This window comes from Pelodiscus sinensis, chromosome 13 (genome assembly GCF_049634645.1).
Source record: "Pelodiscus sinensis isolate JC-2024 chromosome 13, ASM4963464v1, whole genome shotgun sequence".
Lineage (NCBI taxonomy): Eukaryota > Metazoa > Chordata > Testudines > Trionychidae > Pelodiscus > Pelodiscus sinensis.
The window spans coordinates 34,206,424-34,277,689 of record NC_134723.1 but is presented as its reverse complement, the minus strand read 5'-3'; the positions used below and the strand labels follow the sequence as shown (position 1 = coordinate 34,277,689).

The 71,266-nt window shown below is 45.2% G+C and overlaps 3 protein-coding genes across 6 annotated transcripts in view; 2 read left to right on the top strand and 1 right to left on the bottom strand.

Moving 5' to 3' along the window:
* LOC102456928 (A-kinase anchor protein 17B) overlaps positions 1–18,207 on the bottom strand; it is a 20,843-nt gene extending 2,636 nt beyond the window's left edge. Inside the window, exons 1-6 of one of the 4 annotated variants that reach the window (XM_075941011.1) lie at positions 18,087–18,207; positions 9,716–9,864; positions 7,774–8,554; positions 5,810–5,940; positions 3,919–4,156; positions 1–2,485 (exon numbers count right to left, since the gene is read on the bottom strand). The exon at positions 1–2,485 is cut by the window's left edge and continues 2,636 nt beyond it. In XM_075941011.1, the coding sequence (XP_075797126.1) occupies positions 932–2,485; positions 3,919–4,156; positions 5,810–5,940; positions 7,774–8,541 (2,691 nt within the window). In that variant the 5' untranslated portion in view covers positions 8,542–8,554; positions 9,716–9,864; positions 18,087–18,207 and the 3' untranslated portion in view covers positions 1–931. The other 3 variants (XM_006115423.4, XM_006115422.4, XM_075941012.1) reach the window with 3 other exon arrangements.
* A 9,580-nt stretch (positions 18,208–27,787) lies between these two features.
* On the top strand, positions 27,788–48,488 carry SLC25A43 (solute carrier family 25 member 43). Its single transcript, XM_014569719.3, has 5 exons — positions 27,788–28,204; positions 33,683–33,924; positions 36,191–36,363; positions 45,835–45,969; positions 47,651–48,488. The coding sequence occupies exons 1-5, from the start codon at positions 27,933–27,935 to the stop codon at positions 47,852–47,854; spliced, it is 1,026 nt and encodes a 341-aa protein (XP_014425205.2). The 5' UTR covers positions 27,788–27,932; the 3' UTR covers positions 47,855–48,488.
* A 3,418-nt stretch (positions 48,489–51,906) lies between these two features.
* Positions 51,907–56,034, top strand: SLC25A5 (solute carrier family 25 member 5). The gene is made up of 4 exons (XM_075941010.1): positions 51,907–52,125; positions 54,064–54,550; positions 54,691–54,831; positions 55,644–56,034. Exons 1-4 carry the CDS (start codon positions 52,015–52,017, stop codon positions 55,799–55,801), a joined length of 897 nt encoding a protein of 298 aa, XP_075797125.1. The 5' UTR covers positions 51,907–52,014; the 3' UTR covers positions 55,802–56,034.
* The last annotated feature ends 15,232 nt before the right edge of the window (positions 56,035–71,266 follow it).

Below are 71,266 nucleotides of genomic sequence, written 5' to 3'. Positions count from 1 at the left end.
AGTAGTATGTCTGGAGAACTGTAGTTTTACCCATCACATTATTTTACTTATCTTCAGAATTGTACATCTTTTCCTTCCAAAATGTCATGATCTGATGATCATGCACAATTTATCCCCAATAAATCTTAAACAAGCATAAGAGGATAGGCATATATTTGCTATTGTGCATGTATTCGAGATAGATACATTACCATCCCGTTAAGTGGACAGAGATACTACTTTGCAGCTTTTACATCATTCTTTGGACATCTTTTCCTGTCAAGAGAAGACGGCAACGCACCCAGCTCAACAGGTGGAAAACTTGACAGCAGTGATTGGGACAGCCCCAGAAGTCAGGGCGAAGCAGATGCTGAGGAAATGCAGGATGGCCCCTTTCTCCTCCAGAGGCGCTCATCCATCGGCAAGTCAGAGGAGGATGGGAGCTGATTGGTCCCTCACTCTGCCCTTTCATTAATTTAAACTTTAGTCCAAGTCATGGAAAGCCTCTTCTTGCTCCTTTTCAGCAGCAGGATTTCTTAGGTTTCCCAGATCCAGGATAAATAAGAATCATAGTGGCTTCTACCACTAAGATAAGCTGCACCCAGACAAAAGGTATTATCTACAGGTCACTTCTTCTCTATTCCTTAACCTGGCTGCTTATGTGCATAAAGAGGAAGAGCTCCTGAGCAGGGATGTAGATACAGCATTCTCTCACAGCTGCCAAAATGCAAACAGGCACCTTGCAGAGACTAGGCATGGTGCTGCAGTCCAATCCTACCCCAAAAAGTGTTGCTGAACGAAATGACTGTCAAGCCTTTTGGGTATCAGCGTCGCCTCCTTCTAAATGACTTTCAGTAGTTAGGTGAGCTTGACTGCCAGAGCGATTGTGTCAGTAATCATACTTTTGCACACACTCCTTAAACTGATCAAATTGAGGCATGTCACCTTGGTTCTATTTCACTTCCTCTACCTCACCTGCCCTTTGGTGAGATCCCTGAAGCAGAGAGACATTAGCAGGGATGGCATCTTTTGATGCTGCTGCCATTACATTAAGTGTTCTGAATTTCATCTTATGGTGGAACATTTTGCTACATTTTCTTTGTATCTTTTTTAGAGACTCCAACTGTCTCCAGCTATCTGTTTCAGAGAAGCTATGTTCATCATGTAAAATGTTAGGGGAGGGCTTTTTTCTCTTTTTCTTCTTTTTGTGGGTATTTCTTGCCTCTTCATTGGATTTCCACTCACTTTTTCGCCCTTCATGTCTTAATTTACTATTGCACCTTTTGTGCGATTTTTTAAGCTTATGTCTATACCGCTTTGTCAGACCACTATGGGTAGAATTTGAACAGAAGCTATGTTTTTTAGATTCATTTTCTGGATCATTTTGAGGTACATTTTTAACACAGACAAGGAATTTTTTCCCCATCTCTCTTGGAAGGGAACATGCTTTATTGCCCTCACAGTAAATACCTTTATATTTTCTTTCTGTTCTCTTTGCTGAGCTGTTAAGTGCCTCACTAAAATACTCAGAATCACTACTGATTTCTTCCAATAAATCCTTTAATTTGTATGCAGCGCCTGAGGATTTGTATGGTGGAACAACTTCACTTATGTTATTGTCTTGTTTGGATTCTGTATCATGACAAGTATTGGTGCCTCCAAAAGAATTACTAAATTCAGCATAAGGTAAAGTTGCAATATCAAGTGAGTCATTCCACTGTACTTGGAACTTTTTTGTAAACTCTCCAGCATAGGCCTTGTTTTTTGACGCATTCTCTGTAGTCTCAGAATTCCGAATTGTGATCTCCCAACTAAAATTATCATCCCCGCTACAATTTCCTTTGTCAGGGCTTTGTGAAAAACTCACTTCTGTTAAGTGTTGCCCATATGTGTTCTTCAAATTGATCTGAAAGCCACTCCCGTTATCAGACACTATTCTCTGCCACCAAGACTTGCTAATGCTGCTTTTTGGCTTTAGGCAGACACGTGCATATCTTGGAGTTTGATAATAATTTAATAAATAATGTATAAACTCGTCAGTTTCATAAATCTTTTGCTTTCTGCAGTAACCTGTACTAGACACTTTTCCAGAGTGTACTGTATTCAAAGGAGGACAGTCCTCTCTCTCAAGGGACTGTATGACCTTGGAGTCTTGAGTAACTGTAATCTGTAAGGACCCACAGCCAGAGGAACCGTATTCATCCCTGCCAGTTAATTTACCAGTGCTTGCTGTTGCAATTGGGTCATTTAAGACGGTTTTCACAAGATGACAAGGTGATGCAGGTAGATTAGTTGGTACCTCTTCCGCATTAAAACAGGTAATGCCTGTTTGGAAGAACTGACTCCTAATCTTTTTCTTATTTTTCAGTTGTGTGTGTAGAAGATAATGGGATTCTCTCTGGTCTGTCTGTGCATTTCGTAACTCTGGCTCAGGAAAACAATCCTTTCTTACATCTTCAGGGTACAGCAAGGGCTCCACATTTTGGTTGCTGAACTGTGCAAATTCCTTTGAACAAAATCAAAGAGAAAATTACAGTGTGAATGCAACAGACAAAATCTGTGCAGAGAAACTATACCTAATTGTGAGCTAATTCACAAGTCACTGTCCAGGTATAACTATGGGCAGAATTTGCCCTATTGTTTCTAATTCAGACCAAAAATCATACAAGGTTCTGCAGCTTTCACAGGTAACAGGACTGGGTCCTTAATTAACTAGAATATTTTCCCTTTCAATAAAAGCCATTGGCTATATTATTAAGCTAACTTTGATGCTTTTACCTGATTTGCATCCGCTACAAACATCATTTTATTCACCCACTTTAACTGTAACATTGCACTGACTTTGCTAATTCTAAAGTACCGCACTTTTGTAAACTGAATATCTTTCGTAAGAATTAATAAACGGCTTTAAATTATACTATTTTGTAACAGCATTAAATATTAAACTTTACAGGTGGTGAAACTAAGAGATTAAGAGGCCCCACATTTCTCTCCAAATGTTTTCTGTGTAGTTCCTCAACCTTTAAAAATGCTTTGTTTAAGATATCCCCACCTTCTGCAGAATTTAACATGGTCTGTTGCCAGTTAGTTTTAAAGAGCACTAACTCACACAGATTGGCTGCTGTAGCCTTTGGCTGGTGCTTGTTGATGGGGGGTTCCTAAATACTGTAAGAAACATCAGGGGTTGAAAAAAATCCACTTGATAGTGGCTGGAAGCGAGCTTTCCCTGACAAGTGATGGAGCCCATGTTAATTACTGCAATATTTAAACTTTCATTTTAAAAAGTTTCTAACCACATAATTAAGAAGGTAATCCTTCAAATGCAAATCAATGTAGTGAGCATGTAGACAAACACCTCCAGTACTGCTTCTTCTGCTCTGATTTTCCTAAAGCATTAGCAGAGTGAAACTGACAAAAGGTGTGTTAACCTCACTTTGGATATGCTGTATTCTGTGGGCAGCAGTGAAAATGACAGGATTCATGTCAATTTTACTCTGCAGTTGGGGAAGCTCTGAGCAGCAAAAGTCCTAACTGGAACTATTTATGGGACAAGGAGGCCCAAAAATAGCAGAGACTGTCTCACAGGATCCTGGGGCAGGATTATAATCGAAATATAGATACATATGCAACCTTCCACCCTTTCTTGTTATCAACATGGTAATAATGAGAACCTGGCAGCTCATTCTGATCTATCAGACACCTACTGGACAGAGACTAATACAAAAGATGAAGCCTTAAACTGGGACAGAACCCTAATACATTTTTCCCTTAGGGGCACATGCAAAGAAGGACTAGATTAGGGATTTGCTATCGGGCCTTGATAGCATTTTTCCAACTCCAGGTCAACCTTCTCATCGACCTCTAGCCATCAACTGCCTGGTAAATTTTTCAAGCTCTAAACATCCTTTAAAATAGAATATTTTTTAAAAATATTCTTACTTTTACTCGGTTTAACAGCACTGTAAGCAGCCTTATAGACTCCACTCTTCTCTGAGCTAGTAGATATTTCCTCTCTTCCCATTCAGGCATATTCTCTGGCCACTGCTCTTCGTCAGTTGTTACCTTCTGCTGCTTTCTTGGGCGTTTCTCATCCCGATCTATCTGCCTGTGTTCTTTCCTCTTGAGCTTAGCCTTCCTTTTTCTTTCTCGAGCATTTTTTTCATCATCACGTCTTTTTCTAGGTAATTATTAATATGTGACAATTTAGAGGACACTCATTTTACATGTTAACCCCTGGTGGGTGACAAGTCAGATTTTTAGTGTGCTAACAGCAAGTGACTCATTGCTAGGAATCTATTCGCTGTTATGATCAAGAAATCCTTGTGGCTAAGGTAGCATGTTTTAAAGTCAAAGGAATACAACCAACATATATCCAATAGATGTGGAGATTTTGAGTTTCTCTTGAAATCTCACGACTCTTCTAATAATAATCTGTCTCTCTCTAAAGAGCACAGAAGTTGTTCACGTTATTGTCTCTTCAAGGTCATGGCTAGAGAATGATCAGCCCCTTTTTTCTTTATTTTCTGGTAACATCAATAACTAAGATTCACAAAGTTTTGAACCTAATCCTGCATTCCTTATGCACGTAAAACTCTCCGGGAAGTCAATATATAAAAATTAAATGTTTTAAAGAAAAATTCAAGTAATATGGGTATTAAGTTTGGTGATAGATTTAGAGAGAGCATTAGAGTAGCTAGATTTAGCATTTCAATTATCGTTTTTACATTAATGTGTATATTCATGGAATAATTTCCACTCCCTATAACAACTTTAGTTCAGTGTGATAGTTGTTCAGATACATCTGACAACACTGCCTTCAAGATAATAGCAATGAGGTGGGATGCACTGATGAACTGGGACTCTCCAACCAACACAGAGACATGTGGAATCCTGTCACATGTTCTATACTGTATTAATTTTACTTCAGGACACAGTTAGGCTGCAGATCACTACTTCGTTGCGTTACAGCAACCATGAAACACTACTACAAACAAGATCTTAAGCCACCAGGTTTTCTAAGGTTTCCTCAGGTCCTTTCCAGCCCTACATTTCTAGGATTCTATGATTAAGCACATATCCAAACTGACAGTAGGTTACTCTCTCTGTCAAAACTGTTCAACTATGCTGTTTTGCTGTCCTTTCCAAAAGCAGCACACATTGTTAGTGATCTGTTAAGGACCACTTTGGGAAATACAACTGATCTAAGCTTTTACCTTTAAACTTGGAGCAGTCAATACATTTTGGTAACCATATATTGAGCCACTGGAAACATGTCCAGAAGGATGATTTGCCACTTTCCTAGGCTAATTTTATCTCAGCTATTTACTGATCTCCCATTCCACTTCAGAAAAGACTCTTTAGGTTTAAAACAAACTTTTAAATGGAGTTTGACAGATTACTAGAGTGACAAAGAAAAACAAACCATGGATCTGTAAGAGGAGAGATACAAGGGAGGGAGCAGCAAGAACACACAGTGTTTTTAAGTGAGAGGGTCGGTGAGTGTCTAGATAGCTCAATACCATGTCTTCAATCACAATCCCCTTTTCTATGCACTGTGTATGTCTACTACACCTCTCTTAATCTAGTCCTCTATATGTGACACCTATGTAGTTTGACCTACTGTGCTTTTTTGTTGGTTTATTACACCATATGAATTAGAGAACATTCAACTTTCAGTTTGAGTCCTCTTGCTTGTGTCAATTTGTATTCTACCTTTATCATCATCTAGGTTTAGGAGTATTGAGTGTTCCTCTCTTGAGGTTTTGTTGGGAGCAAGATACATGAGTAAATTTAAAGAAAGTAGAAAACTCACTGAAAACAAATTTCTCACCTTGCAGCTTCCTCTTCCTCTCTCTCTTTTTCCCTTTTTCTTTCTTGCTCTAGTTCTTGCAGCTTTTGGCTTTCCAGCCTTCTCTTTTTGACAGCTCCTTTGCTGAAATGTTTGGTTTTATCAAAAGTCACCTGTTCCAGAAAAAAACAGTATCAGAAGGTAGGATTGTTCACAAATTATAACAGACCACATACTTGTCAATCCATCTTATTTATACAAAACAAAACAAAAGTCTTTACAATTTACAAAGCCTCTTATCTATTTCTATACAATTATATTTAAAACATAACTGTTTCTTTCTGCTACTTTTTAGCCACGCAGACTGGAATATGACTTGCAGAATTCACACTGATAGCTATCTCCTGTTCTCTAATACTACTATAAGCATTACTCATAAATGTCACTTTACCCTGTACTATTAGGGACTCATAAATTGTGACAATAAATATTTGACAGCCTGTATATGGTCAATTTCAGGGATTGGCGGCAAGGCATTTACAGTGGAAAGTTACTAGCTTCGGAATTCTCTCCCTCTGACAGATCACCTGAGTTTACTTATTTCCAGTGCACACTGTAAACCTCTTCTTCTTGGTCAAACATTTGCTTGACTACCAACAATCAGTGCATTATAGTTGGCTGGTTGGTACAGCAGGGGAGGCTGTCTGCTGAGAACTGTTTAACTCAATGTGATGTTGTGGGCACATTAAAAAAAATCCAAGCATACAGTACTTTATGCAAGGTGGGAATGTCATTTGGGGCATGATTTCTAAACCATTGTCTAATAGATGGTACACATTCAAGAATAATAGATCATTTACATCTTCTTAAAAGTAAAAGTTAGATCAGTTGTAGTACCTAAAGTGGTCTTCAACAATGCACTAATAAAGATTAACACTGCTAAGCAGCTATGAGCTTTTGCAGGCATGCAGATTTCCATTCTTCTTCAAGCAGTGTCCCATGGGTGCTCCACTGTAGGTGTCGGGCTCGTCCCGGCGCTGCAGATCAGAGATCTTTTCTAGCCGTAGTACGCCGGACCGCGCATGCACGAAGTGCGGCTCGTGGCTTTTCGCGCCGTTTGAGCGTTGGCGGTCCGGCTCCCGCCAGTTCCTCCTGAACTCTGGGTATGCTCCAAACAAATCTGTCCTCTAACTTTGTTCTCTATATCCATCTTAATAAAGCACAGTGCCAAGAGGAGCAAAGATATATAATGCTAATAATACAAATTCAAAAGTCACTATGAATATTTTTTTTGCTTCGAGTTTATCCATGCAGAAACCAATGTCTTCAGCTCCTACAGGTCTCCCTCTCAGCCCCAGTGCCCATCCAAATGAGTTATAAAACCTGATAACTTTTCACTTTTATTTTACCAAAGAAGAAAAAGGTTTCAGAAAATAAACAGGCAAAGATTTTTTCCAGGTCTGTCATACTAAAGGCTTAAAATCAGAATCGAGAAGTCAACAGCCAAGCTGCTAATCCATACAAACCAAAATCTTTATGGAAACAAATCAAAGAGGATGCTGCTTCTGAAGACTTAGCCTTGTGGCTGGCTCACCTGTAAGCCTTGACTTAGTGAGGATGGACCACCAAAAAGTCACAACTTTATTTGCTAAGTGGAGAACTATGAAGATGTATAGCTACAAGAGTCATCAATCTACTCCCCTTTCCCAAAAAGCAGCACTCCATGCCTAAATTCCTACTTCAAGTATCCACTGAGACTTAAATATTCATACTGGCTAGCAAAAAGTTCACAATTTGTCTTTTAAAAAAGATTTTGAAATAGCAAGAATGACCTTCACAGCAGTCTCAGCAAATAAGCCTTGGTTGGGCCAAGGAATTTTATACTTTTCTGCTGTACCTTTTATGATATTTGACTAATAAAAGGGTTGTTATGGAAGTCTTTATGGTAGTGTATTTTGGCAAATACAGCATTGGCAGTATCAAAAGATATAGCCGGTGATGCTTACCTTCATGTTACATGCCAGAGCTTTTCCATCATCCCCTTTAAACATCAGCTTCATTCCCCTAAGTGACTCCATAGCTTTCACAAAAGCCGTGTAGTCTTGGTACTGGACAAAAGCTTCAAATGTCTGTAAGCCTCCAAAATGGAAGTTATTTAAATTTCCTCCTACCATTTCTTCTCTATAAGGGTCAAGCATAGGGATATCTACATTCTTGATCTTTCCAAATCTTTCGAACACGACTCTTAAAACATCTTCACTCGGCTTTTCACTATTTGAGCCCTTTAGTGCAAACCATTTGCATGGCAACCCTTCAAAATAGATGCAATCAGGAATATCAGTGGTTTGCTCAGTAAGATCTTCACTCATAAATTCTCTTTTGTTCATGTAAGATGCCCACTCTTGTGGAGTTGGAAAGTCAGCATGTGCCTCGGTGGCCATCACCTTCAAGTCATCTTTAAAACCATTTAGTTTTATTACCTTTCCATGTAGTTTTTCCTTAAGTGTGAGGATCAACCTTTTAGTTTCTGCCTCTCCCTCAAATCGAATGAAATCCTTAGTGCTCTTTGAAACCCTAACAGTAGTAAATTGGTCTGGACAAATCATGTTCTTCAGCTTGTCCATCACTTCCCACTTAGAGAAAGACTGGGTAGCTTCTGTATGTTCTGGAAACATCACATTGATAGTCAGTTTTGCTACTGGTTTAAGATACAGTTTCTGAGAAGCACAGAGCTCCATAGCTTCAGAGTTATCATACACTACAGTGATTGTCATTGTGTCCAATACCCTTTAGAAAAATAATTAAAACCATGTTAAGCTAAAAGACATGGAGTAAAAAGTGTAAAAATATTCTCTAGTGCAAAATTTAGTCATTCTCTCGTGAAATAATTTCATTTAACATTCAAATGAAGTTATTAAGAAAAATTATACTGTAAATGTATACTAGTTTATAATGCAACTAAATTGTGTTTGAGTAAATATACTTAGTAAGATAAGATGTATGGGTATGTCTACACTGCCACCCTAGTTCGAACTAGGGTGGCTAATGTAGGCATTCAAAGTTGCAAATGAAGCCCGGGATTTAAATATCCCGGGCTTCATTTGCATCTTGCCGGGCACCGCCATTTTTAAATCCCCCTTAGTGCGGAGTCCATGCCCGCGGCTACATGCGGCATGGAGTAGGTAGTTCGAATTAAGCTCTCTGATTCGAACTACCAGTACACCTCGTTCCACGAGGAGTAATGGTAGTTCGAATTAGAGAGCCTAATTCGAACTACCTACTCTGTGCCGCGTGTAGCCACGGGCATGGAGTCCGCACTAAGGGGGATTTAAAAATGGCGGCACCCGGCAAGATGCAAATGAAGCCCAGGATATTTAAATCTAGAGCTGCTAACTCCAGATTTTCCATCATCTTTTATACATTTTGAAGAATTTGTTTGTTTGTGCAAAATAAAGTCATATTTTGTGATTACCTACAGATACCAAATTTTGCATAAACAATCCCGCCACTTAAATTAGCTGAATATACTATTTTTTACACCATAATACTCTGGGTGAAATATGCTTTTTTCATCCTAAAAAAGACATGACTATTATGATTAGAGTTCATAAAAATATTTTCTAACAAAATTAAAATCAAGTTGCCTATACAACTGTCATTTTAGTGCAAAGAAAATTTTTACTGTTACAAATCACAAAATAATTCAAATTAGTTATGGAAAGAGTAATAGAAGCTTTACGAGTTTCTGATTCCAATTTACAATGTATGAAATTATTCAATAAAATGAACAGTGTCCGAAGTTCAAATCCTCCAAATTTAAAACTGTTTTTTACTTGCCTTTTGCAAGCACATTAATAAAAAATTCTACTACATATAGGAAAGTTCAAGAAATTAAACATAAGTGTAATTTATGCAAAAAGGCTTTGCCAGGTCAACAACGTGCCTCACCTGCTAGTCAATCTAATATAAAAGCAAGAGTCAACATTCTACTGCAACATGTCTCTCATAGCCTCAAGAGAGATCAGTGTGTCAAGCTAAAACCACTGGAACACATTCTCCCACATCTGTGTACAAACTGCACAGGAAGGAGTTAAAAACTGTAACCAAAAAAAAAAAAAAGTTAAATACATTCCTAACATCAATATTCTTTGCCAATTAAACGAAAATGCCTTCCTTACTTTACGAGGCTTAGTAAATTACTAAATAATAATTTGGTCTATATATTATGAGCATATGTAAATTAATGACATCTACAAGCAATCTGACACAATTGCTCGATAGCCTGTTCTTAAATGGCCTTGTTTCCAATGGACAAGTTTTACCAGATTTAACTAAAATATGTTGGCAGGAACCTTAGCTAGTATTTTGCAATCTTTTTTAGGGAAGTCATTCATCATTCAGTGTCCTTGCAATCATCGGAATCAGTGATGTAAGAGGAGTTCTTACACTCCGTGCTAATAAATTATCCTTCACTGCTGATTCATAAATGTATATAACCAACTAGTTTTTAACTGTTCTTATAACCTTCATGGAACTCCACCAAGATGCCATCAAGGCCAGGATTCTGATAAGTTTGCACAGATCAGTTTGTCTTCAGTTCCTTCCTTATCTAATTGGATCTTCTCTTCTCACAGAGGAAACAAAATAGGTTAATTTATTCCTGGTGACACCAATTGCTAAGTCAGCTTAAATGTTTTTAAAATCTATAATTATCTTAAAAATAAAATGGGAAATGCCAATTATCTCTTGACAACTATACACATCCTAAAGCAGGAAGCAAGGAAAATATATTGTTTCCCTAATTACATATATCACAATGCTCCTTCTTAACACAAAAACCTTATATTATTGGCTAAGGAATACTACCAGTGAAATGCATGGCTGATTAATGACTGAGAAGAAATATCTAAAACCTGAACCATTAGGTATACACTGTAATAATTTATATATACACATAAGGCTACAATCTAGTCACACAAGGAAAGTCTATGTCATGTAAATGCTCGCAGTTCAGCTTGTATGAATATATAATATCTGTGTGGATGAATCCAGATATAAATATTAACAGCACAAAATATGTTGTCCTAATTGAATTCATAAAAGTATTCTGGAAACTGGACATTTTTACTCCGATGGATTTTTACAGGCTATGCCTAATTTCAAAGGAAATGTATTATTGATAGAACCTATCTATGACTAGAAAAAAATGCTGTTAGTCAAGCTCTAGATCTCAATCCAACCAAATTTACCAGATAAACCACACAATCTTAGAGAACTGGGAAGAACGAGCGTGAAGCAATGCAAAAGCGGACCTCAAGAAAAAGACTGGAGCGAAGAGATTCATACAGAAATAATTAGTAACCTGCACTGATGACTGGAGTCACTGTTGATAAAATATTAACTTTGAATCTCAGAATGCGGTTAATACAAACAGGAAAAGTTGGATTGGACTTTGAGGAATGATGTTTCAAGACATAACCGTAAATGTAGAAAAAATGAAGAAACCATACATGTGTTATGAAAGTGTCATCCATTCCCATTAATGCCCGCCCCCCACTTCTTAGAGCTCCCACCACCAAACCCCACAGTGCCAGCTTCTTGTTTCCAGAGCCCCACTGTGCCCAACCCCCTCAGAGCCCCTTCCAATGCCAGACCCAGTCTCAAATTTTAGCCCCACCCCCAGTACTAGCCCTGCCACCGAAGCCCCCAGTGCCTGCCCTGCCTCCCAGCCACCGAGTGCTGCTGCCCATGTCGCAGCTGCTCTAAGGCTGCCATGAGGGCTCCGAGCAACCTTCCCACCACACAGAGAACTGCTCTTCTGTGTCCGGATGGAGACCCTGATCCTGCCCCGGTGCTGGTTGGCTGAGAGGTGAGGCAGAACACACCTCTCCCAATAGCCATGGCAAGAGGGGAGGCGGTGGGCAGTGTACCCCAGCCCTGGCCCCCAGAGCCACCACAGGCCACGGTTTGCAGACCGGGCCACGGACCAGCAGTTGGGAACTGTTGTCCTAGATGAACCATGAGAAGGAGCTGTCAAGCAGCAATTAGCAAGACCCTATAACAACTGTCCAGGCCCTCCATTTTTCTATACAGTAGGAAGTGTTCCTTCCTTAAGGCTCCCAAAACTGCCTTCCTGCTCTGTACTGGAATTTAACAAATTCTGACTGACTTATACTTTGTAAGATCTTAGTTAACTATGTCACTTCTGAGATTCCACAACCCACACATGCAAGGAAGAGGGAAAGAAAATAGGAAAGCAAGTAAAAACCACCACCTTGTCGCTACCCCTTACAATAAGTGCCAGCAGCTGATCACATATGCAAGTAAGCAGGTCCTGCTGCAGTTCGAAAACAATTTTTTCAGTCATTATATGACCAGAGATACAATTCAAATCAAGAGAAAGACAGACACACAGAGGGGCTCAAGAAACTGCACAGTTTAAACAATATTCAAAACACCCAACAGGGAGTAGTAGCAGAGCACTTCCATACACCATTATTCCTGGAATGCTCTGTGTCTCCAGTTAGTTACATATTTTGAAGAGAATGTGGACTTCAGTGCAAGAAATGGCCTAGCAAATCAGAGTACCAACAAGAAACAGCTCTTGCATGCTTTCTTAAGAGAAGAAGTTAACGTTAGAGCCTGATCTTGCAAGTAAAAAGATCAGTATTCTCATGAAGCAGCCGTTGGAGCAGAGAGAGCTAGAGCACTATATTGCTCCTACTGAAGAACTATGAAGACTATAACTAACTACAGTTTTGTCAGGTAAAGCTGACTACATTGGAATTCATCTCTGAAATTAAAAGTGTATATAGTTTTGGTAGATTATACAAGTAATGGTAAATCCCATCCTTGTTAGAAGAGACAAGATATTTAGCACATAAACCACAACTACACAATAAGCAAACACTGTTGATGCTGTTCAGTGCTCTATTGGTCCAATGTTCATTGAGATAAACTACTATCTTCTGTTGGTTTGCTACATCTTGGCTTGGCACAGTCTGTTATTTTTCCACAGAGTGCAATGTTACGATCAATAAAACCTCAAAAAAGTAAGGCTATGCCTACACTTTAGAATCTTCTAACATAGCAACGTCAATTAGAGGTGTGATTTTCCATGACATTTCTATACCAGCACAAAAATGGCTTTGTCAGTACACTTTATTTCATTCACTGAATTGCTATAAGTCATAGTATTAAAAAACATTTCTGAAGATATAAGCTACATTTTCACTAGGAGTGATTACTGATATGGTTGTACAAGTAGGGATGTAAGCGTCTAATCGCTTCCCGCCTTTGCTTCCTGTATCAGAAAGAGGCAGCAAGCAGGAGGGAGAGGAGGAGGTGCTGGGAGGAGCTGGCTGAAAAGCCCATCTCCAGCTCTATGGGGGAGGGGGTGCAGCAGCAGCGTTCCACCTTTGAAATGTACAAGAGTCCCCACTAGGGCTCTTGTACATTTCAAAGCGAAAGCACAGCATGGAGCCTGCAGCGTTTCAGTCTTCGAAATTATCCCCTTTGTATGCATGTATCATTTTTGAAGATCCAGTTAGGAATATTGAACTGAGTATCTAATTGTATATTTGCTGCTTTGGGGTCAGTTCCATTGATTACACTTCAGGGCTGTGATGGCCCATTAGCAAGAGATTATGAAGCTTAGCCTTCCTGCTGACATCTGGGACAACCCATGAAGTATGGACATCATATCATGTGATAGTGAATTCATCTTAAACTCTGTACTTTTCCATGCGAAGCTGGGAGGGTGTTAAACTGAAACAAAGGTCTCCCAATTTATGTAAATCCTGTTTGAGGGCAGGGAGTAAAGTAATCTAGGACATCAGTTCTCCTCTGGGACCTCACCCAAGACAACTACTAGAAACACCTACAGCTGAACAGGAGGAAAGACTGTTCCCAGACTGGAAAAGTGTCCAGTCTGTGTTGAAATTGGAACCAAATCTAGAATGAGAACTTATGTGTATCCAGCTTCTTTAGTGTATTAAGCTTAGTTTGCATATTGTTTTATTTTATAGAAAAATTATATTTTTTGATAATTATCCAAATATACCAACAATGGACAAATAAGCCTGGCTCTTCTGTCAGGGCCCCTGCCTGCACCAATACAAAATATAAATTGCTATTGCAGGAAGGGAAGGGTGGCCTAGAGCAGTGATGCGCAACCCATGGCGGTCTTCTTGGGGGGGTCGCAGCGTTTTGATCCGGGCTGGCCAACAAAATGTTCCTGACTTGGTGGTTTTGTTTGTTTTCGGTTTTCTTTGCTTAAAAATTTTCCCCAGGTTGAGCACCACTGACCTAGAGAACAGTGCATTGAACTGCATCCCCGATTTCCTGAGTTCTACTCCCAGTTCTGCTGCTGGGTGGCTTTTAGACAAGTTGCCTCATCTGTAAGGGAGGGAATACAGGGAGAATGATACTTGCCCACCTTTGTAAGATGCTTTGATGAAAAGTGCTAAGTAGGACCGTGGTGGTATTGTGTATGCTGTTTCTAACACTACACAAAATGAGGGTTTTGCATATCTGGCTCTCACCTTTGATTAGTCTAATCCAGGGGATGGGCAATAATTTTTACTGGGGAGGGGGGCACAATGAATTTTGGTATGTGGTTACAAGCCAGTTTCACCCCCAAAAGGGGCAGGGCTGAGAACCAGCCCCACTCCCAGAGTTGTCTGGAGACAGAGGCTTTGAAGTGAAAACACAGAAAAAGGGCTTGTGGGTTCCAGCCCAGCCACTACCACACTGTAACAAGAAGGGAAAGGATGCACAGCCTAGAAATGTAAGCTATAGCATATTTCAATGTAGCAGTATGAATTGTACCTACTGAGGTTAACATATCTAGCTCTGTACATGGCAAAAATTGTGTGGTGTTTCCTTTGTTTTAGTTTGATTTATCTCAGTATTCTTAATAAGACTGTTAGAATTTCAGCTTATTGTGAAGCAAGATCATTGTGGTATATCCATTCAGGAAAGAGCCTTCTAGCCTCTTGTGAGAGACGACTGGAGAGAAATACCAATTCTGGAGCACTTCACAAAGAAAGCTGCTAAAAAGTGCAAACCTGAAGAGGAATGGGGAAGAGCCAGTTTACCACAAGAAGTGGCAAAAATAGGGTCTCAAAGATTATGACTTGAACTTTCTTTTTTTATATACTGTATACCTAACATGCACCTTGTTGGCTGGTGCATATGGACTCCCAGGTAATGGCATTGGGTTTTTTTATATAATGTTTTTAGATATTGTTTAGATACTATGGAGATGAGTACTAAAGAAAACTACATTTAGTAAGTGGCAGACGTGGCACAAATCTAAATAACTTTCTCCTCCAACAGCACAATTTGAAGGAGAAAGGGGTCTTGGTGCGTGGCTCTTGCCTGTAAATACCACCCACAGCTACCATTTGCTGGCAACGGGGAACTGTGGATAATGCAGTGGTGGGCAAGAAAGCCTCCGTTGGCCAATCTGTCCCAAGCGGTTTGATCCAGCCCGCAGTCACTTTGCACTACCATACCCCCAGAACAATCGAGACCTGGGAGTGCATGAAGTCTCTTCTCCCCTTCCCCCCCAGGGTACATGGTGCATAAAGTAAACCACCAACTGTTTTGAACAGCTGGCAGTTCACTCTAAGCACTGTGTACCCCTTATAGGATAGGAGCTGGGGCAAGAGATTTTGCATGCTCCCCCAGCCCCGATTGGCCATGGGATGGGGGAGCGGGAAAGTGGCTGTGGGCTAGGGCAGCACACAAAATCTCCTCCTGCAATCTCTCTGGGCATAGGGGGCAAAGAATTCACATGCTCCCCCCACTCCCAGGCCAATCAGGATCTGGGGGAGCACGCAAAATCTCTTGCCCTGCTCCCATCCCTTCTGGGCTGGCCAGAGACCACTTCAAAAATTTGTGATGTGGCCTCCCTTCTAAAATTATTGCTCCCCCTGGGCTAATGGGAGCTGCAGGAACAGTGCCAGGAGTAGTGTATGTGGCCATGTTCCCCCTTCCCCCATGGATCATAGGAGTGTGTTGGCCCCTTACAGGAACAGCATGGGACCAATACAGGGAGGGTGTGTCTAGACTACATGCCTCCGTCGACGGAGGCATGTAGATTAGCCAGATCGGAAGAGGGAAATGAAGCCGCGATTAAAATAATCGCGGCTTCATTTAAATTTAAATGGCTGCCCCGATCTGCCGATCAGCTGTTTGTCGGCAGATCGGGGCAGTCTGGACGCGATGCGCCGACAAAGAAGCCTTTCTTGATCGACACAGGTAAACCTGGTTTCACGAGGCATACCTGTGTCGATCAAGAAAGGCTTCTTTGTCGGCGCATCGCGTCCAGACTGCCCCGATCTGCCGACAAACAGCTGATCGGCAGATCGGGGCAGCCATTTAAATTTAAATGAAGCCGCGATTATTTTAATCGCGGCTTCATTTCCCTCTTCCGATCTGGCTAATCTACATGCCTCCGTCGACGGAGGCATGTAGTCTAGACACACCCGGAGGGAGCCTGCCTTAGTCTCACTGTACTGCTAACCAGTGGCCATCCCCAATAAGTGCTGCCCAGTGGAAGGTGACTTCCCAACTCCTGCTTCCTCCTGTAGCCAGCACTCCATACCCCCTTCTGCACCCCATCTCCCTTGCTACATCACAATTCCCTGCCCTAGCCCTAAGCACCCTTTCAGAGCCAGCATCCCTGCACTTTGCTCCAGTCTGGAGACCCCTCCTACACTCAAACTCTCTCCCAGCCCTTACGCTGGTCATCTCCCTCCTACACTCTAACCCGCAGTCCCAGGCTCAGCCCGGAGCCTCCTCCCACATTGCAAATCCCTCAGACCCAGCCCAGATCCCACATCATAAGAACATAAAAACGTCCGTACTGGGTCAGACCAAAGGTCCATCTAGCCCAGTAGCCTGTCTGCCGACAGTGGCCAGTACCAGGTGCCCCAGAGAGGGTGAACTGAAGACAATGATCAGCGATTTGTTTCCCGCCATCCTTCTCCAGCCTCTGACAAACATCACCGCCCAAATGCTGACCACTTGCCCCAGCCTGGTTAAATTCAGTGAGGGTGGGGTAGAGTAAGCGACAGAGAGAGGAGGGGATGGGGTGAGCGGGGCAGGGCTTCAAGAAAGGAGCACGGTAATTCCTGGGTTGTCCTTAAATTCCAAAAGTGATTTTGGGCATAAACCAGTTGGAGATCACACCACTCAGGGTGCTTAATGTTGAACATTTTTGGGCAGGAGAAAAAATAGATCCCATTAACTGGAATTAACACAAGATACATATAATACCTTGATCCAACAGAACTGTTCAAATCCAGCTTAAATAGAAGTCAGATTCCTGACTGCTGGCAGTATATGGAAATGAATTCAGTCATCAGTTATCAGGTATTAAACAATTGTCCACAACAAACACCATAAACAGCTTCAACAGGCAGACTCAGCAGACAGTTCAGGGACAGAACAGTTAAGGGAGACTGAACCACCTTCTTCCCTCATAGCTGGTGTCTACAGGTCGGGGTTGATGCAAATTAGTGAAACAGCTGGGTCTGTGAGTAATTGTGGTTTTCACACCCAACACCATCACACTAGGTCATTTCACAAACATTCCCTTCTATTTTTCACACAAAACATGGGCAAACAAGAATCAGAGAGGTACCCACAGGAAGAACAGCTGGCAATAGAGGGAAGTGCCTCTGCTTTCACCACTGGACACCTACCCTCCTTTGTCGGGTCTTTCCGTTTCTGGAGGCAAATGCAAATCCAGAGCTCCTCACCAGAGCTGGCGGCCCCAAGGCAAGGGAGGGAGATACTCCGCGACCAGTCTACCACTGGAAGTCGTGCAGCACGGGATCCTTTCCCAGCCGCTGACGGCCCTGCTATTACTCCGTCTCGAGTGGGGGCAGGTTCCCCGAGTCAGCGGGAGCCCGGTAACCCCGGGAGTTTTCACTTCCACTGCTCTAGGCGGGGGGCGTTGCTGGCCTGTCCCCCCCCCCGGCTGGCTGTGGTTTGAAGGACCTGGCAGCGGTAGCAGCCAGAGGCGGCTTGCGGCGGCACCGTGGCCTGAGGTAACCCAGGCGCCTGCGTCCGGCAGGCTCCCCGCCCCGCTCGGGAACCCGGGCGGGAAACGTGTCCCGCTCCCGGCCGTTTCTTCCCCGACCCCTCCCACCAGTTGCCCCTTTCGCCGACAGGGGCAGCCCCCGGCGCCGACGGCACCTGCCCCCCCCCGCCGTGCCCAGCGCTCGCCGCTATGGCGGCCGGGCCCAGCCGCGCTCGCCTCCGCCAGGAAGCGGCCGCCCGCTGCTCCCGACACGGCCGCGCTTACCCCTCAGGCCGCCGCTCCGCCTGCCCCCATCCCATCGGCCACATGCACTTCCGGTTCGCCCCCCCACACACACACCCTGGGGCGGGGCCGCCCGCCGAGCGGGGATCTCGCCGTCGTGCTCGTGCCCGCCCCCCCCCCCCACTCCCGCCACTAACGCGGGGGGGGGGGAGGGGACGACGACACTGGCGAACTGCCTGTGGCCTCGTGGGGGGGCCGCTACCGCCAACCGGGGTGAAAGTCACTGAAATGTCTTAGAGGTGCCACAGGACTCCGTGTGGCTTTGAAATGTCGTAGAGGTCCCGTGGCACCCCGGGGGGGCAGGGTTTTGGGGGGGGGGGCGATAGGACAGCACTAGTAAGACATTATGGCTGTGTCTACACTGGGCCACTTATTCCGGAAAATCGGCTGCTTTTCCGGAATAAGCTGCGAGCTGTCTACACTGGCCCCTTGAATTTCCGGAAAAGCACTGACGATTTACTGTAAGAAATCAGCTGCTTTTCCGGAAAAACTATGCTGCTCCCGCTTGGGCAAAAGTCCTTTTTCCGGAAAACTGTTCTGGAAAAGGGCCAGTGTAGACAGCACAGTAGTCTTTTCTGGAAAAAAGCCTCAATCGCGAAAATGACGATTGGGGCTTTTTTCCGGAAAAGTGCATCTACATTGGCCACGGACGTTTTTCCAGAAAAAGGGCTTTTCTGGAAACGCATCCTGCCAATGTGGACACTTTTTCCGGAAATACTTATAACAGAAAACTGTTCTGTTTTAAGCATTTCCAGAAAAGGGTGCCAGTGTAGATGTAGCCTATAGGTGTGGGATGGTGCACAGGGGGCTCAGGACAAATTTCAATCGTCCTGCACTTTTGAACGGATCCCAACATCTTTTTATTTTCTCTGGAGCCCGGACCTTGACCAAGAAATGTGGCCCATGACAAACACTGGCTAAGCCAATAGATGACTACTAGAGATCACAATGAGACCTAATGTGGGGGGTCAGATTATTTTATAGCTCCTTAGTTCAGGGTTCTTGCTCTTTCCTGTGAAGTGGATAGTATTGGGCACTAGACTAAATGAACATTGGAGCTGACGCAGTTTGACAATTCTTCCACTCTTAAAAATGGATGAATGCAAAAGATGAGATTCTACATGAGAAAGTCATGCTAGTTTAAATTAAGATGTGGTTTTCAATCTGTTGAGTTAAATGAGTGCAGAAAATCCGGTAGACACACCTACTTCTGTGTAGATCCAGTCTTCTTTCAGTTTAGCTTAAATCACTTAGGTTAAAACCCAATAAACAACTGTGAAATTAAAATGAGTGTCTACACAGGGGTTTGTACCAGTTTAACAAAAGTGGTTTAAAATCAATGAAAGTTAAAGAGGTGCAACTTGTGCATGCATATAAGGCCTAAGCCTTCTATGGAAGGTTAGGGAAATGGCAGCAAAGAAAGAGGAAGAAGCATAGGGACCAGATTTTTAAAAACATTTGGGTTCTTAAAGATATAGATAGACAACTAGTAGAATTTTCAAAAGAACCTTGGCACATAACTTCTGTTGCTTTCAGTGAGTTCGGCCTCTGGGCACACTTGAAACTCCCATGTGATGTCTTATCTCCATCTTTAGGTGCTTAAATGCCATTAAAAATCTGGGATGAAGTCTAAACTAGGAGATTGGGGGAAGGACAAGGCCACGGGTGGGAAAGGCTTCGATCCTGAGAGGCTGTGGATCTGGGACCTGGAACTACTTGTTCTGAAGATGTAATGTAATGTATGTATGCTTAGAATTACTATCATATTAAGCAGGGCTGCTCAACATGCAGCTGGTTTTTTTGCGGCCTGCAGTGCAGTTTGGGTTTATGCAGGGCTCAACACGCAGCCCGCGGGGGGAGCTAAAGCAAAAAAGTAGTCAATATAATAGTCTCCTGTTGATATGCATTTTAGTAATTAAATTCCTGGACTGTCATTGGTCATTAAAAGTGCTATCTTATGGGTGGAAATCGGGTAAATATTGCTTTTTATTAATATCAGCAGAACTGACTTAAATGAGGCCTGTGTGTTGTGTAGTTTTGCCTTAATCTTCGTATTCATGCCCGTCAATGTGAATTAAGCTATTTGCATATAGGTGCATGTATATGCAACCACACTCAAGTTGCGGCCCTCCGCATGTGCTGTGAGTATCACTGTGACTCCCTGGCTTCCAAAGTTGAGTAGCCCTGATTAAGTTAAAATGATAATTCAGAATTATGAGTCGATCCTCCCTGATATTGTGTATACTACACCGAGCACCCAAGTTCCATCTTCCTGATTGTTCATGTTGTCAGAATGCCTATTCTATATTTAAAAACAATTTTGTTTAATTTTGAAAGCACTGTGAAATTAGTACTACCTGACCATGCAGCAAAATATTAATGGCATAATTAATAATGGCCTATAAAGAATACCATTGGAAACCTGGAAAATTTGAGGTGATCCTTACTGTAAATTTGGCTCTAGCACTTTATATGTACTTGTGGATTGGCTTAGACTTCCTTGCCAAATATATGTTGATTTTGCTTCTTAGTGATTATGTGTTGAAAGCAGAACACCTGAAACAGTTTTATTTCTAGAAGCAATTGAATGTTGAAATTAATACTGCCACCCTCTGGTTAGAGGCACTGACAGATTTTCAGGCAATTTTCAGGCAATTCAGATTTTTAGTGCAATTAAAAATACTCAGTGTAGGACTCAGATACTTAATTTTAGTACATAAACTAACCACTTGGAAGGGTGAGGGCTTTCTATGCAGAGTGTCCCATAAAGGGTTAGGGTTGCATCTATACAAGATCACCTCATATCTTGATATAAGGGTAGATGAGATTTGCTAAGGGAAAAGCTTTCTCTCTTGATCCAACTCTTTATTAAGCGTTGAAAGTAGAAAGATAGTTGTTGTAGAAAGATAGACAGATTAGCTTTGTAAAGGTCAAACACAGACAAACATGATTATTTGCATTTAAACTCCAGAATGGTACAAGCTATAACAACATAATTCCTGAGCTAAACTGAGAATTTGTATCAATAATGTAAATTCTAGCATTAGTTAGAGTTGTTAGAGACACTTGTCTAAGAACATTCTTATTTTTTTAAAGTCTGTTTTGCAATGACAGCACCAAAGAAGACACCCTGACTTTCTTCGCTTATTTTAAGGGGGATAAGGGATCTTTTGGAAAAGGCTTAATTTTCCAAAAGATCCGCGTTTAGACTGGCGCTTTTTTCCGGCAAAGCTCCGTGCCGAAAAAAAGCGGCAGCCATTTTTATGCTAATGAAGCGGGGGAGATTTAAATCCCCGCTTCATTAGCAATTGCGATACGTCTAATTTGCATCCCTTTTACGAAAAAGGGATGCAATCTAGACGTAGCCCATGATAAGTAAAGGTTGTTCTGATTTGAATCCTACAAGTAGGTGTGTACTGTTCTTTTGGGAACAGCAGGCCTGATTAATCTAGGAGAGTTCAGTGTGTTGGATAAGGAACTGAATACTACAGAAAATGCTTGGATTGTGCCACTGGTATGTGCCTATGTCTGTACAAAGGAAACAAGGCCTGCAGAGACCTCAGAGATAGTGGTTTTGGTACTAAAGGCTGGTGGTTTCAGGGACGTGACCCGCAGAAGGTACAGATAAGAATTCTGTGACCCTGGATGTTTGGGGCAGACATTAGTGGCAATGCCAAGGTCAGGGCAGGCTGCAAAAGGGAAAGCTGATATTCCCAATGTTGGTGGGTAACACTGAAATTAGACTCCCCAACCAGTCACAAACTGTGTGTCTGATCTTCCACCCTGGTTATCAAGAAGCCAAAAAGAGAGATCACACAGCCGTCTTTATTGCATTCCACTTCTGTGACTCAGTCAGCACCTAGGTCCATACAGTGAAAAGTTATTTTTAAAAACTCTGCTCATATATACAAAATGTTCTTCTGATCCCAAAGGATCAGCCATGTCACCAGGTGAGTACAGGTTTGGACCTTACCCAAAATACCATGCTCCCAGCCAATCCTTAAATGTCTAAAACTAAAGGTTTATTATAAAGAAAAAAAAAAGGTGAGATGTTGTGGTCAGTCACATACATACAATAACTTCAAAGTCCATCAGGTTCCTAGTAGTACAGGTGAGTTTGCTGGCTTTAAAGTCCCTATGGAACACATTCACTGCTTGGATAGCTCATTTAGTCCTTTGTAGAAAGGTAACTCCAGAGATGAGAAGCAAAAGCTGCCTTTTATATTCCTTTTGCCATGTGGCTTGTATGTCCTTTGTCCCAAACACAAGCTGTCCAACACATTCTAGAATAGTGGAGTGATATCCCTTTACTATAGGAGCCTCTGACTTTTACTGGGAGGATCCTTTGTGCTGCAATCTAGCCTAGAGACTACAACTCCCAAGAGGCCTTGGGGGGAAAAAGGAGGGAAACTGTTGCTCTCTTTCAGACAGTGCAGGGAGCAAGTTGGTGGGCTCGAATTTGGAAAGAGGAGCCATATTGTGCAGGAGCTGCTGCTGAAAGCTAGAGCCTGCTGGGGCTTTGATTTAGCAGGCTGCTTCAGAAGCTGTTGGTGTGATTGTCCCTGGAGAAGAGAGACTGGCTGTGCCTGTGACTGAGAAGAGCCTGCATAGAAATAATTGAGAGTAACTGTGGCTGTTTGAGACAGTGCTGCCTGGGATGAAGCACAGAAGACAGACTTACTCTGGGTCTCAAGAGAGGCAGAATGAACTGCCCAGTGAACCAGAGCTGCTGAACTGCTTTCCCTGGACTGGCTGCCTAGCTTGGACTCATATACACATACACACTTACAACCTGCACAGTACTGTCTCCATCCCAGCTACAGATCTTCAAGTACACCCACACAAGCAAGTGTCTGAGTCTAGGTCTAGACTACAGGATTTTATCGGAAAAAGCTACGCAAATTGCGCTCCACAATTTACATAGCTTTTTCCGATTGCTTTCCGAAAGAGGCTTTTCCGCCATTTGGCCCAGTCTAGATGGGGCCCAATGGCGGAAAAGCCTCCTTTTTTGGCGAGGCCCTTATCACTCGTGGAATGAAGTATACAGGGTTCTCCGAAAGAGCATGTTTGCTCTTCTACTTTTTTTCGCAGGAGAGCAAACGCGTGCTCCCTGGAAAAACGGGAGGTATCCTGGAAAAACCCCATAGTCTAGACATAGCCTGAGACTCTAAGATCCAGAGGCGTGCACACTCTGGAGTGGGATAAATGGTGGTAGTGTAAATGCCAATTAGGTAAGTTTCATTTATTTCTGTGTACTTTGTTAATTGATTTTATTCAATCTCAGTCTGTTAAACCCTGTTTCTTTAAGTGGTTAAGTACAGGTGTGTTAATTCTAATTTAACCAGTTAGGTGCATATTATTTAAAATTGTTGGAGTTAAATCCAGATTATTTCTGGAATAAGTTTATTCCTGGAAGCTCTTAAGGCGCACCATTAAGTGTGTACCGGGGCCAGCCAGGTAGAGGCACCACCATTTTATGTTCCTTTAGAAGCAAGGGACTACAGCAAAGCAGTGGATTGGGGATACTCAGGATTTCCTTTAATGTTAAAAACATCAGGTGCCCAGGCACACAGGTGAGCGCTGCCTGCTCCCAAGTAACCCAGGGAGGAAAGAGAGGGTTACAGTTGATATTCATAACATTCTACAGTCCCCCCCAAATTCCATAGAGCATCATAACTTCCTCTTGCTAAGAACAGGTAGTGGTTCTGTACCTCACAACCCTGCATACTCTTGGGAAGTTTCACAAGAGATACATTTAATGAGGGAGGCCAACAGACTTGCCAGCCCCCTGGGCAAAGCAGAAGGGGCAGGGCCTCAGGTAGAGGGGGCAGTGCTGCCTAAAGTGCACTGTGGTCCTGGCCCTCCAGCCCTCAGAGCCACCTGGAGCATGCCACACAGCACTCCAACAGTGATTTAAAGGGCCCAAGGGGCTTTTGAGGTAGCATCAGCAACTGTGAGCCCCAGAGCAACTGTCCCCTTTGCCCCCAGCCCTGTCAGTGGACTGCATTTAATAAATAACGCACATGGTCCTATATAACGCAAAAAGTAAAGAGAAAAATGCAGGCTTCAGTGCTACAACATGGAAAACATACTGTCAATATAATATTTACTCAATGCTCAATTGATTATTTCTGTTAAAGATAAAATTATTAAGTAGGTTAGGCTCCCACCATTATTTTCTTAGAGTTCTGATATGAATATTAGTATTTCATAATGTCATAAAATAGAAAGAATCCAGTCCCTTCTGGTTGTAAAGATCACTATAGTGTTGAAACTACAGCCATCACAGTACTAGTCTAACCTGTGAGACACAGAATGTCAAAATGGAAATAGACTGAACATGAAATAGCTTCATTGTTCAAGTTGAAACTAGATTCAATTTTTAAAACTCACTCAAGTTCAGTAACCTCAGATATTATTAGACACACCCAGGTGAGGCCATTTAAAATATTTTTATTCCTATGGTCCCTCTATATTGGGGTGGGCAATAATTTTTGAAGGGGGGGCCACTTCACACATTTCTGAAGTAGTTGTGGGGTGCCCCGAAAGAGGTGGGCTTCAGGCAGAACGGGTGGGGCCAGTAGACTTCCTGTGCTCCCCTGCCCACAGACCCTAATTGGCCTGGAGGTGGGGGAACACATGAAATCTTTGCCCCCTGCCCTGCCAGGGGCAGGTACATGATGCCTAGAGAGAACCACCAGCTGTTTTGAATAGCTGGAGCTTCCCTTTGGTGTTGTACGCCCCTGGTTGGGGGAGGAGACTTCGTGCTCGTCCCCAGATCTCAAATGGCCTGGGAGTGGCAGGGAGGCTGCAGGCTGCATCAACTGGCTTGGTGGGCAAGATCTGGCCTACGGAGGTTGTCTTGCCCATCTCTGCTCTCTATGCATACAAGAGAAAAAAGACCAGATGAATTCCCTTTTACCACATCCTCCTTACAGGGGTAGACAGATGTCTTAAAGTGTCTTATTTTTTCTCTTCAAGAGTGATCCCACTGGAATGAATATATAACTATTTACCCAGTAAAAAACAACAACAAATAGTCTAGTAGCACTTTAAAGACTAAGTCGGCTACCCTCTGAAGCTTTTTTACTTACCCACTGTTATCATACCAGGGGCCCTGCAAAGCTCTGACTAGTATTTCTATATGTCAGTGTGTATGTGATGATTATAATGATACTCCACTCTACATTTGCTTACATCTAATCCAAGTTTCATAGTTTCTCTAATTTCCCAAAGAATGATTCAGATTGAATTTTAGCTACTTGCTTTCAGGCAATTTAGACAAGATTGAATTATTGCTAGTTGGGTTGGGATTAAATTTGTATGGATGGTGTTGCATCTGCCCTTTCCAACTACTTTCCTTTCTGATGTGGTCTTTGACAATTTTTCATACCTTGACTGGATGATTGCAGGTCTCATGTAACAGGTTAAAAGGTGCTAACAAGCTTCATAAAAAGACAGAGTGATTTTTATCTTACCAGCACCAGTGATTATCAGGTATAAGCATGCTCCATAAGGTGTTTTTGCTTATGCAGAGTAATTGATTTTTTTAGTGTCAGTGAAGAGATATCACTTGGGCTAACAATGTAGCCAGTGGGCATCTGCCTACTGTATGTGGAAGATATTGTTTAATTGTAGAAACATTTGAAGAAAGTCAGATGTCCAGATGCAATGGAGATGAGTGCTAAATATAGCTATGTAAGTGAATAAACAAATTTAACAACTAACATGGAGATGTTTTGAGTCTTAATTAACAAATATTTGTAAAGTGTTTTATAAGTTCAAATACATTAACATTACATAACATAACTAGTACTAACAGACTATGGACAGATTGAGTGGATAGGCTGATCCAGCCCAGCATTCCAGCTTCACTTCTGGAAGTACATGGGTAAATCTGGGACCATGTTTTTTAGAGCAATCCAGTCCTTAGCCTGAATCTGTTCCCTAACACAATTTTCCACCGCTTTTGCAAATTATTTTTATACAATGGCAGATTTTTAGATTAAGAATAATCTGATTTATATAAGAAACTCCTGTGTCTCTGACTCATCAGATAAAGGATTAATCCAGGGATTAAATGGTGATGGAAACTCAGTTTCAGCTGTGCTCCTTATCACAGTCATAGCAATGACCATGCCTGCTTCTGTACTCCCTGCTATCTCATGCAAAATAAGCCTAAAGGGACAAAATGGAACAACAGCAGGAAATCTCTGTACTAAGGCACAAGCGAGATCCATCCAAAACAGCAATTTATTGCCCAGATAGAGGCAATCCTCATAAAGCTGCAGGATAGGCAAATCCCCAGAGCAGGGGAGCAGACATCTCAACAGGGATGAGAAATAATTGTATATTCCACAGCAAAAGAACTGGAAAGTTCATAAGAGTGGTTCCCCTGCCTGTGCCCTACTGGGAACTATAAGCTGAGGGAGGGATGCTTCTGCTGAAAATAAAGGCAGTGGGGCAGAGCAAGAATAGTTTTGAAGGACTGGAACCACCATTTTCCTTCAGTAGTCCAGTACCACTGCATGCCCACTTCCATCCTTCCCTGTCTGCAGAAGAAATCCTTATGGGAGGTGGTATTTGACAGACTGGATACAGCACAAAATACAGGCATTACATAAAGTCCTATTAATAATGGAGGCAATACGCTGAATTTGAGGGGATGGTTGGGTGAGTTCAGATACCAGCTAACTCTCCCCTAGATTTAAGGCCTGGCCTTGAACTCTAAAACCCCATGTGTATAGGCAGTGAGTTATACGAGCCCGTGGTACCTGGGCACCAGGAATATTCCTGGCCCAAGGCCGGGCTCCACCAAAGTCTGGGGCTGGGTCTCTCCCTCAGCCCCACTTGCTGCTCTTTTGCGGCCCACCTGCCATGCATCCTCTGGCCCCTCCTGCTGCCCAGGCAATCTAAACAATTTGGGGGGGCTACCATCAGCAGCAGCAAAGAACAACTACACACATGCCCATGGCACTGCCACAGGTGGCAGTAGGGGCCTCGGGCCATTCTAAATTGCCTGGGGATGGCAGACAGGGCTGGGGGACGCACATGGGGACAGCAGGTGAACAGCAGCGCATAGAGACCTCTGCTTCCCCACAGAAGCCACTGCTAGAGGAGGGTTTCTTAGGTAAGTGCAGCACACGCCATCCCCTCCCTCCACGCCATTGAACAAACCCTTTTCCTCCCAGAGCCTACACCCTTTTTCATATCCTCCTGCTCCACACTGCACCACAGAGCCTGCATCCCTCACTCCCCTCCTGTATTCACATTCCCTCCCAGAGACTGACCTCTTCATCCCGGTCTGCACTTTGCATTTCCTCCCGTGCTCCAATCTCCATCCCAGCCCAGAACCTGCACCCAGCCTCCCTCCCAAAACCCACATCCTTCCCCCACCCAAACTCAGAGTAGGCAGGGAGAGAGGGCGAGCTCTGGACGTTTTGGACACCAACATTTCTGCAAACCTACCACCCCTGGCCCACGCGATTGTCTCTTCCTATGTCTGCGTTCCAGGGCCCTTCCCTGGATCCGTTGCGGGTCCAGGCCAACGGAGAAGGTGGCTGGGGACTGCAGCTCGCCGCACCGGCCCCTGGCTAACCGCACCGCTCAGCTGCGGGGCCGGGGCCAGACAGATGTCTCAGCAGCTGGCGCCTGACCCCGCCCACTCAGGGGGCTGGCCTGGCCTGCCCCGCAGCGAGGCGCCGCCTCGGGCCGGCCTAGCGCCGCTCTGGCTCCAGCTCCCAGTCGCTGCCCCTGCGGGAGGCGGTGGGAGCCCGCTGCCCGGCCTGAGCACCATGCAGCCGGGGAGGCGGTAGCGCAGCCCGGGCCATGGCCACCTGGAGGCGGGACGGCAGGGTGACCGGCTGCCAGCGGCTGGGCTGCGCCGGGCTGGCCGGGGCGCTGAGCCTCAGCCTGACCGCCCCGCTGGAGCTGCTCACCGTGCTGGCCCAGGTGGGCGCCTCCCACCCGCGGCGGGGGCTCTGGCAGACGGGCCGCAGCGTCTGCCAGGCCGAGGGCCTCGGGGCCCTGTGGAAGGGAAACTTCACCGCCTGCCTGCGCCTCTTCCCCTACAGCGTCCTGCAGCTCGCCTCCTACCGCAGGTAACCGCGGGGCGCTGCCAGGCTCGGCCCAGCTGCTGCACAGGCCTTTCGGGGCATTGGGGGATGGAGCCCTGGGCACGGCCGGGATGCGCCCAGTCGCTGCGAAGAGGTTTGGGGGCCACTGGGATGGGCAGTGCCGCAGGATCCGCTCTGCTCCTGCAAAGGGGTTTCCAGACTCCCATGGTGCAGGGCGTGGCAGATTTGCTCTTCTGTCTCCGATTAACCATGCTGTGGAGGCTGAGGACTGGAACCTCATGCCCTGTCTACGCTGCTGACCGCTTTGAGATTCAAATGCAAATCCTCTGGAGCTTAACCCACCCAGATTTTGCCCACCCTTTGCCGTGAAGTTTGATCACCAGTATTTGTCAAAAGAAACCTCACCTCTCCCAAATCAGCAAGGGGAATTTTTCCAAGTCGGACTTCATAGGAAACCTGTTTCCTTATGTTTTTCTACAATTTAGCAAGTGCAAACCTGTCAGATCTCATTTGGGAATGAGACTTACTCGTTTTAGGCTAGCGTCTGAGATGCATCATGTTATTAAAACTCCCACTTTTGCTTGAAAATATGTCATTTCTATTGGCTAAGTGCAGTGAGTAACATCTAAGGATCCTGTAATTGGAAGAGATTAGGGGAAAAAATTGCTCAATTTTTTTCCAGTTTATTTAGTTGGACAGTATTTTAGATGTGTGATGGTTCTATCACAATGTGTTGTCAATTTCTCTGTTTCCCCTGTATAGTCAGTATGTAGGCCTCAGCGTGGTAGTCATTTCCCCCGGTTTGTTAATGTCTCTAGTACAGCAGCATGGGAAAGAAAGAAATATTTTAAAAAGGGAAATTGTGACTATAAAACTCAAACCATTGGGTTTTAATTAATTTGTAATTGGCTAGATTTCAAAATGGCTGTGTCCCTTTAAGGAAGTTCAGTTTCTCCTTCTTGTGAAAATTAGGCTGTTACAATTATTATGTTTCAGTTATTCCAGTAGCTTTAGTGTTCCCATTGTACTCAATGCTATACAAACATGTACAGTCCTATCTTTCAAATAATCAGTTTGACAATCCTGCAGGTGTTCCATTCAGTATATGATTTATTTTCTGGGATTTTTTTTTAAATCAAGGTTGCAGTTACCTCTTCATTAAGTATTGTTTGCTGTATTTATGTTTGTTTTCCACAAAATGAGCCTATATACAAAATGAATAAGAACTTTATTTTTAATTTGACCAAACTCATAACTAAGAGCTTTCATTTTGTATATCTGTATGCTAACCTAGTGGTGGTCTCTAATCTTTATCCACATGTTAAAAACTTCCCTTTAAAAAAAAAAAAAAAAGAAATGACCTCTAGAGGAAATAATGCTGCAGAGGGAGGGAAGAGTCTTTGTCAATATGTAGTAATTCTGTTAACATTACTCAGCAAAAATGCATCATTTTTTGGGGGATTTCCTTTTCCATCACGCAGTTTGCAGTCGTTTGTTGCAAAGCCTCCAGTGGACTCTGAAACAGTAGTCCTGTTTGTTTGAAGGTGGGAGGGGGTGAGTTGCCAGTTGGTTTATTTAGGTCATCTGAGTGCATAATGTAATGCATGATATTTCTGTGTAATTGGGAGGATGGGGTTATTCCAGTTCAGTGATTTCCCAAATGAGATGGAAGGGGAAGGGAAAGGAGTGGGCTCACCCTCTGCTGTCCAATCAGGCATGTTACAGGGGACTCAACCCATGCTGATGCCATCCACTGCTTGTAATGAGCTTCCCCTTCACCTGGCAGAGAGTGAATCACCATAGCTCTGGGTGTGCTGTTCATGAGATGGGTTAGTGGGTCTTTATGCTTTGTAACAATTCTGTAAATCTTAGCTGGGCTGATTAAATGTTCCTTGAAACAATGCACCCGCTGTTCACTGGGTCAGCAAGCTGCTCAGAAGAGGGGATGGACAGTTTTCTTTCTCTTTCGCTACAAATGGAAAGTAGCTGCTAGGCAAAACCAAGTACAGGTGGGACCTCCCCGGTTGGACATTCTCAGGACCTGACCGGTCCTGAACAAGGGAGTTGGCCAGACCAGGACAGTCAATTCTGGCCCCCTAGCCAGGATCTGCTCTTGGCCCAGCTGGGCTCCCTGCGAGCACCAACCAGGCTGGACTCCTGGCACCAGCAGGGCTACTGTTCCTGCTCCTGCCAGTCTGGCAGAGCTCCCAACCAACAGCCCCCCTTGCCACTGGTCTTGTGCCGGGGCTCTGGACCAGAGAGTCCCAGTTTAGAGAGGTTCATCCTGTACAGTTATGCATGCACTCCCTCTCTTTAATGCATAAAGCAGCTTGTAGTTTATTTGTTGGGATTCCCATGAGGGAATACCATGCGCAGACAGGAAACAGCAGACAGAGGTAAATTGTAATATATTTAGTAAATGATAATGCAAACCTCCTAAAGGACATGTTTGGCTTAGACAGTTATTGACTGCCAGGGAACAGGGAGTTTAGAAGAAGCAAGGGATGGCTTCATGGGAAAGGGTGGAATTGAATTACACAAACCCACACCTCACTCCCAAATCACAGTGTGCTAAATTCCTTGGTTGTGTGCCCTTTGGGCACCACAGCAATATACACAACCTTAAGAACTGCAAAGACCTCAGTCGGACTTGGGATGTCAAAAGTTGTTTTTAAAAGGTAACCGCTAAATATCCTAGCGGTTACACGTGCTGTGGGCTCTGCAGTATAAAGCTTAAATAAGCTGTAGAATCCATAGCAAAGGGCTGCTGGTCCTGCTCCTGAGGAGTCAGAGTGTTACCTGTGGCACACGATCCGAGCTGGGCCTGCCAAGGACAGGAGTTGCTCCGGTGGGTCCCGTGGGGCTGAAGCAGCCCCTTGCCCAGGATGGGCGGGCAGCTACACCAGCCCTTACCAGTTAACCATTTATATCCCTGGTTGGAATCAGTGCCCCATTGCCTTAGATGCTGTACAAACACATCATGCCCTTGCCCAAAGTCTTTATAGTCTGAACATTTCTATTTCTGTTGGGTTGGTCTTTCTGTCTTTGTCCACTTCTAGACTTTTTAAATAGTCTGAATTGTAAGCAAGCTGTTTAGGTTGTGTAGGCTACACTGGGTTTTTTTCCTAAACACGAAGTCTATAATTCGCCTTCCTGATCTGCTCCCTAGACTCTGATTCCCCTTGGACTTCTCTTTTGCTCACTTCCTGCTGCTTGCGTGATGCCCATTGTGCTCATTCTTAATTGGACCTGAGCACTGTGTGCACTGAAGTAAAGATGTGAAGAGTGGTTATTTAGCTAATCTTGTAGTCAATGCAATTTGTATCGACTTCACAATTAGTCAGTATGGGTGCTGCTCTGCAGAGCGGCAGTGAGACTACCTCCTAGAGACAGCTCAAGCCAGGACTGAACAGTCCTACCTAGTGCTGGCTCTGGACCTGTGGATCTGCATTTTAAATGTAGTAAGATCTGTTGAGCTCTTAATACATTTAAAATGCAGAGGCACAGCTAGTCCTGGCTCATACTGGTCCGGAACGCTTGGTCCCAGCTTGCGCTGGGTCCAGAAGCCCCTGTTCGCAGCGGCCAGGGCTGGCTGCAGACAGGGGCTGCTTGGTGGCAGCAACCTCTCCTATTCCCCCCTCTCCTCCCGCTGCTTCTGATAGAAGCAGCAGCACCGGGGGGCAGGGGGAGACAGGCAGAACTGTGGAGACAGTGCTGGGTGGGAAACCAGCATTTAAGCTGCTCCCCCCATCACTGGCTTCTGTTCTTCCCCCCCTTCCCCCCGCCCGCCTTCCCTCCCAGCTGCCTCTCATACAGTTCTCATACAGAGGCAGCGGGAGGGAGGGAGCGAGTAGTTGAGTATTCCACTGGACTACCCAATAAGCTTATGCTTAGTTGAGTAGTCAACTATTCACTTACATCCCTACACTGCAGGCTCTTATGCTGCCCTCTGAATCACAAGTGCCTGAATCAGAGACGACACTTGAAGATTCCAGGATGCTAGAAGTAAGTTAGGGAAAAATAGAAAACTCGCCAATGTTGCTGTTTTAATAGCAAACTCAAACCTAGACTTAATGCTTGACACAATATAGTGTCTGAGCTTGAGTCTTCCCCTGAAGCAACAATGAAACACAGAATGTTCTGCTGTTCTCAGAAGGACTGTGATGAAGATTGCTGAATATTTTCCAAACTCCTACTGGAGTTTCGAGTACAGGTTTTACCTCCCTTAACTGGGACTCCCTGGTCCGGCAACATGCATGGTCTGGTGTGGACCATGGATGTTCCTGGGCTGTGCAGCCCAGGAAGAGGGAGGGCTGGTGGCAGGGGATGGAGTGCCATTAGGGGTATCGGCAACTCAGCTGGGAGGTCAGAGTGTGTCGGGGGGGAGGGAGGGGATGGCATGGTGGGGAGTTCTGTCTCCCACGGCTGGGGAGTTCTAGCCTGGCCATGGTTATGGACCGCTGTCCCCAGCCAGGGAATTCTGACCTGGTCCATGGATCCTCTGCTGCAGAGCCAGGCGGCTGTGGTGGATCTCTGGCAGTGGTGCTCTAGCCCCAGGAGTAATGAGACCAGGGAGAGGCAGCAGCGGGGACAGGCAGGCAGGAGCCCTAGCCCAGTGGCAGCATGGCCATGAGGGGAGGGACCTTCCCTGGTCTGGCAAATCCCCTTATTCAGGACCACTCAGGTCCCGAGAGTGCCAAACCAGCGAGGTCCAACCTGCATGTTGGAGACTCTGTTAGGAAGAATTAGTCCTACCCTTGATCTCCTGATGATAACCGAAACCATGAATCAACAGCTTGAGCTTATTATGTCTGTACAGTCATGTTTTGTGTTATGGTGACTCATCTTGGTAGATGTAAAGACAGTCATAGAGTTTAAGGCCAGAAGGAATCACCAGATCATTGTGTAGTTGGATGTCTTGTATATCACAAGCTGCTAAAACCACCCAGCACCTGCACACTAAACCCAACAACCAAAATTAGATCATAGTATTGCAGCCCACAGGAGACTACACTATTATTGCTACAGGCAGAGAATAGATGGGACTGAAGTGCTGCCTCTCATTAGAGTTCCCATTTATTGAGCTGTGAAAACCAAACCAGTGGCCCTTTGAAATACCACAGTGACAAAAGCCTTAACATTGTTTTTCTTGCACTGGTGCGTCACATCCAAGAAAACTGAGCAAGTATTGCATAGTGGTTATATCTGGCAGGCTGGGAGTCAGTCACTGAATTGATTTGAGGCTTTGGGTGAGTTATTCTGACTTCAGTCTGTGCCCGGGTTTACCCCTCCCCCCCCCCCCCCCGTTTACAATTATCACTTGCCTCATGGAGGTTTTGAGGCTTGCTCAGGATTTGTCATGTGTATCATTGAAATTCTAAGTATTATTTATGATCAGATAAGCAGATGGGATGAAGAACTATTACATCAAGGAGTATCTTCATTTTTATACCAGATTTTTGAGTCATAATTAATAGTTCCTCTTTTATCTGTCTCTTCTAGGTTTGTCATGCTCTTCATGGATGACATGGGCCACATTTCCCACTGGAGTGCCATTATGGCCGGAAGCCTGGCTGGCATGGTTGCAACTGTAGTGACTTACCCTACCGATGTGGTAAAAACACGACTCATAGTGCAGAACCGGTTGGAACCATCTTACAAAGGGATTCTCCATGCGTTTTGCACAATTTCTCATCAAGAAGGATTCCTTGCACTTTATCGCGGTGTTTCGCTGACAGTACTAGGTAAACTAATAATAGGAAAGAATATCTCTGAGCTTTACTGTACATTATGTATTGAAACATCAGTACCTCGCTCATGTGTGTTTGCCCAGTTCATTTTAAATGTGCAAACAATAAAATGCCTCTCTTTAGAGGACATCTAGATGTACAAAGCAGGTCACAACGGGTTTCACGTATTTGTTATTTCTGTTGTAGCCGAGTTGTCTCTAAACTGGCAGCTCTTGCTCATAATTTAATCTCTACTAAGAGTGTGAACATGTACCCAGTAAGCATCATTTTTATTGGGTGATGCTTACTGGGGAACAGTTAACTGGTTCCCTGGGGGCAGCCCCTCTCAGCTGGGGCCGAGAGCAGGCCCTAGCAGCCAGCCCAGCCCCCGCATGACAGCCCCAGTCCCAGTACAGGGACAGAGAATGGGAGCCCCGCAGGCTGGGGAGCTGGAACCATGAGATCCCACTATTTAGTTAACCAGTTAAACATTATGTCAACTTGACTGATTAACTGGGATTTTACATCCCTAATCTTTACTGGTTGTGGCTAAAAGAATTTGAGACGATGCACTTGCTTGTCTTCTCTGGATTACCTGGCTACATTTAGAGGCAACATACTCCTCCTTCACTTAAGAAAAATCCTGTGTACACACAGTGCACTGTGAGTGGAGTAAAAATAAACACCAGGATTTATTGGGGTGCCCTGCACCTCGGGCGTGAGGAGATCGACTTGAGGCAGACCCTCCTCCCCACCATTCCTCCATGGCCTCCGCTGCTGCAGTGGCTATTTGAAAGGCCCAGAGCTCACAGCTGCTGCCGTGATGGCCGGAAGTCCCAGGCCCTTTTAAATCACCGATCCCTGGAGCAGCTGCCCCTTTACCCTCCTCCCTCCCATCAGCAGCCCTGTTGGTATTGATCAGCAGCACTTGTTAGACCCTACAGCAGGGCCCCCAATGGGGGACAGCAAAAGAGGCAGCGACAGTGCTTTAACATTGTCCTTGTATGAGCTGGTTCTCACAGGAGTACTAAGGATGTTAAGTAGCAAGAAAATGACTAATTGTGTACTCGATACAATTTGTATCAAGTACATGATTAGCCTATAAGGGGCCGCTGCGGCTCTGCAGTTTAAATGTAGTAGGGGCTGGCTCCCCCCAACTCCAGATCCTGTTTCTGATATAGGAGTATCAAGGGGGTGGGAAATGTGAGTACAGGCAGTCCCCGGGTTACATGGATCCGACTTACATCGGATCCCTACTTACAAACGGGGTGAGGCAACCCCACACTAGCTGCTTCCCCCCAGCAGACCAGGGAGACGCAAAGCTAGCACCCGCTCCCAGCTGACCAGGGAGACGCAGAGCGGCTTCTCAGTAGACACCTCAGCTTGAGAATAAAGGACTGAGGGAAGTGAGGTGTGGGAGAATAAAACTGAGCTCTGGAGAAATGTTTGGCTAGAGTTTCCCCTACAATAAGCACCAGTTCCGACTTACATACAAATTCAACTTAAGAACAAACCTACAGTCCCTATCTTGTATGTAACCCGGGGACTGCCTGTAGTGGACTCAACTACCTGATAAGCCTAGGCTTAGGGTAGTCGACTAATCAGCTACTCTTTTACATGCCAGTGGCGTTACCGTACTGGCCTGTTGTGTCCCACTTTCCCCTGTGACTGTGGACGCTATGTAATAATAATATGTTGCTCCTGAAAAGTGAGCCAAAGCAGTGGTGTTTCTCCTTACTTGAGATAGATGAGGCATTTTTATTTATTTTATATTATATTTATTTTTTATTCTTATAAAAAAGTTGACACTGTAGCTTTGCAGGATACCACATTTTAATATAAATGCTTGCAGAAATTGATTCTGATAACTTACAAGCAAAACTTAGAATTGGTGACAGCAGAAAACAAATGATATACAAGGCAAGAGAAAAGAATGTTGGACTAAAGGACATCCCGGTTGTGTCAGGAATGGAGTGAAAGATTAATCTTTCAGAAGCCCAAAGCAATAAGAGGCACCAACACAATATACGGACCCTCTTGTAAATGTAAATGTAAATGCCTCATGCCATATTTGTAACCTGAAACCTGAGGCTTAAATAAGTAGGTCATTCCCTTGACAAATGAATATCTAACAAGTAAAGGTTTTTCCAAGTGGAAAAAAGCAAGATTTACACTAGCTGACAGTCCCCGACATTTAGACAAGGCTAGGAGGAAGCATGTAGCTCTCTTTATACTGTACTGTGCACTCACACGAATCTTTTCTGTCTGGTTTGCTTTACAGGTGCTATCCCATTTTCTGCTGGCTCGTTCTTTGTTTACATCAATCTGAATAAAATGTGGCAAGAGCCCAGCTTTCATTTCTCTCCCCTTCAGAACTTCATCAATGGCTGCCTTGTAGCTGGGGTAGCACAAACACTCTCCTTTCCCTTTGAGACCGTAAAGAGGAAAATGCAGGTATGGAGCATCATTGCTGTTAGCATTTTGGTGGCTTGCAGTATTGTATGTGCTGGAGGCAAGGTAGTAACTGACTGTGACTGCCACCTTCTTCCTTTTACCAAGAGTGAATCATTAGAATGGTTAATTATTCCCAGCAGTAATGGCTGAGATTTTTTTTTTTTTGGCATAGGTTTTAAGACCAGTGTAATTGGTATCATGCAGTCAGCAATGTTTTGAAGTTGTTTAATTTTTATCACCATCAGAGTAGCAAATAGATATCATCATCTGGTGGCTGCTTGGTCTATATCAAATCAGCTGATCTCCTGCTCTTGGTGTGCAGGTATCCACACCATAAATGCTCCCATGAGCATTAGCAGTCTTGCTGACCATTTCAGCAAGGAAGTCAAACGAAAGGCCTGGGAGACTTATCTGGGGAGGTCCCTTTGAGTCAGGGTTCAGGTCTACTGAAGGGGAAGTGTTCACTGCTTCTGTATTCAACAAGCAAATGTGGGACTTCGTTTTAAGGCTCTTAGGGTATTTGTACACTGCAAAGAAGATCCACAGTGCTTAATGTGGGAGACCAGGTCAATTGACTCAGGCTCACGCTATGGGGCTAAGAATTCCTGGCTGGGCTGGGGCTCAGTCTCTGAGACCCTATCCTGTAGCACAAGCTCCATTAGCCAATTCAGTTAATCTCTGCTGGGACTTGCAGCTGCAGGATTTTTGACTATGTAGGTGCAGCCTGTGACTGATACCCTACATGAGCACAAACTTTGGGACTACTATGATGAACTTCGGGAGTGGAGATCATTCTCTCTTCAGATCTATTAAACACCTGCTTCTGCCAGAGAGTTTAATAAGGGAAACCAGTTCTCCTTCAGTTCAAACTGGGATTTAAATTCCCGTCTTGATTTTAGGGTAGCTGCACGGTCCCCCTGCGAAACAGTGTGAAATCTAATTTTCCTGGCAATCTGTCCTGAATTCAGAGCTTTGCCTTTCCCCATACTCACCTGAAAAAAATGGCTTGTGTCCCCCATTTGAGATGCTTTTATTGCTCCTTGTGTTGAAGCTCCTACATACAGTCTATATATGTTCATACCATCTATAGAGAGAGAGCCAAGGACAGGTCATAGTCTCATGCTGTTCTTTTTAGCTTTAACTGCAGTTTTCATAGTTGGTAAGAAGGAAAATATACAGGATTCTGGTCTAGTGTTAAAAAGGCCTGTATATGGATGCTCCTCTGAAGCAGAAAACATCATTTCTTCCAGCCAGTAGGTTGTGCTGTCTCACTACTTTTTTAGATACGTGCCAGCTGCTCTCTGTTGGGTATTTTGGAATCTCATGTTGAGAAATTGTGTTTATGGCCCTGTCTCTTTAGAGAACTGTCCTATGCTTCCAGAAAATGTCATTTTTTTTAAAAAAGAAAATAACGGTGAAGGAGAAACTGATAAAAAATATAAATATTTTCTCGGCTCTATGATGATTTGTTTTCATCTATGCTGCAGTTTATATACTTGTCAAGTGCCTCACAGTTTTAAGGTGGCACCCAACTCTCCATAACACTATGCTGACAAGCTATAGAGAAGACAGTAGGATACATATAAATTCAGTCGATCCTGATTTGGTAGGAGTGGTTGAACTTGCTCAAATTGCCAAGCAAAAAGCCATTGAAAATCATAGCCGGGCTGGCCCTGGGGGCTGGCTGAACCAGTCTAGGAAGTTGTTTCTAAAAGTTACCACAAGCATGTTGCTCAGCCTTGTTGGGGATCAATTGCGCATTGATCTCAGCTGCTGCGGGACTGAATCTTCTCCTGCTGAAATAAATGGAAAGGCTCCCGTTGCCTCAGTGGATGTTGATTGAGTCATGGGAGTGCTCAGAAGGAGGAATGCTCTGGCCCCAGTACAGAGGGGAGGCAGTGTGTGAGGCAGTCCAGGGGAGCCCTGATAGTGGGCACACTGGAAGGGTAGTGACAAGTTGGCACCTGGGAAGGGGAGTGAGAAAATGGAACATCCAGCCCTGGGGAAAACAATAGGGAAAAAAAAAGAGAAGGAACTAATATCTTTTGTCATCATGATTCCATCAAAACTGTCTCTTCTGAGCTGTTCTCATGGGCTGAGCCAACTCACTGGCAAATAAAAACATGTGATGTGCTGAAATGTTTCACTATCCCAGTTGGCTAGCACGAGTGCTCTGGCACATGGGAAAATCTGGTTCAGTTCACAGATTTGAACTTTTGCTTGCTGGGTGAGGGGGAGCTTATGGGGAAGACTAAGGCCAGGTCTGCACTAAGGATGTTAAATTCAGATTAATCAACTAATTGAATAGTCAATATAATTTGCATCGACTGTTCGATTAGTCAATGAGCGCACCTCCGCCTTAGAAATGTAGCAAGAGTCGGCAGGGCTCTTGCTACATTTCAAAGGTAGAAGCACTCCGGGGAGCATGGGACCAGTGAGGGACTCAAGCAGTCCCTGCGACTCTGCGCTCCCTGATTTTGAAATGTTCAAGAGTCCCCATGGAGTTCTAATCCCGGTTTGTAACTGACTTACTAGAGAGTCTTAGACAAATCATTTTAACTCCATCTGTTTCTGTGTTTGAATAGTACGTACTTAGTTCACTTAGGAGTAGTATGCACAGTGCTTTGAAGATGCATACTGCTATGTAAGGACCAAGTACTACAGGTTGAATGTCTCTAATCCGGCACCCTCAGGACCTGACTGATGCTGAACCAGAGCATTTGCCAGACCACGGGAGGTCAATATTGTCTAGCAGAATTACCAACGTTTCTACTGCTTACTGGGCTCTTGGAAGACATTTGGGGTAAATCGGAGCTAAAGAACAGCACAGAACACTGAGAGCCGGGACTGGAAACAGACTTTATGGGACCACAGGAAACTTGGTCGCACCCATGATAAGTGGCTATCCAGCTAACTAAAATCGTGCCAGACCATGGAAGTTACTGGATCAGAGTGTACCAGGCTAGAGAAATTCAACCTTTATTAACATTTGTCACCATCACCTTGATCCACCCATTACAGGGTTGCATATCTACAACCAGGCCCTGCCCCCCTGATATTGGCAGGAGTTTCGTCACTGACATCAGTGGAATAGGCTCCGAACCTCCATTATTTTATATTTTGGTGGCAGTTTATGCTGCCAGTTTGTTCCTGTAACATGGCTCTCCCCTACCCCTCTTTACCACCCTCAGTGTTATAATTACAATCTTTCACTTTTTTTTTTAAGTTTGCTGTTTGCTGCTAAATATAGTTGAATGCTTTTTTATTTTTTTAATTAAAAACTAATTCTGATCAGTCATTTTGAATATGTGAGCCCTATCTCGCTATTGTGACTATCCTAATTTTATCCCTTTGTTTTCCTTTTTCATTTGCTCCTGGTTGGCATGTTAGAGAATTGAGAGGTACAGTATGCATGTTTTGGCATGGAACATACGGCATATATTGTCAGTCTAGTGGATGGGGAGGGTTTGGTCAGAGGGTAATTTCTCAGTAACACTTTCTATGTTATCAACCTTTAGAAAGAATAAGTAAATTATTGCTTAGGTGAAAGAGAACCTAAGACTAGCTACATCCTTCCCTCCAAGTACGAGATGGCCTTTATCAAAGCCCATCATTCCTAACAATCCTTTTTTGAAGCAATCAGGCTACAATTCTTCACTTTCTGTCCTAAACGGTTGTGCAGGGTTGTTGTGAGCTGTTGTCACTCTCCTTCCTTCCCTCCCCCCCCACCCCAAAGTGGCTGCTTTTCAGTGCGGAAATGCATTACTATTGACTATAATTTATATAATCATTCATAGGCACTGGAACAAGGGATGCAGGGTGTGGCAGCACCCCTGACTTGAAGTGGTTTCCATCATATACAGAGTTTACAGTTTGATTCAATGACTCGCAGCATCCACACTATAAAAATAGCTCCAGAACCCCCATATCAGTTTGTAAAGTGTTTAAGATCCTTTGGGATAAAAAGGTGCTATGCAAACATAACTTATAATTAATAAAGAGGGATTAATTATTGTGAATTTGCAGTAGCAGATTTTGAAACCTTTAGTAAGGGCTAGGGATGTTAGTGATTAATTGAATAGTTGTGAGCCCTCTGCCACTCTGTGCTGCTACCGCTGTATCAGAGACAGCAGCATGGGGACACAGGCAGGAGCCAGTCTGTGCGGGGAGCTGGTTTTTAAACTGGCTCCCCTCACAGATCGGTTCCTGCATGCTGCCCCACCCTGCTGCCTCTGATACAGAGGCAGCAATGCAGGTCGGCAGCAGCCCCTGTCTGCAGGGGGGTCCGAGCTCCCCGCAGACAAAGGCTGTAACGGCATCCCATGGAGCAGCCTCCCTTGTCCATACAATATGCACAGGGAACTGGCTTACTGCGTGTACTGGCTCCCGCGTTCTTCCCCCACCCCCGCTTTGTTGCCCCTGATTCAGAGTTAGCAAGGTAGGGTGAATGCTTAAGCCCAGGTTTATCAGTTAGTCAGGTATTCTGCTACACTATGACATCTCTAATAAGGGCCATATTGCATTACAGGATTGGCTGACCGGTCATTAAACTCAGTTTAGAACCCATGGAGCACATAGTCAATCTAAAGTCAATAAAGAGCTAATATATAATTTTTTAAAAATAGCTCCCTCATTAGGGCTTTGTGTGTTAAATATCAGTCTAACACAACTCTTATAGGCAAACCCTGGAAAAGGAAATAAGATCCAATAGTCTTTTATTTTAAAAAGCATTTTCCACATGAGTCATGGAAACCAGGGTTTTGCAGATAGGCAGCACTGGAATGTAACTAGGTATGAGTAATCACTGTACAGAGAGAGCTTAGGTGGTGGAATGTTTCCCTGTGCTTTAAGGTCAGTCTTTGAGTGCACTTATACTACAGCATCCCTGCTCTTTACAAGATTTTATTATCTTGACAGCTGGAAATATGAAAGTAGTGAGTGAATTTAGTTTAAAAAAAAAAAAAAACCCTTCTCAGTCATGTGGTTCATATGATATCTGAGAAGCATATACAGTTTAGGACCTTTTTCACAGAAGCTGTTTATTTAACTCCTTATGTGCCTAGCTAGATCTTGGAACCTTTTAAAGACCCTATTTGAATGAGTAGAGAAATACATTACACACTATAGATAATAATGAGCAATACTGTTTTTAAAAATTGTAGATACTTTGTATAATAGGCATGTATTATTAATTTTAAATACTTTGGGTTTTCTTGCAGGCAGGATAATGTGTCCATTTGTCCTGTTAACCCCAGTTCTATTTATTTGCATAATCCACCTGATTTGGCATAGTTTATTCTGTCTACGTAATTTCTAATTGGCATCATCAAAGTGTGTAGCTCTGCTTCTGCATGTCTCTTTTCCTTACACTTGTATGTTTGCAAAGCAATGGAACCAATCACTAATTTGTATTTTCCATCTCTAACTTCTGATTCATCCCAAATTCCCTCTCTCTTCATAGTACAGTAGTGTGGGCATTGGGCATGAGCCCAAGTCCTGGAGTAGGACCTGAACTTGTGACTAGCCTGATGAAGAGCTAAGTGTTCCCAAATGGGTTGCATCAGAGTTGGTTTGCTTTCTAGCGGGCTTTTTTCTTTTGCATCACTTCCAGCTACTGACCATGTCAATTTTTTTTATTTGTTTGGCTATTAACATACTTAATAAAGCTCAGTCTTTGAGGTTATTACAGAGCAAGATATGCGAGCCCTATTGCTTTAGAAACTACAGTCCTGACCCACCCTGGGAACACAGTTGGACAGCTGGAGCACAATTCTTGGCAAAAGCTGCTTTTGTGAAATGGGACTTTCCTTCTGCCAAAGTGCTAGTTGGCTTTTCTCTGGCCCAGTCACTTAGAAGCATTTCTCTCAGACACCCAACGCTGGAGAGAAGCATGGATACTGACTACCCATATAGTTGTCATCATAAAACGATGGTGTTAAAATGTTGTAGTAGAATTGATTTTGCTGTTGATTTAAGGTTCTTTTCCTTACATGAAAAGGCAATACAAATAATTAGCAGTAGAATTGGTCAGAGTTGACCCTTCCTCAGTCCTGTAAAGCCTCCAATGGAACTGAACAGATTTCATAGTCCTATTACCGCAGCAGGTTCTTTGCACATGTCTGAATGCCTGGTGTGGGCTGACTTGGGGTTCTGGTCCATGCTTAATCTGTCAGTGATACTGTAGGTAGTTATTTGGTCAGAGCTATGTAAAATTGCTCACATGATCCTAATACTGGATCTTTATTTTTATTTTGAAATTTGCCATCTACAGGTAACAAAATATTCTTTCAGGCCCTAATCCTTCAGTCCTCATTCAATGATAATTTCCATTGACTTCACCCTTAAATTCTGTAGTCCCCTGGTTTTAGACTATCAAATTTAGAGTAGTCTAGTTATGTGTATGTGCTTCGGTGACTGATTCAAAGCCCACTAAAACTAAAAGATAGTGAGTAGCCAGTCGTGTACTTAATAAACTTAATCACTGAAAGTACCTACTGCATCCATCACAAACCTAAGGAATGCAGATTAGTAGCCTGAATTTCTTTCTCTGTCAGCACAGCCCCTTCCATATAACACCCCTTTCACCTTTGTACAGAAATTGCACAATAGAATGTTACCTGGTAGGAAAGTCTTGGCCCTTTGGTCTGTAATGAATGGGTATCGACCCAAAAGAAAGGAGTAAATCTGTGTAATAGTATCCCTGCCACTTTGGAAAGCAGAAGCACACATCAAATCCATCACAGGTTTTTATTGACTAGGGTAGGATTTTTCAAAAGTGCCGAAATGATTTGTGCTCCTAATTCTCTTGGGTGCTTTCAAAAGTCCCACTCATTTCCCATGCACTGATTGCACTTTGACCTAAGGAATCTGGACCCAAATCCACAAAGGGGATTAGTCATTGCAATGATGACTGTCAAAGCACCTAACTTTTTAAGTGCCCAGAAAATCACAGGATCATCACTGCAATTCCCCAAAGGCAGGTTAGACACTTAGGCCACATCTACACTGCAGAGCTATTTCGGGATACCAGAAGTACCCAAAATAGCTATTCCGCATCTTTTGAGCAAGCCTGTTATTTTGAAATATAACAGGCTTCCTATTCCGACGTCCCTGTAAACATCATTCCATGAGGATTCAGGGACTTTCGGAATAGCAGTCTATTTTGAAATGTGGTCCTATCTCGAAGTAAGCTTGAAATAAGGTATGTAATTTGCGTAGCTCAAATTGCATAGCTTATTTCGAGCTAGCGCCGCAGTGTAGATGCATCCTTAGGCCCCTGAACAATGAATGGAAAGAGACTGGAGCCTTAGAATTTGATCCACAAAAGCCAGTGCATCAAGCAGGGAGCCACCTAACTAGCCAAAGAAGTTATCAACCATAAGTGAGGGAGGTGCTAAACTCTGCCCTGTCATGGAGATCAGTGTTTCCCTGCACCTATCTTGCTTAGCAAGTCACAGATGGGAATTGGCTTTCTAGAGTCACTGGTTTAGGCACCTGCCTCATTCTGCACCAAATGTCCAGAGAAAGAGCTGCTGCTGCCACCCCTGCCCTTTTTATAACTTTTAGACTAATGGTTAGAACATTCACCTGAGGTCTAGGAGACCAGAGTTTAATCCCCCTGCCCTGCTGGGGTGACGGGGACACATTAAAGATAAACATATATTGATAAGTATTCTTGTGTGTCCTAAAATGTTAGGGTCAAATTCACCTATGGCATAAGGGGTCACAACTCTGTTAAAACCAGTTTAGCTGCACCCACTTATATCAGGAATGATTTCAAACTTTGGTGTGTTTCCATTTTTCACCAGCTAGACTGGAGCTGCCAAGTGATTAAAATTCTAGAGCAGATACATCTAGAAAACATCATGAGTTGTCAGTTTGGTAGAGAAGTTTTGTTAGACTTATCAGTAGGGCCCTACCAAATTCACAGCCATTGCAAAGCATCATAGATGGTGAAATCTGGCCTTTTGTGTGCTTTTACCTTATACAGATTTTATGGGGGAGACCAGCATTTCTCAAATTAGGGGTACTGACCCAAAAGGGAGGTGCCGGGGAGTCACAAGGTTATTTTAGGAGGGTCACGGTATTACCACCCTTATTTCTTCACTGTCTTCAGATCTGGGCAGCTGGAGAGTGGTGGTTGTAATGTGGTAGGATGCCTAGCTCTGAAAGCAGCATCCTGCCAGCAGCAGCACAGATTAAGAGTGGCAATACCATATTCATGTTGCCCTTCTGCACTGCTGCGTTCAGAGTTTGGTGGACAGAGAGTGACAGCTGCTGACGGTCTAACTCTGCAGGCAGCAGGGCAGAAATAAGGGTGGCAATATCATAAAAAGCCATTCTTTCTTCTATTCAGCTGCTGGCAGTAGCTCTGCCTTCAGAGCTGGATTCCTGGCCAGCAGCCACCCGCTCTCCAGCAACCCAGCTCTGAAGGTAATGCTGCTGCCAGTAGCTGGACAGAAGTAAGGATAGAAATACTGCAATCCCCATAAATAAACTTGCAATCCCCCACATAAGTCCTTTTTGGGTCAGGACCCCTACAATCATAACATTGTAAAATTTCAGATTTAAATATCTGAAATTGTCAAATTTACCATTTTTAAAATCCAGTGATGTTGACCAAAATGAACTGTATATTTGGTAGGGCCCTTACATATTGTCTTGAGGAAGCTGTGGTTTTTTCAGGCAAACTAAGAAGGAATATTATACCACTTGCTGTTCTAGATTACTGGAAAAATGAAAGAGAATTAGATCAATATTCACCAGTAAATTAACAGTTAAACTCCAGCTAATATAAGATCACTGCCACCAATATAAAATTACCAGTCTTCAGTGATCGGACCTGCATGTTCAATCACATGCCTAAATCACTTGTCTGGAAAGGAATGTGTCTTGTCATATGTATGAATAAAGCACTGATTTGCACATGCAAAGTAGACTGAAAACTCTGTGCATAGAGATGGATAAGGATCAGATTACTGGAGATCAGGCAACCTAACTGTTCTTGCACAGCGAGAGATTAATGGTGAACGGATTTTGCTGTCGAGAATGACCCATTGAACTTTTGTTCCATGTGAACTAAGTGGTAATTGCACACTGGTCTGATAGATTGACATAATACCATGTGTTAATGTGACTGCATTTTGGTGGTTTAAATCTTTACCGTGTTGGGGGAGGGGCTTGAATGTGTTGTTCAAGCGATGCCATGTGTAGTGCCACATAGAATTAAGAGTAGACTTCTCCTATACTCTAAATTTCAAATATTTCCCCCCCGAACTAGTTGTCTTTCAGTAAGACCTTGGGCAGAACTGTTGATTCTTTGAAATATAATTGACTAAAGCATGGTAAATAGACAAAGACTTCTTGTTTCAGTATTTAAATGTTGTGCTAAGTGTTGAATGCTTATAGAAATGAAGGAATTAAACAAATTCATTTCATAATTAACACCTGGTGTGTTTTTGGTTTGAACAGGCTCAGAGTCCTTGCCTTCCTCACTGGGGAGGGGTTGATGTCCATTTTACTGGCATGGTGGACTGTTTTAGGCAAACGGTAAAGACTAAGGGCGTGCTTGGACTCTGGTGTGGACTCTCAGCCAATCTGCTCAAGGTAGAGATTCGCTCCATTCTGATCAGTCTGTACTTAATTACAATCTGACACACGCCTCTAGCTAATTGGTAGTTGGGACTGTAATGTGCATGATATCCCTCTTCTCCTTGCCTTGTGAACAGCTTGTTGATTAGATCGCTGATGACCGCAAAGATAGAGATTCGCCTTTACTCAGGTTACAGTGTAGCTGTTTGAGAGTAGGATTGGTCTCACAGACCATCTGCAAGTTGCTGCCTTTCATGTGACACCATCCTCATCAAAAGCGTTCCAAGAAGTGACAGAGTCTTTTGGTGAAAGTTGATTCAAACACACTTGGGAAATAACAGAGAGGCACAGCAGGGAAAATGACTAAACATAAAGGCTACATCTAGACGACATGGCTCCATCGACGGAGCCATGTAAAATAGTTTATTCGGCATAGTCAAAGAAGCGGGGATTTAAATAATCTCCGCTTCATTAGAATAAAAATGGTCGCCGCACTGTGCCGACAATCAGCTGATCCCGCACAGCGCGGCAGTCTAGACATGGCGCGGTCGACAAGGGAAGCCTTTGTCAACTGCTCTGGTATGCCTCGTGAAACGAGGTTTACCGGAACGGTCAACAAAGGCTTCCCCTGTCGACTGCGCCACGTCTAGACTGCCGCGCTGTGCCGGATCAGCTGATCATCGGCACAGTGCAGCCGGCCACTTTTGTTTTAATGAAGCAGGGATTATTTAAATCCCCGCTTCTTTGACTATGCCGAATAAACTATTTTACATGGCTCCGTCGATGGAGTCATGTACTCTAGACATAGCCAAAGAGTGGGAATACGTCAGCATAGATTCATTGACTCTGCTTAGGACAGAAAAAGATGCATTTCTCCCACATACCAAATGCATCCCAAATTTCCCGTTAAAACAAATCTTAACTTTTAAGCTTTGTCTTGTTTTCAAGTTCACCGCAACCCCATTTCTTCCCAATAATTTGATATAGTCTAATTATACAGATTGAACTTCTCTAGTCCAGCACCCTAAGAACCTAACTGTTGCTGAACCAGAGAAATTGCTGAACCTTGGGAAGTCAATATTGTCTAATACAGGGGTGGGGAATCTAAGGCCCAGGGGCCAGATGTGGCCCCTGGCTTACCTGGATCCAGTCTCCAAGGCTCAGGGATCCTCCCCCCAGGATTTTTTTTGCTTCTCACTTTGTGTGTGGCCCCCGACTGACTTATCTGTGAGTCAGCAGCCCCTGACACAAGAAAGGTTCCCACCCCCAGTCTAGTAGCATTACCAACACTTCCATTGCTTACTGGGCTCTTAGAAGACATTTAAGGGTAAATTAGAGCTAAACAACAGCACAGAACATTGAGTGCCAGAATTGGTGGCTATAAACAAACTTTATGGGACAGCAGGAAACTTTGTTGCACTCATGATAAGTGGACATCAGGCTAACTGAAATCATGCCAGACCATAGATGTTGCCAGACTAGAGAGGTTCAGGTTCAACCTGTACATGTAATAAACCAAGTCTCAACATAGTGGTACCTGTAGAATGATACAACTAGTATAGGGTCAGATTCCCAACTGTGCGAATCCGCATTGCCAATGAGGTCAAATCTGTTCATGAAGTCTTATAAATCCTAGCTTTTAGAGAATGTGGATATTGATTCTAAATTAACTTATTTCAATTTTTTTTTTGTTAAGATTGTCCCATACTATGGTGTTATGTTTAGCACCTTTGAATTCTGCAAGCGGGTATGTCTCTACAGAAATGGTTATATCGAATCTCCCTTAAGCTACAAGCTAATTCCTGGAGTGGATCAGAGTTTACAACCACAAGAGCTGCGAGAATTAAAACTCCTCCGAAGAGGAAATTTTGAGCCGCCGAAGCCAACTCTTGAAAACTGACGTTGGAAAGCTCATTGAGTAAATGTATGTTGCAGTCATTCTTGGCCAAGTCCACAACCTGAAGAAAGCAAGGCAGAAAGGAAGATGCATTGCACTAGAGGTAGCAGCACCTGGTTTACTGTGACTTTCCCGGAGTTTGAAACTCTTGTGTCAAACATTAATAAACTTTGTAACCCATGTAGTGAATTGATACACTCAATTCAAGCTCATCAGAAGGACACAAACATTTTGAAACTATTATGATTCTGGAGCTTGAAATCAACTAATTTGGGGATATTTTCAATGATAAATAGCTTTTTAATACTAAAACCACTTGTAAAGAATAAGTGATGTGAGCCATGATCATAAATTGGGATTGATTCTAAAATAAATACATTTGTAACATTTGAGGACACTGAACACGTGGCCTTCAGAACAGATACATGGTTTAAAATAGACTAAAATATATACTGTATATAAGTATTTTTACTGAAATCTGTCACTAGTGCAATATGGACATGGCATTCTAGGTATGCAGTATTTGTCCTCGGACAGTTAACACTTTTGTTAGCCTTAGTCATCGTACTTCTTGTTTTCAGCTTTTGTAAGATTTGAGAACTGAATAATTTTCTCAGTGCTCAGTTGCAAAGAAAAATGAAAACATACTACAGAGGTATTTTTGCCAAGAAAGAATAGTAATATATGAAACCGCACTGAAATGTTCTAATAGTCCTAAATGCAAGCTGAGATTCCCCCCCCCAATCCCCCCCCCCCACACACACATGTATATTTTTGCCATTATCTGAATTATTTCAGCTTTGGGGAAAAAACAAAACTGTGTATATGTTATGTTCATTTTTGTTATGACTGACTATGCCTACTACAGTGTGAAAAATGCAGATGCCAAATGGGTTAGATAATTAAGTGTTAACACCCTTACATTGATATTTTTAAAGATGTATTTTATATTAAAATAATTTTCACAGATGAAAGTTTTATGGTTCGATTAGAACAGTACTATGCAATACCTAGCCTTCCCATCTCCTTACAGTCACTGTGGTGGTCCCCTTTAAGTGCTGTGACCTACAAGTCAATGTATTGTCATGCTTTTCCGAAGAGGGGATGTTAAACAGTAAGGAGAGCTACAGTGTGTGGACTAGTTTATCCCTAGCTTAGATAAATGTCATTCAGGGACTGGCCCTCAGATCAGTAAGAAATGGTTGCTGGAATCGTGATTCTTCCAGGTAAGTGTAAAGTTTCTCCAGGTGGCATTGTGACACTCAGTCACATCTGACACTGATTCCCTGTGCCGTCATAGCCCAAGTGCCACACACTGCACTAGAAGGCAAAGGCTAGTCAGAGGTAGGGGTGCTGGAACAATTTTTATAGTAAGGGGGCTGAGAGCTGTTGAACCAAACTGGAAACCCTACTGAAAACCACTTCAAGCCAAGGGTGCTGTAGCACTCCCTCTCCCCCACCTTCCTGCCCCACTCCCCTAGTTCCAGCACCTATAGTCAGTGGCACTGAGTTATCCTCCCTGACAGAAAATTAACCTTGGTTCACCTGGGGAAATACGAAGAGGTAGAAAGTGGTGTTTGAATTCAATCTTAGATGTAAGGAGTAAAGCCATTGAGAGCCAGAATAACCGCAACCTTCTATTCTGGAACACTTGACAATGGTGAGCAAAGTCTTACGGCAGCCCTGTAACAGTGAAGTATTAAGGGTTCCATTTAACAAATGGTATGTGTGTCTGCCCCAGTTCAGCCCTGGTGTCAGCTGATGCTTTTAACTGCAGTTGCTTCTGCTTCCACTAGAGCTGAAATTTGATCCAGAAAGGTTCAGCCTGTACACCAAGGCAGGGGAAAGGCTGGGAACATAATTTGTCCTTTCTTGCTTCCCAATTCTTGAGTCCAGCACACTGTGCTCCTTCATCTTAGAACGGGAATAGTTTTGATACCTTTTAGGTGTGCAGTTTCTAACAGATGAATCAAGAAGCAGAGTAAATTATCAAACTTTAAGGGCTGCACCTAGAAAAGTGGCCTAAGTTAACCAAGATAGACTAGTCTCTCATACTTTTTATGAATGGTGTGTTGACCTACTTGGCAGACTTAGCTAGGTCCTAGGACTGTTCCATCCCAATTGTTTTTGATGGGTTCTGCTACCTTCAGGCCTGCTGATGGGGGAGAGGAGGAAATTGCCCTGGGACCTGGCAATACAAAAGGGCCTAGGCCTTGCTGCCACTACTGTTGGAGCCCAGGGCCCTTTAAATTGCTGCTAGGACATGGTGCAGTGCACTCTGGGTAGCATTGAGGGTGGAGGAGGGGCACACTGCCTTTCAGGTGGCACTGAGGGCCTGCTACCCAAGGCCCCACTGCCCAAGGCCCCCCCCCCCCACACACACACATACACTCTCTCTTCTGCAGACTAACCTTGCTTTTTTTTTAGGAATTCTTAACCTTAAGAGATTGAATTCAATCACTATGTATAAGCCAGCCAAGCCTTGGAGCTAATGGGCAGGGTGGGAAGCTGCCATTTGTGGCTCGGTGAGCCTCACCTCTGCTCACTGCAGCCTGTGGCCTGTACTTAAGGGCCACTGAAAGGATACTGCTAGATGGATCTTTGGTTTGACCCACTATGGCTGCCTTATGGCTTGAATGTGATGTAACAAAAACAGACCTGTATGCAGGAATTTCTGTGTGTGCGCGGGGGGGGGGGGGGGGGCTTTTTTTGTAAATGTGAACCACAAGGCTGTGAATGCTCCCCCAAGTGAGCGGGCAATTCAGCCCTAGCCTTCCCCCTGCCAGCCAGAGCATGGGAGGGAGGATCCAGCAGCATGCTGTTCCTGCTTTCTCTTGGCTAGCCAGAGCATGCTGACTTGAAAGACTATGGGGGGTGCTTTCTCACCCTTCACTCCCTGTGTACAGGTCTGAAAAAGAAAATGGGACAAAAGGCTGAAAAAAATAATCAGGAGGCAGACCATCACAGGATCTAAGATTTAAAGTTATATCTCTCTGGCCCTACCCTACCGCCTAGAAACTGAGGTGGGATTGAAGTAGGTAGGCTGGTGAAGAGGAAGGTTTATTGAAATATTTAACAAACAGAGATTTTTTCTGTCTGTTGAAGTAAGTGACAGTCCACTGCTGGGCAATGACAGACTTGGTCCAGGCACTGAGGGTACATCTCCACTGCAGAGGAAGATGGAAGTTGCTGTCGATCTTCCAGGATTTGAATTAGCAGTTAAGACAGCTCATTTGCACTGAGAGGGGCACTCCTGTGGACGCTGGTCACCCTCATTACAGGAGGAGCAAGGGAAGCTGAAGGCAGAGTGCTCTTCCTTTGACTTTCTGCTGTGTGGACAGCACCAAAAGCCCAGTTAAGCTCCTTGGACCTCAGCTATGCAGTGAATGTAGCTGACGTTACGGCGCTTAATTGGACTTTGTCCAGTAGAGTAGCTGTGCCCTGACAGACTCTTTCAGAAGCCGCCTTTGAGTTCAGCACTGGGTTAGCCCACAGCTCTGTTGCAGCCAGGGCTCTGAGCAGCCTTCCCCACCACAGGTGCGCCTCGGGCTCCGCGACTCCCACCTCCACCTCCTCTGCCCCCGGGCGCCTGTGATGAGTGACTCAGGCCTGATGCTGAGTTCGGGCGGGGGCGCCCAACCCTGTTTCCATGGCAATGGTGTCGGGGCAGGCAGAGGCTTTGGAGATGCGCTGCGCTCTGTATTTCCCGGGGGTTGCCTAGGAACACTCCCGCTTGGCGTCACGCGCTGAAACCCAAAGCAGCCCCCTTCCCTGCAAACCCTGCCCGCTCCCTGCTCCTCCTCCTGCGCCCAGCCAAGGGCACGGAGCCCAGCCTCGCCCTGGGATGATGGAGACCCCACCTGGTCACTGGCGCTCCCAACAGCGTCAGGTGTGGGGGGGCGCCCAAGCTTCCCCCCCCCCCCACTCCCAGCCGGTCCCTCCCCGGCCCAGCCCTCCTGCTCGCAGCCAATGGGCGGGGTGGGAAGCTGCCGTGCGTGGCTCCGTGAGCCTCACCCCCGCTCGCTGCAGCCTGCGGGCGGTATATAAACCCGCCATTTGCAGCCGCCCGGCCTCAGAGCCCGCGGGTCCCCATCAGCAGCGGCCTCCGCAGCAGCCTCTCGCTCCCCGGTTCTAACTTATTGACCTTCCCGCCGCCCCTCGCCATGGCTGACGCCGCCGTGTCCTTCGCCAAGGATTTCTTAGCCGGGGGGGTGGCCGCAGCCATCTCCAAAACAGCCGTCGCGCCCATCGAGCGGGTGAAGCTGCTGCTGCAGGTGGGTTGGGGGGCGTCCGGCTGGGGGGTGCCCCGCTCCCTGGAAGGCATCCCCGGGCAGGAGGGCAGCGCTGATGGGTCGGGGAGGGCTAATGCCCCGGGGCTGGCCGGGGAGTGCAGCGACTCCCACCCGGGGATCGCCCCGAGGGGGGTTCCGAGCGCCCTGGGCGCGGGGAGAGGCCGGCCCCGCCGCTGGCTGCAGCTTTGTCTGGCGCTGGGCCGCGGCCGCGTGGTGCATCCGCGGGCCAAGGCGATGCCGCGGCGCTGATCCCTCCCCAAGGTCGCTCCAAGGAGAGGCCAGGCCCGAGCATCCCGGGGCAGCAGCCGCCCGGCCTGGGGAGGGGAGACGGGTCTCCGCTGCCGGCGCTGCCCCCGGCAGCAGGGCTGTGCCTGGGGCGAGGCTCCGCTGGTCCCGCCCGGTCCCGGCCTGGCCCTGCCCGAGGAGACGGTCCCCTGGGCCCGCTCCTGTGCGGGCGGCTGGGTCCCCGGCCCCGGGCGCGTTTCCCGGCCTCAAGCTGGAGTCCCGGCTCCTGCCCCGCGGGGGGCCCTGGCCAGAGCCGGAAACCACCCGCCGGCAGCGATCGGCTCCAGCTAGTTCCGCTTACGCAAAGCGGTGCCGGGCCCGGCTCGGCGTGGAGCGAGGTTTGCAGCAGCCTCCTCCCCGGCGCTTCCCTGCAGGCTGGAGCCACTTCCCCCGGCGCTGCGGGATCTCGCGGGGCGCTCGGACCCGCAGCTAGGCACCGCTTCCATGCGTCGTGCGCTAAAACCAGCAGGCAGAGGCAGGCCGACGCAATATCTAGCCCGAGGAAAGCCATAGAGCGGCCCGGTGACCTTCCAGGCCCAACTCCTCCCAAAAGATAAAGACACGCTGCTACCTTGGCTTTGCTCTCTACAGGGCGCAGTTCTGATCAGGCAGACTGCTGCCTCTTGGAGAATAGGGAACAAATACGATGTGGCAACGCATATTTTGCTTTTGAAAAAAGATGGGATGTAATTCTACTCTAAAGACGTTCTTTTGGCTGTCGCCCAGTAGGTGTGCGCCTTCTTGCTGCCAAGCAATTATTTAAAAAAAAAAAAAAAGTTCGTCACCGGCTGACTTTCACCTCTGGGAGTGTTCTGAGGAGGGTTGCTCCGGAAAATCCTTGCAGAACTAAATGGAACCAGAAAGGGCTTTATTAACACTCCACCCTAAGATAAGAGCACTTCCTGTTTCTGGGTCAAAGGAATAGTAGGTGATCACCTTGGAATTCAGCACTCAGCCTTTCTATCCATTCCAAGAATCTATTGCACTGACATCTGCTAGAGGACAGTGACAGTTCTCACTGAGGCAGCCTAGGATGCTTAATGACACTTTTATGATGAGGCTTGGCAAACTTTGATTTTTTTTTTTGAGGGACAATATTGATCATAAGCATTTTTATTTTATCAATTTAAGTTTGCACCATTGCAAGGAAATTATAGGTCACACACTTACTTAATGACAGTAGTCAGATTCAGAAAGTAAAAGCCTTATCATGAACACTGATGTTTCCTTGAAGATACTTTGCAATTTGTATCTCAAAATGAGATTTCAAATGGCATTTTTCTTACATTGCTTATCTTTGTAAATGTAATCCTTCCGCACCTAGTCATAACAATCAAAGTTTAAAAAAACCTCTATCTTGAGTCTTAACCAAATTTAAGTGACCCACACTTAATCTTATATTCATTCTTGTTTACTAGTAATTTATCTTCATAAAACCATACTCATTTTATTTCATAACAGGCTTTCAGTGTGTCTATCCAGACCCTGGAATCAGAGGCTTAATTGTCAAATGCAGTTTGAATTATGCATTTCTAACTAATAAAAATCATGAAAACTTCATAAATCCAGATCTTCAGGCTTGTAATTTTATCAGCATGGTGAGATGTTAATCTAGCTTGTTTCTCTGTTCTACAGGTGCAGCATGCAAGCAAACAGATTACAGTAGACAAGCAATACAAAGGCATCATGGACTGTGTTGTCCGTATCCCCAAAGAGCAGGGTTTCCTGTCCTTCTGGCGTGGCAACCTGGCTAATGTGATCAGATACTTCCCTACTCAGGCCCTCAACTTTGCTTTCAAAGACAAATACAAGCAGGTCTTCCTGGGTGGCGTCGATAAAAGAACCCAGTTCTGGCGTTACTTTGCCGGCAACCTGGCCTCTGGTGGTGCTGCTGGTGCTACATCTCTCTGTTTTGTCTACCCTCTTGACTTTGCCCGTACTCGTCTGGCAGCTGATGTGGGTAAAGCTGGAGCAGACAGAGAATTCAACGGTCTTGGTGACTGCCTAGTCAAGATTTTCAGGTCTGATGGTCTTAAGGGCCTGTACCAAGGCTTCAATGTGTCCGTGCAGGGCATCATTATCTACAGAGCAGCCTATTTTGGCATCTATGACACTGCTAAGGGTAGGTCTTTTGAGTTAACTTCCTAAAATGCAGCACAGACTTTTAGGCCAAACACTGGATTGTAATGCAGAAAAATTATTTACTTTGGTGTTAACATACAATGATTTGGTGTTCTTAATCTGCTCTCTTCCCTCCCATAGGAATGCTTCCTGACCCAAAGAACACCCACATCATCATCAGCTGGATGATTGCTCAGACGGTTACCGCTGTTGCGGGTTTGACTTCCTATCCATTTGATACTGTCCGCCGTCGGATGATGATGCAGTCAGGGCGTAAAGGAAGTAGGTTTCTAATTCCCAACTAGAATATAATGGGGTGGGCATTCTCAAAGAAACACCTCTATATCCAGAGATGCAAGATGGGTGCAGGAACCTCTACATCTGTGTTCCAAAGCCTGGCGTTTGGTCAGGCAGGACTTCAGGGTTCAGAAGTGGGTCTTGTAAATGGATGTTGGCATCAAAGGAAATCCTGGCTAGCCAGGTCATCTTAGTTCTTCAGCAGTTATACTGCTCCAGGGACTAGACCTCCCCATGGTCCGGTGAGAGATGATCTCCATTTACAGGAGGAACAGCATCTTGCCCAAGACCATGCTACAAGTAACTGGCTGGACTAGGATTAGAGCTTTGAGTTTATGGATCCATGAGACCATGAAGCCCTCTTGCTAGAATATATCCAGATGCTTTTTGTCAATATAAACAAGCTGAAGAAGAAATCCCAGTAGATGATGGTGCTTCTAGTATAAGCTATGAGGATGCTGGTAGAGCAGCATATCTCCTGGGATGACTTGCAGTAAAGACTTGCCTTTAAAACATGCTGGTAAACCCCAGCACTTGAGGGCTTAGTGTGGTTGCTGTTGACAGGCAAGAATTTGTTGTACATTCTAGCTCCATATAGATGTGAGATGTTTTAGTGGTGCAAGTGTAGTAAAAGATCATTCGTTCTGGTCTCTGATGTGCTCTGTTATTAGGCACTTAACTGGTTCAAGTTAAATATAATTAATTCAAGGATGTTAGCCTTGCTGAGCCACTGCTAACCTGGATTTAGATTGTGACCCTGAGATGCCTCTTACTGACTGTGTCTTTACTTTCCACAGCTGACATCATGTACTCTGGTACAATTGACTGCTGGCGAAAGATTGCCCGTGATGAAGGGTCCAAAGCTTTCTTCAAGGGTGCATGGTCCAATGTACTCAGAGGAATGGGTGGTGCTTTTGTCTTAGTATTGTATGATGAAATCAAGAAGTATACTTAATTCATTCCTCATGTGAACTGGCATGTTGTATTATGTAACTTACTCTGACCATTCATGGACTGTGTATTAAAAAAAAAAAAATTGATCACAACTGGTATCTACTGGTTGGCAAAGGGCAGCTGCCGTGCTCACCTGTCTGTCAAGTCATTCCCCTGTTGATGGGACTCAAATGTTTTTATTTCAGACACTCCATTTAAATAAATCTGATGAAATAAAAAAACATTAAGAACCAACTCTACTAGTGTTGTGCTTGCTTTACCCCCTTTCAACAAACAGTGCTGCTCTCTTCTGATAGTGGGGGAAATGCTGGAAGGAGCATAGTAACTACATGCAGTAGCCCTTGGAGAGAGTTTAAGGAGATGCCATAGTCAGATGAATCTAAATTTCTAATACTTGTACTAGTAGGAAATAACTGGCTAATTCACAATCAGGGCACACCTCTTGAGCAGGAGGGGATGGTGAGTAGACTTCAGCCTGGTGCCCTGTTTACTGGTGGCTCTGGCACTTGCGCATGTGCAGAGCTGGCAAGTGGCTTTTGCTGCAGTTTGTCAAGCCCTGGGGATAGAGATGCTACCCAACTATGACTGTTTCCTTTAAACCCACACCTTTTGAAACCCAACTTTATTAACAATCCCCAGTTTATATAGGCCTTGTCTGCACTGGCATCTTAATTTGAAATGGCATGGTGCTCCAGGACCTATATTAATGAGGTGGCTGCTGCCGAGTGATGAGAGCAGCACATCTACTTGTGCTTCCTGACCACTAGTGCTAGTGAAATCTTGATCACTTTAGATAGATAGGAGCCAGACCTGGTTAAACTCATGTCTAAAGTAGCGGACTGGACTCCTAGAGAAAGGTATGAAGTGGGGGTGAGGGAATAATGGTCACTTGAAAAACTAGTCTGTGTAAGAATGTCCAGGTGGTAGCTGAAATTACTGGCCCCACACTTAAGAACAAAAAAGTCAGGAATGGGCATATCCTTATATCAGTGATTCACACTTGATTGTGAGCACCTAAGGTGGTCTTGGCCACACAGTAAGGCCTTATCCAAGTGTCCATTGATGTGTATCCATATTAGGGCAAAAATCACTCAGATGAGGCACAAGGACTCCTGGGACTGACCTCTGCTTACTGGTGCAGTAAATGAAGTCACTTGTATTGCTAGTGAAAGGGGGAAGAACTTGGGAAGGCAATGCAGGATGCTCACAGAAGTGGAGGAGCGGAGTATCAAGTAGTTCAAATGTGACTCTCATGCTTGGGTAAAAAGTACCATCCCATGTGTGGCGTGAGCTGGGGTATGGATCGGAGTTGGCTATTAAATGTGAGCTTGCTTTCTGTGGGGTACAAAACCTTCCTAAAAACCAAGGGTGCATCTAGACTGGCAAGATTTTGTGCAAAAGCAGCTGCTTTTGTGCAAAAACTTGCCAGCTGTCTACACTGGTGGCTTGAATTTGCGCAAGAACACTGACTTCGTAATGTACAAAATCAGTGCTTCTTGTGCAAATACTTTCACGCTCCCGCTTGGAAAGAAGCCCTCTTGTGCAAGAATACTTGCGCAAGAGGGCCAGTGTAGACAGAGAAGAACCGTTTTGTGCAAAAAAGCCCTGATGGCTAAAATGGCGATTGGGGCTTTCTTGTGCAAAATTGCATCTAGACTGGCCACAGATGCTTTTGCACAAAAGCACTTTTTGTGCAAAAGCATCCATGCCAATCCAGACACGCTATTGCAGAAATACTTTTAATGGAAAAACTTTTCTGTTAAAAGTATTTCCGCAAAATCATGTCAGTCTAGATGCAGCTTTCTAGTCCAGCAAGACCAGTCGGCTGTCAAAGAATGTGGTGGAGCATGAACTTACATAATTGATTTTAGAATAGCTCCAGGGAACTAAATGAGCTACTACGGAGCTGGCACCTCTGCTTGCCTCACATTACCTATCCAAGTGCATTTGCTGGATTTTTTCCATGGCCTTTTCATTCTTTCACTGTGACCCTCTCTCTGCCAAACCTCTGTGTAACAGATGGAGGTCACTCACAAATCAGTTCACATGCAGGGGCTGAGTAACTCAGCAAATTGTGCATATCATAGCCTGGTCTTTAGCAGCCTAACTGCTGCTAAGGGGGTATGAATTACATGGGGGCTATGTCTACACTGGCAGGTTCTTGTGCCAGAAATATGCGAATGAGGCTAAGCATAGAATATTGCTGAGCCTCATTTGCATATCTAATGAGCCACCATTTTGTGGAAGAGGCTCTTGTGCCAGCAGGAGCTGTCTACACTGCCCCTTCTTGCGCAAGAAACATCCTCTATGCTGATTATTTTCAGGAATAACGGCATTGTGCAAGAGGGTTTTTCTTGTGCAAAAAGGGGCAGTGTAGACAGCTCCTTCTGGCACAAGAGCCTCTTCTGCAAAAATTGTGGTTCATTAGATATGCAAATGAGGCTCAGTGATATTCCATGCTTAGCCTCATTTGCATATTTCTGGTGTGAGAACCTGCCAGTGTAGACATAGCCTGAGGGTATGTCTACACTACACAGCTTTTAGCAACAAGGCTGCATTGATACAGCCCTATTGCTAAGTCAGTGTGTGACTCCCCAACAAGAGAGTGTTGCTTTATAAACAGCAGAGGAGGACTCCTTCCCTCAGCACATGTTAATACTTCACTCTAATCAGACAACCCTAGGTCAGCTATTTGGGTGGGGAACCCTTGTGTGCCACATATGTGGATTCAATAATTAGGTGCTGGTTGTTAGACTCTCCAAAATTGCAAGGGGTTTCCTGAAATGCTGCTCTGGGGGGCTTCCTATTGGCATGTGGACTACATGGACTGTGTCACTGGAGCTTCCTGCATTCTTCTTGTCTGAGCGGTGGAAGCAGGAGGCTGTCAAAGCACAGCTCCGAAGACTGTGTAGCCTCAGGGTGAGGGGGAGTACTGAATCTGGGTTTTGCCCTCAAAAGCACATGATACTATATAGATATGTTTTTTAGTCTAAGGTGCTACTGGACTACGCGTTTACAGTTACAGACTAACACAGCTACCCTTGACACTTTTGCTAAGGTGTTAGAACTGGTGAGCCTGGTTCTAACAGTGCCTAGACTCTGACTTATGCAGTGTTAGGCTCCATCATGCAGGCTAGGCTGAAGAGAATCTGAGGCCTAAGAACTGCTATGTATAACATCAGAATGTTGGTACATTTCCCATGCAGTCCTCACCTAGCAACCGGGCCGTCTAGTGGGGCTGAACCAATGTAATGGAGAATTTTTTTCTCTGTCACATTCCACTTCCACAAACCATGCCAGTGTGCGGCAATCTATTCCATACAATGGGCTTGGCCTGCATGAAGTGGGATCGCATGATCACCAGTTTGGTACTTGATAGACATCTTTGTGCATACTTCATAGCAGTTCTGTAACAGGCCTTTTTTAAAGTGCTGGTGTCCACTGGAATGTAGGGATGTGAAGGATTAGTCAACTAATTGACTATCCAATAAGCAAATGCTTATCAGGGGGTCAACAGGATAGTCGATTAGTCGCTTCCACCTCCCCCTTGCTGCCTCTATCAAATAGAGTCTCTATCAAATAACCGCCTCTATCAAATAGAGGCAGCAAGCAAGGGGGAAGAAGAGAGGGTACTTAAGAGGCAGTGCTGCTTGAAGCCTGGGGCCAGACTCCGGGCTCCATGTTGCACTGCTGCTTTGAAAAGCCCCGTGCAGTCCAGGGCCAGCTGGGAACCCCCTACCTGATCCTAGGCTCAGTGCAGGTGCTGCCGCTTTGAAACACCCCAGCAGCATTTCAAGTGGCAGCAGCGCAGGGAGCTGAGGATCAGCAAGGGAGTCCCCAGCTGACCTCAGGCTCCATGCGGCACTTTCACCTTTGAAGTATAGCAACAGCCTTAGGCTCCTGCTACACTTCAAAGGCAGAGGTGCCCTATCGACTAATCACACAGTCGATGCAAAAGGTATCAACTATTTCATTAGTCAATTACTCACAATTTAACATCTGTGGAATGTGGTGGCTCAGACATACAATGTAAACCGTCTCTTTATTCACCACCAGAAAGCAGAGCCAATAGTATCGCAAGTTGCCTTTTACATCACTCTCCCCACATATCTCAACCTAAGCAGGAACAATCTCGAGCGAGAGAATTCAGCCTCCAGTCAATGGCCTCTTTGCTGACAAAGGAGGTCAGCACCATTATGAGGAAAACTGAGCAGGGGAAATGACTTGCTCAAAGTGACTCAGCAACCCAGTGTCTCCAATGGTGGAGACAGGATTTCGATCTAGGTTTCCTGGGTCCCAGGCCAGAGTGAGTGTCCTAAGACACAGGGCCCGTCTGTTGTAAGGGTGGTTTCACATAAAACTTCCTCTTCCAGCATACAGACAATCCCTTAAATCCGGGGGAGAGGGGAGGGCTCTGTCTGGCCCAGGCTCAGGAGCTGATTGATGTTAAGGACTCTCAGTGCACATTGCCACTCACCCAGTTACTCTACAACTGAGATCTTAGGCAGTGTGAAGGCTCCCAACTTCCTCTTCACTGGTTTGGCACCGAGACACCACCTGGCAGCCCAGCCACTATAAATCCTCTGCTAAAAAGCTGCTGACGCAGAAAGGCTACGCAAAGGATCCTATTAAATATTTGCCTGTGGCTCAGGGAGGCTGATAGTGGTGCTAAATGCTTGGAATAGTTGTGAGCAAAAGGAGAGCCAGCCCTTCCTAAGATGTCAGTCAGCTCTCGCTTGCCTCCTGGAAGAGCACAGCTGGCACAGGCATGGTTAGCTCCTGTGCTAGGTCAGTGCGGTTGGACTTTACTTTCTCATTCAACCAAGTGTTGCCAGTGCCCCAGCTGTATCACGTCAGACAGGATGGTCTGAAGTCCAACTAGAAGAGGAGTGTAGGGATCCAAGAAGTGGCACGTTGCCAGCACAATCACTGGAGATGGGCCTTAGTCACAAAGTTCAGGCAGGGGCAAAGTCCCCCAGACACCGGGAGATGGGCTGGATCTAGCGCTCTGCTTGGGGACCAGAGCCAGGGAGAGGCATAAGCAGGGCTCAGATTAACACAGGAGCTGTAGGGGCTGCAGCAGTGGGCTACAGGGGCTCCCCAATTAAATCCATAATCATATACAATTTAGTGATCACCAGCTTGTCTGCCATGATTGACTGATCCTGGAGCCTCTGGCAGTTGATTACAATCTCCAGGCCACTAAAAGTCCAGCAGGGCTCATGCAGGCTGCTTGCATGCCATGGCCCCAGGATGCCCCTGGCAGCAACCAGCTGCTGGCATATCTGTGAGAGCTGAGCACTTCCCCCACTCCCAGGAACTAGCCAGTGGAAGCTCCAGGGACAGTGCTTCTGGTCATGGGTCCTGGGCATAAGCAGACTAAGGCCTGGTAGACACTGGGACTTTTGGTTGAACTTAAGCACATTAGGTTGAATTTTTAAACCAAGAGTCCACACCACCAAGCCTGCTCTGTTGACTCTAAGGGCTGTTAAAGTTGATTTTGATATACCAGCTTGTCACAAGAAATATTGCTAAATTTGACTTTGCATGGTCGACTTCATGGTAGTGCAGATGCAGCGTTGTGAAAGTTGACGTTCTTGGCCTCTGGGAGATGTCCCACAATGCTCTGTGGTGACCGCTCTGGCCAGCACTTGCAACTCTATTGCTCTCCAGGTTAACAGGAAAAGCCCTAGGAAAATCTGAATTTCTTTTCCTGTGTGGCCAGCGTGGTGAGCAGACCTCAGAGCAGGCGGCACACCTGAGCAGCACACCTGACCTTGAGTTCCCAGGGTCACAGACGACCACCAGAATGGAGTGTACAGGAGATCCTGGACCTTCTTGCTGTGCGGGGAGAGGATTCTGTTCTCACAGACCTATGTGCCAGCCAAAGGAACACAGATCTCTATGCCAAGATGGAGGAGAAAGGACACACCAGGATGCCCAGCAGCGCTGTGTGAAAATAAAGGATCTGAGACAGTCATACCAGAACACCAAGGAGGCAAATAGACAGTCTGGAACATCACCGCAAGCATGAGCCAGTCCATGAATTCCTCCCAAGACACTGCTGTGGTAGCCTTGGGCAGCAGCATGGAGGACAGCATGTTTGAGGAAGAGGAAAAGAAGAAGAGTGGTCAGCAGGCAAGTCTGGCAACCGATGTCACTGACAACTAGGACCTTTTTATAATTTTGGAGACAATCCTCTCCTCCTGGGACATCTCGTTGCTAGGCACTGATCCCGGGGAGGGCACGTCTTGTGAGTTCACATTTTTTAATCACGCAAAAAGTGGGTTCAGGCACTTGGATGTGATCTGTGGTGGCCACTATGCCTAGACAGCAGGGAGTCCTCGGAACAGCTTGTTGACGTGTCTGGAGATGGAGGGGGAATCCTCCCTGCACAGCTCCGTAATGTTCTTTCATCCTTCTGACAAGGTTTCATGGTAGGACACCTTTTCACGCCATACCAGCAATAAGTGGTCTGGCGTAATTGCAGCACAAAGCATTGAAGCATAAGGTTCAGATTTCTGGCCCCAGCCATCAGTCAACATCTGCTCCCTATAAATCTGCAGGATTCAGAAAAGACTGATTGATATCTTGCATGGCAACCTGGATGAAGCAAGGAAAGCTATTACCTGATGCCTCTGCAGTAAACCCTCAGTTTGCTCTAAGGATGTAAAGGGGTAACCGGTTAACCAGTCACCTGGTAAGCGTCACCCTTACCCTTGCTGGGCAGGTGGGGGGCTGCCATGTCGTGGGCAAAGGGCGCACCTGACCTCCCCTAAGCTCTGCAACTGGTCTCTCTTTCTCTAACAGCCCGAACCATGACTCTGGGTCTAAACATTCCCCCAAGTGTGGGAATGGACTGATCCAAACTTTGCACTTGGCCTTAACTTTAGAACACAGGATGTGAATATGGGGGAAGTGTGAGAAAGATTCCAACTTGACAGCTCCATGCAGCACGACTCAGTGGTAGGCACCCAGCTCTGTGCACTAGGTTGCGGGTGTTATTTCCCCTCTAGGGGAACTGAGTTGCCCAAAGTGTATTTTCTAGCACCAGGCATGAATTTTGCTGATGAGCCCAGGTGCCACACTAACTACAGATGGGCTCTTTTTAGAGTCATCACCTGGAATGAAATGGCTATAGTGGTCCTAGTCTGGATCTCTGTGGATACTCTGTGGAACTTAGAATGATCAAAAGCAGGGATTATGTGTGTGGGGGGGGGGGCATGAAGGGGCATATGCCCCCTCCCAACCACCATGGCAGGAAGGGGACAAGAGCTGGCCAGCAGCCAGTGGGGCAGAGTCTCTTGAGGGGCATCTGGGGGGACAAAATCAGGGGTTTGATGTCTGCAGCATGGGTTTGCCTCCCGCCCCGTACTCACTGGGAGGGGGAATGGAGTAACGTGGTCCCAGCTTGCTCTGCTCTCCCAGCGCACTGACTGCCCCTACACTCACCAGCAGGAAGCAGAGTGACATGGCAGGGGAAGCAGAGTGAGCTGGGGCTGGCCCCTTAGCCCTGCTAGTCCCCTGGGCTGCATCACTCAGAGGAGGCGGTTGGGGAAAGGACGGGAAGGGGCAAAACAGGGGGAGGAAGATGTGGGGCCTGAAGCAGAAGAGGACAGTCCTAGCCCTTCCCTGGGCTGGGGAAGGCAGTCACGTGGCTAGTGTCCCCCACGTCTCACCTCATGATCCACTCTATCAAAAGTGTCCACTTAGGGGCTCGGAATACAAGGCTGCTTACGTGGTACAATACACTGTTCTTGCTATCCCCAATCCTTATACTGCTACGCTCTGTCAGCTCCTCAGTTTCCTGAGGGCTAGAACATGCCCTCTTCATGAAAGCCAGTTCTTTGTGAAGGCTGAATGAACGATATGTAATTGGGCATGAGGCATGAGGCTACTAATTAAAGACACTAATTGGAAAAGGGAATCCAGTGCCCTGCAATGGGACTGGCAATGCACTGTAGTAACCTGGAATGCCTTGGGTGATAGTAGGCCCCTCATCTCGGCACCCTCACCTCTCTCTGCATTTGGGGTGAGCTGCAACATTTCATAAGCGACTAGCCCTCAGATTGCTGTCAGAGTCGCTGGTGGGCGCGACCACCTACATGTTCTGTGAGTTCTCTGCCTTAGTCTGACAGCTGTGGAGTATCCAGCATGTGTGTGTGCGCGTAAGAGGCTGCTCTTTAATGGTGTGGTCCCTTACAAGGCTGGATCTTTACCTTTGCGGGTGGCAGGAAGGCTGTTTATAGTGGGATATAATCCCATTGGCAGAGAAGATAAAGCAGCCTCATTGCAGGAATGAAGCCCAAGTATAAGTTTCAATGGGTGATCCTTTTTGGAAGGATGCAGACCATTTCTACAGGTTGCTAAAGCTAGAGTGCATAAAATAAATAACTAGTAGTATTATAGTTGTGCCTCAAAGTAACAGTCAAGTTTATGGCCTCATAGCACTAGAGGCTGGATAAAAACAGAGACCTTAAACTGGAGAGTTTCCTGCCTGAATAAACAAGTCAGAAAAAGATGGGAGAAAGGAATGGGGGGAGGAACTGTGGCATGCAGATTAAGTGTCTTGACCAAGGTTACACAGGGAGTCTGTGGCAGAGCTAGGAATTAAATCCCAATCCACCAGACCATTTGACCTCTCTCAAAATAATCTACTGATCTGATGTTAGCTAAAATTTCTTGATTGTTACACTACCCCTAGGATCCCAAACTATTTCACTTTTATATTAGCAATATGCTGGAATTGTGAAATTTAAATCCAAGCTTTTTCAAAATCCAGGGTGTTTGGTTCCCAGGTTTTTGTTTGGCCCATTGTAAAGATTTGAGTAAGTTGCAAAGTGCTGATCTGGTTCTGGACTTTCCACTACTCAAGAGTGTTCAGTTCAGGTCTAAATGTTGGATCATATCTACTTTATACAGTGCGCATCTTCATCACTAAAACGCAAGCCCCTGGAAGAGGCACTGGTAGGAAATGCATTGCACAACAGTGTTAAAGAAATTCCTCTTTCTGTGAAAAAGACACTGAGGGTATGTTAACATCACGCAGCATGGCTGTGGCTGGCTCACATCATCTGACTGGGGCTGGGCTTGGGCTGCAGGGATATAAAATTACAGTGTAAAGATCAGGGCTCGGGTTCTCTGAGACCTGCCTGAGGAGTGGTGATTATTGCAGTGTAACATACCCTGGGCAGTGGGACTGATAGCACTGTGGGCACCGGGGCAAGTTTGGGAGGGCGGGGCCTCGGGTGAAAGGGGCGGGGACAGGGCAGCCCTCAGCACCTAATGGATCACAGCACGCCTTCCTCTCTCTCCAGCTCTCAGCGCCACACAAAGCAGTACTCCAACGGAGATTCAAAGGGGCCTGGATCGCCAGTTGGTGCCATTGCTACTGCAGCAGGAATGGCAGCTGGAGCCGTGGACCCTTTGAATCATTGGGCTCCAGGGCAATTCCCCAACCTATCGGCAGGCCTGACCCTGGGAAAGCCTTAGAGTCTAAAGTCTTTAAAGCCCATGCAGACAGGATCTTGGATTTAAAAGGCATTTCAAAAAGAGCCCTTCCGCACAGCATACGTCATGGCACTCAGAGGGAGAAAGAAGTGCTGATTCAGCCTTCTTAGGCTTTGAACCAGGGAGCTTATCTATGCTACACCTGCAGCATAGCCCACCGAGGGCCTGATCCATTGAACTCAATGGAAGGACTCCCATTGATTCTGTTGGGCTTTGGATCAGGCCTCAAATCATCTGCCTCTCCAGAGTTAAAGGTAAAAATAATAAGGAGTCCACTGGCACTTTAAAGACGAACACATTTATTAGGGCATACGGGCTACGTCTACACTGCAAGCTTCTTGCACAAGAACTGTTTTGTGCAAGAGTTCTTGCACAAAAGGTCTTGCACAAGAGAGCATCCACACTGCCATGTGCTTTTGCGCAAGAGCGTCCATGACAGTATGGATGCCCTCTTGCGCAAGAAATCCCTGTTGCCCATCCACACTGCCTTCTTGCGCAAAAGGGCTTATTCATCGTGGGGAGAGGAATAACCCTTGCGCAAGAAGCCCTCTGTTCCGATGTTTTACTGTAAATTTACTTGCTCAAGAACACACATGCAGTGTAGACACTCTGCATGTTTTTGCACAAGAACAGCCATTCTTGTGCAAAAAGCCTGCAGTGTAGACGTAGCTTTAGAGTATAAGCTTTCATGAGATGCTGAAAAGAAAAGAAAACAGAAAAGGAAGAGATACAGAGATGGGTGTGTGACATCAGAGCTAATAAATCAGAGTGGATGTGGCTCATCTCCAACAGTGGTGAGGTGTGAGTACCTGAATGGGAAATTATCAATTGTAATGGGAGAACCATTCCATGCGTCTATTTAAACCTCGTTTCAGGGTGTCAAATTTGCATGTGAATTCCAGCTCAGCAGTTTCTCATTGCAGTCTGTTATTTATTTATTTATTTATTTATTTTGCCTGAAAATGGCAACTTGCAAGTCAGAAACTGCGTGTCCATGGAGGTTAAAGTGCTCCCACACTGGTTTTTGTATGTTGCCATTCTTAATGTCTGATTTGTGTGCCTTTATTCTTTTGTGTAGAGACAGTCCAGTTGGTCCACATCCATTCTGATTTATTAGCACCAGGAACGGCCCGAGGCTGGCTGCAGCAGCTGGCGCCCTAGGCAGAGGTGCGATCGGCGCCCCCGCCTGCAATTGCCTAGTTTGCCTAGGCTCACGGACTGCCCCTGATTAGCACTGACATCACACTCCCATCTCTGTATCCCTTATCCCTTCCTTTTCTGTTTTCTTTTCTCTTCCGCATCTGAGGAAGTGATTTGTATCTCATGAGAGCTTATCCCCTAATACATTTGTTAGTCTTTAAAGTGCACTGGACTCTGCAAAGTTTTGCTGAAACAGACTAACATTGTTACCCCTCTGAAACCTGAGTTAAAGGTATTGCCAGTCAATGTATTAGGAATTCTTCAAATTTGTATAATCTCATTTCAGTACCTGAGCCCCCATCTACTGCCCTTATGTGTAAAGTACTCACACAACTGTATTAATGCAGAAAATTTGCATTTGAAACAGTCAGCATGTAGGTAAACTAGATTTCAAACTATCTTGTTTAAAAAAATGTGCTTTGAAGAAAATGGCTCTAGATTTCATAACAGATTTTCACACTTCCCCCCCGCCCAGTCTTTCTGCTTTGTTCTTGCTGTTGGACTAGGAATCAGAAATGACCCAGAGCAAACATAATTGAGCAAATGAAGGAAAAAAAAGTTACAAATCATAAATAGTCAAAAACTGTATTGCTCTGGGGCCTGGTCTACACTAGGGCTTTAGTCCGAAATTAGTTGCCCAAGGTTGAATTTGTAAGTGATGCATCCACACTACCAAGCCCATTATTCTGGAATAAGTGGCCGTGGAATTCGAATTCTGTAGTCCTGCTTTTCATGAGGCATAACAGTCTTCCCAAACTGGTAAGTCTGACATAACATTAGTGTGGCTGCTCTGATGCAGCTAATTCATCTGTGAAGCCTCCCACAGTTTTCTAGGGCTTCCTGTGGCTCTGAGTCCAAGGTAGCGTGTTCACATTAACGGACCCTGCCTCAGACTACATTCTATTCTTCCCCGTAGTGAGACACGGAACTTCGGATTTGTAAAATCAGGTGTCCAGAAGTTGACTTTAGTAAATTTGAAATAATCTCCTAGTGTAGACATGGCCTGGATGTTTTAAACTGTTCTTTCACCTTTGCTATTCTATATAATTGTGACAGTCAAAGCAAGACAAGGCACGACTGGGAAGTAAGACCCAACCGGACACAGTAGAAGAGTCAAAGGACCTTCTAGAAGTGGTTAAAGAGGAGCCTAAACCCTCAGCTTTGGGAATGTTTGGCTGTTGGATCACACTTTGCTGTTTGCACCCATTTCAGTGATTTAGGCTAAGAGAGAGGGCACTCACTTCCTGACTGGGAATTGCAGGCAGGGCAAAGGAATGACTTGTCTGGGTTCAGGCCCACCCCCAGGGCGGTAGGAAGGGAGCAGGTGCCCTGGGGCTCAGCAATTCAGAGACCTGGGGCTCCCAGCTGCCAACGTTGTTACTACGGCAACAGCGGTGGCTGGAGTCCCGGGTCCCTTTAAATTGCCACCAGAGAGCTGTGCTGCACTCTCCATGCAGCTATGAGGGCTGGGGAGGGAGGTCCAGGGCCTTGGGTCAGCCAGCGCTGAGGGCCGTGTGCCCTAACTCCACCCCTTTCGTCTGTGGCCCCGCCTCTTCCGAGGACACAGAGCTGGGCCCCCCTCTGACTCAGAGCCAGCCCACAACATTTTGGCACCTGAGGCGGGGAGCTCAAATGACGCCCCCATGCCTCCTCGCTGACCTTCCCTCCCCGCCAGTCCTGGTTCCCGTCCCCCCTCCTCCCTCTTACTGGCCAGCCCCACTCCCCCACGATCAAGTGTGTCCGGTATTTTTTCTGAAGCTACCTGGTAACCCTATCAGCAGTAGAACTGTTGTTCTTTGTGTTTGGCACCACTTTACTTCTCAGCTGTACTTGCTTGCACTGATGCATGGAACAGAAACAACAGGCACGCACTATATTCATAAACTCACCCGGCAAACCAGGTCTGTCAAAACCACCTGCACATTGCTGTTATATTTGCACTCTCATTCCACAACTGCCAGGCCTCATTATGCAACATTTTTGTGCATGTCACACAGATACAGTCTGACGGCGGAACGCTCAAAGCGCTCAGATCTGTCTCCTGCGAGTAATCTCATGGACATCACCAGGGCTGCACTCTGCCACCTTTACGCTGGCTGAGTACGACGAGTCGTCCCATTGAAACGCCCTGAGATCATCCCTGCACAGGGAGAGGGGAGCCCACTTTTAAATGACCTGGGGCTATTTCAGACAGAGTACAGATCTGATCACTCCTTCTCAACAAAGATATATTAGAACTGGAAAGGGTACAATAAGACCAACAAAAAAATATCAGGCTTCTATCTGAGATGGACTTTTCACCTTGGAGAAGAAATGACTATCAGGGGATAGAGGTCTATAAAGTCTTGACTGGTATGCAGAAAGTGAATAAAGTGTTATTTACTCCTTCCCGTAGCACATAAACTAGGTGTCACCCAATGAAATGAATAGGCAGCAGGTGTAAAACAAACACAGGGAAGTATTTTTTCACACAGCGCACAGTCAACCTGTGGAACTCCTTTGACATGAAGGCCAAAACAAGGTTAAAAAAAAGAACCAAAAAGCTCCCTGTTTCTGGCAAACAGAGGCTAGGGCCACCATCCCTGCCCGTCCTGGCTAATAGCCATTGATAGAGTTAGGTCCATCAATGGCTATTAGCCAGGATGGGTAGGAATGGTGTCCCAAGCCTCTGTTTGCTAGCAGCAGGGAGCTGACAACAGGAGATGGATCAGTTACTACCTGCTCTGTTCATTCCCTGAAGCACCTAGCATTAGCCCCAGGCAGAAGACAGGATACTGGGCTACACAGACCACTGGTCTGACCCAGTGTGACTGTTCTTATAGCACACCCGGGGGCTATCCTCACCTGTGCTCCAGCTGCCATGGCCCCTTTGGACCTTGCAGCAGTTGATAAATAGTTGGTTATAAGAATACTCAAACCATGGGTCTTCCTGCCCCTTGCTTAATATGCCCTTGAGGCAGGGCAAGTTTTCTATGCCAGAGTTATTCCTTGTCATTGTCAGTCAGGTCAGGCCCTTGAAACTAGTCATGGAATAAGGTACAATGTGACAGGCATAAAGGTGGCAAAGTTGAGTCCTGAGCTAGCTCTGGAGTTCTGGGTAGAAAATAAGCCCCTGTTGAACTGGGCTGCAGTGACATGAGTTTTGTACACCATCTTGGGGAAAACTGGTCAATCAGGCCTCAGAAAGGAAGCCATGTCAGTCTGTTAGATGCATCTGACAAAGCGGGTTTTAACCCCTGAAAGCTTACGCCCAAATAAATCTGTTAGTCTTTAAGGTGCCGCAGGACTCCCCATTGGTTTTGTCAATTAGATGTGGCTCAAAATTTAGATTTTTGTAAACACTCTGTTTTCTCAAGGCCTAAATCCAGTACAAATGTTTGCACCTCAAACATAGCTACCTCGAGAGCCTGAAAGTGCCATTTATGCTCATTAACTAAAACTCTCTTGAACTGATTTCTGTGTCCAAGCTGGCTGAGATTTGTTTACCTGGGCCTGATCCAAAGCCTGCTGGAATTGATGAAAAATCTCCTTCTGAGTTCACTGGTCTCTGACTCAGGCCACACCTGTGTGAGGAAGGACAGAATGGCTCTGCGATGGAGCTTCAGTCTCTAACTTGTCTACACAAGCAAGTTGTACTGCTTTAACTCCAAGGAGTACTGTTCCCACCTCCACTCCCTGTGTGGATGCAGTTATATGGGTATAAAGGCACTTGATACCAGAATAGCTGCTGCAGGGAAAGAAAATGATCTTGGCTGTTGGCTAGCAGAGCCTTGAAAGCATCATGTTTTCCTTTATTATATTCACATTATATCTAGAGCCCTGCAAATCTGCAGATATCCACTTTATATCCATAGGTACCCACACACGCAGATGTAAATGCAGAGACTTGTGGCTCATTTTTGCAGCTACGAATGCAGATACAAATTTTGTGCCTAGAACCCTGCAAATTTGCGGATATCCGCTTTATATCCATGGGTATCCGCATGCACGGATATCAATGCAGATATCTATGGCTCATTTTTGCAAATACAGACACAGATACAAATTTTGTATTCACACAGGTCTCTCATGATACCCATATAAAGGGCTGAAAATGAGAAGGTATTTTGAAACAACAGAGCTGAATATTCATTTCTCTTTTAATGCACTTGTCAAGGCTAGTCTATGCTTCACCTGCTACCCAGAGAGGCCTCATTAAGGGCGCTACATGATGCTAAATGCTCTCAGCACCTCATTACAGCAGACTTAGGATAGGTCTCCGTTAAGCATCTTTTAGCAATGAGGCTTGTTGCTAAAAGTCAGCATGTGTGAACACTGTTTGCCGGCACTTTTGCTTTGTTGGCAGAAGAGGCCACACAGCAGTGTTCACACTTTCACTTGCTATGGCAAAACTTTGTTGTTCTTGGGGAATAGGGATTATTTAAGCAGCTGTGAATGACAAAAGTTTTGTGGATCAAGTGTGAGTACAGACATACCCTTAGTTCTGCAATTGTTTGGTGTAGGAAATTCCTATTCATCAAGCAATGCAAATGCTGCAGCTCCCATCCTTGCTCTGCTTTACGCGTGGATGACATCAGCTGTTACTGGAAATACGCTAACCTTGAACTTACTTGTTGCTGGTAACTAGACACACAGAACAGTATTTGCTAGTTTGCAGCAAGTCACCACACTCCTAGGGAAGGGAAGACAGGAACCTGATAAGAGACAAACTGGAAAAATAAGTTTTAAAAATCTGGCTCAAGCTGTGCCAGATCTT

Coding starts and splice junctions, on each gene's coding strand:
- SLC25A5 (XM_075941010.1), top strand. CDS start 52,015: ATGGCTGACGCCGCCGTGTCCTTCGCCAAGGATTTCTTAGCCGGGGGG. Junction 52,126..54,063: donor GGGTGAAGCTGCTGCTGCAG/GTGGGTTGGGGG, acceptor TCTGTTCTACAG/GTGCAGCATGCAAGCAAACA. Junction 54,832..55,643: donor GCAGTCAGGGCGTAAAGGAA/GTAGGTTTCTAA, acceptor TACTTTCCACAG/CTGACATCATGTACTCTGGT.
- SLC25A43 (XM_014569719.3), top strand. CDS start 27,933: ATGGCCACCTGGAGGCGGGACGGCAGGGTGACCGGCTGCCAGCGGCTG. Junction 28,205..33,682: donor CAGCTCGCCTCCTACCGCAG/GTAACCGCGGGG, acceptor TGTCTCTTCTAG/GTTTGTCATGCTCTTCATGG. Junction 33,925..36,190: donor TGTTTCGCTGACAGTACTAG/GTAAACTAATAA, acceptor TTTGCTTTACAG/GTGCTATCCCATTTTCTGCT.